We start from the raw sequence: 72,089 nt of genomic DNA, 5'->3' as shown, positions 1-72,089 counted from the left end.
CTTAGCTCTTCGAGGCATTCCTTTACTTGAAAGGCACAACATAAATATAAGTTGTTATTAAAGATTTAATTCTTCAAATCATAAACTCTGGACCAGCAGTTTCATTACTGAAGATCAGAATCTTTATCACAAGAACACAAAAAAAATAGGATCAGGACAAAGATATTAAGCCTCCCAAAGCCCAACCTTTTTCATTGATTTCAGCAAAAATCGACAAAGTACAGGACAGCTGAGCAATGGAGGTGAGAATAGATGTGATGATGTCAGCAATCCAGCCTTTCCATCTCCTCTTTGACCTTTGTCTTTGACTCGACTTGCATAAGCACTCTCTGCAAGTGCAACAATCAGTCTGAAAGCAATTTCACAAAGTGAAAACCAAGCCAAAAGGATCACAGATCCTGGAAAATCTATCATTGCATCAGTTTAGGTTTGTTATCCTCTCATCATTGATGCATGAAATAGAAGTTAATTTTAGTGCATTATTATTCACAAATGTTAAGATATGCCAGGCAATTTAATATCATTTTTAAACATGCACATCCTTGTACCCTCGAGGACCCTGCAAAGGTACATTTTACATACTTTTATATTTTAACTACGCTAGTTTCCTTCTCCCTAAAAACAATGTGAAGGAGATGCAGCCCTATTCAAAGAAGAGGTGATGTGTTGCAAGGAGTTCAGTTACAGACAGCTTGTAGCAATGGTAGTGAATAAGCAGACATGTCATTTTATTTATGTGTCATGGTCAAGCAATTTATTACATAAATTAACATATTTTTCTGTAGTGCAGTGCCTCCTTTACTCCACAGCAAGCAAACAAACAGTTTGCTGTGAGTCTCTCCTCAGAATGCAGAGCTCTAAGCACTGGATGTTTAATTTGTGAAACCTATCCGGTATTGAGTATGCCAAAACTGCAGTCATGGGCTTACCATTTTCCTGGATCCATCACTTGACCCCCTTTTTTGGAGAGCAGGAAGTGATTCCATGACTTCAAGGCAAGCTGTTTTTCAAAGAAAAACTTTCCGATAATAGTCAGACACTTTCAGGGCAAGTGAATGTTATAGTTATAGACTGCTAGAGGAGAACGTGCATATCAGTAACGTACGCAACCCTTTGCTTCTGCGCTGGTACATATTTTCCCTTCTGTTTTTCACGCAGACTATCCTCCTTGCGGGGGAGGTAATTGGGGTCTTCTTGGAGGTGAGCTGGCATCAAGGTAACATGTTTGACAATGGAATGTCAGAATCGAGCCATCCATCTATCGTGGTCTTGGTAGTCCGGTTCCTGAGCCAGGTGGATCTGCAGTATTCCAGGGCACTGAAGATGACAGCACATTGACAGGTTTTGGAAGGGTAGACCAGTCACTGGGGACAGGGAGTCATCCCACTCAGCTCCTGTTCACTCTGCAAATCAAAGCCCTAATGGGTAAGGTGGTCCTAGCTGGACAAGCAGTGGGAAAGCTTACCAGGCAGTAATATCCATGGTAAGGATTGCAGTTTTAGCTTGTTAGACTCCAGCAGTACCCCAACGCACAGGCTGGGGTCCGCAAGCACTGACTGCTGTCAACCTGCGCCTAATACTTTCGGGAATTAGGTCAGCAGGATGTGTCCCTCCAGGGAGAGAGTGCGCATTCCATTCCAACAATCCATCTCTGGAATCTCTGGAAGTATGGGTGGGATGCATGAAATTCACAGTTTGGTTTGGATACTCTTAAGCATGGTGATGGGTTTCCACACTTGTCGGACACAAAATCAAAAAAAATCCAAAAAAAATTCATGTAAATGGACATTCAGAGAGAGAGTAATTATAATAGTTCAATCAGAAAATGCATTTTCGTTTTCATTTGGTAGATGTGGTCACGTTAAGAACTGATATTCAACTGGTGAAGTCTTATTGAGCTGAGCCAGCACTTTTCCTGTATTCACCATCCTGTTGTTATTTGCAGTTTTGTGCATGATGTAAAAGCAAAGTTATGTGTTTCCCCTTCGCCATCTCTCCGCTCCTCCTACTTTCTAGATCCATTGTTCAAATGTTGCAGTTGCATAACTAAAACCATGTGTTAGCCTGGACATAATTAACCACCTTGAAGTCATTTACATTTCTGTATAATGCATAAAACCTGGTGGAAGAGGTTTTGTTAGTGCAAGGAAACTGCTGAGACTGAGTGGGGAAGTTCTCGACTCTGTGCTGCATTAGGTACAATTACAATTGAATTTCTCACTCAAATCTTTCCTTTCTCTGCTCTGATTTACTAGGTGTCTTACTATAACCAGGTGATGTCTGGAGTGGTGCCACATGTGGCTGGAAATCTCGTTGCCTGGTCTGAATCAATAGAACAAACGGCCTCTTCATGCACCAGTTTTCTGGAACATGTCGAATGTCGCAATGCTGCTTTTTGATAAAAGATCAAGAATGCTACTTTAGAGGTTCCTACAGGCTTTATATGGTCAATACTGTAAAATATTGGCTGGCAGATGTATTGCAGGTACTGGTAACCGACAAATAACAGGATTTCAACAAAATTTATGTACTGTGAAAGATTTTCAAGTTATGGAAATATATGCTTTTATACATTTCTGCCAAGGATGCTAATGCATTAAATAGGAGTTCCAGTGAAATAAATAATGAGAAGACTTAGATTTCACAGAGCAGTTTAGGTGCACATGTGCTTCAGCAAATTCTTGTAAGGAACCCTACATTTGTTATTAATCAGTGGAAGTTGGTGATAATTCTACAGCCCGGAAAGGTGATAATTAACTCCATTAAAAAAGCAAAAATGACAACTGCAATTAATTATTGCTTAAAGGTCTGCGATGTGCCACATATTTCAGAATGAATTTAAAAACTGGGATAAACAGACATCCCAACACCAATGGTGTCTTCTAGGCTATTCATATTTATAAGTGACCTGAGGAGATCTTCTGTAAGCCAGTACGCTTCACTTGCTTTCTGTATTGAAACCCATTTACACTTCAGTGTTACTGTGAGGTAGGCGGTTTGCCAAACCTGTGCCATTATTACAGTGATGCAATGATGGTGCTGTTGTAATTAAATGGGACATTTTGGCTGATTCCTCCTAAGGTTGTATTATGACAAACTGCCCTGCAACTAACTTAAAATAAATAAAAACAAAAGTTTTTAAAATCTAATCAGGAAGTGACTGGTTCCAAATCAGGACCACCTTCTACTTGGCACTCAACTTGGATTTGGAAACAACAACAACAACAACAAGATTCCATTTATTGAGCGCCTTTCACGTCGGGAGGACGTCCCAAGGCGCTGTACAGTTGGGTCAGGACCCGAGCAGGGGGGAAATGGTCAGGGTGAGGGGAGGGAAGGGAGGGAGCGAGGAGGGGGTAGAGAGTCGAGAGGGGAGCTGAAGGGCACGGTCAAAGAGAAAGGTCTTGAGACCGGCCTTGAAGGAGGAAAGGGAGGAGGCGGCGAAGGCACTGGGGGATAGAGTTCCAGAGCCTAGGAGCTGAGAGGCTGAAGGCCCGGCTACCGATGGTAGGGCGGTTGGGGCGGGGGATGTGGAGCAGACCGGAGCCAGAGGAACGGAGGGTACGGGCAGGTAAGTAGGGGGATAGTAGGTCGGAGAGGTAGGAGGGAGCAAGGCCGTGAATGGCCTTGTAGGTGAGGGTGAGGATCTTGAATTCGATCCTCTGGGGGATGGGGAGCCAGTGGAGGCGAGCGAGGGTGGGAGTGATGTGTTCCCGAAGCCTGGTGCGGGACAGTGACCTCTCTCATTCTGTGTCTTCCCACAATACTGCGGTTCACTCTGTGCTACCTTCAGTGCAAAGAGGTAACACTCAGACCTGAACCTCCATAATAATAATAATAATAATAATCCTTGCATTTGATATAGCGCTTTTCACGTCGGGAGGACGTCCCAAAGCGCTTCACAGAATAGACTGTAAAGTGAATTGACTGTATATTTGTGGGCGAACGCGGCAGCCAATTGCGCACAGCAATGTCCCACAAACAGTCGTAGATTGAAAATGACCAATTTATTATTGTTTTTGGATTTTGGAGGGATTATTATTAGGCGTGTGGAGTAAGGAAACTTGCCCAAGGTTTCGCCCTGTCTGGAATTGAACTCAGGTCTCTCACTTGCAAAGCGAGTGCTCTAACCACTGAGCTACAGGACTCCACAACAAGACTCCACAACACTCCATGACAAGATATTGGCTTATCACACCTAAATCAGATATATACAGGTTAACAAAATGACAAGATTGCAAATAATCCTCTTTGGCCATTTGATCTAATCTTTCCAGAATACCCACACTACTGTCTTCTCATTAAAATATCAAAAAAAATGTTAATGAGTCTAGTATTCGACCTCTTCTGCCCTTCCTGGTAACCCCTACCAGTTGTTAATTTTAATGTGTGTTAAAGAAGAACTTCATGGCATCTGCCTCAAAACTGACCATCAAATCCCTGAACCTCCAATTTCCCTCCTGTCTTCCTGCCTTGGTGTATCTAATAGTATTGTTATGGACTTGCTTTTTTGATAACATCTTCTATCGCTCTTTTAAAAACACAGCACATTGTGGTACTGGTCCAGCCACACCTGAAAGGCCCCACATTTGATATCTGGTCCATGGTCACTTGAAGAAGGTGCTGGACAGTTACTGGTACCTGTGCAACTGGATCTCTGTACAAATCACGATGTTTCAGAGAGAGAAGATGCCTGGAAAAAAAAATATTTATCGCTGACAAGAATCTGGGAGTTTCTTACATTTGGCTCACTAATCTCTGAAACTCCCTCTTTCACCCCTCTGCCAAATGCCTTGTGTGGGATTTACTGTAAATCCTCAGCTATGCAGAAACGTCTTGCTGAAGAAAGAGGGATTCTCCAGTCACTCGTAATTTGACTAGAAATTACCAACCTTGGTGAGTGATCACATTTTATGTGCTGGTGGGTAAATATTTTCAACCCAGACAGCGAGAGTTTAAAAGAGGACAATCTCTTTATCATTTACATCACTGAGGGTGGTGACTTCCTAGAGTCCTACATGGTTGCTTGCTCTTGTCCTGCCTTGTTGAGGACTAGACTAGATATTTTCACAGAAAGGCATTTAAATGTTAAATGAACAATTGCAATGTTTGGAGTAGTCAGCGTTTGGTTCTAAGTGGTTGCAACCTGCTTTGGAACTAAATGAAGACAATCAGGAGCAGGAGGCACTTATCACTCCCATCTTAAAATACACACACACCGGTATTGAACCTAGTGGGTCTGAGTAGAAACTACTGTACAGATGGCACTATTTTACTCCCTGGGGCTGATGGGTCAGTAATCTCACCGGCACCCTGTAAATAGTCCTCATGTGGTTTTCAATGTGACCCCATTTCTGAAAAAGAATATGGTTCAGTGTAAGAGGATTACATGCCATTGCAGATGTTCATACATTCATCTTGTTTAATCCTCTCTGCTTTGCTCCTAACTCAAACTCTTTTTATTTCGTGTCTTCAAGCCAATCGAAATTTACAGTCTAGTTATACGACAAGACTGCATGTTTTGTTCGGATACACAATGGACAATTGAGTTCTACTTTTTATTGTCTTCTCCAGAGGCTGGGGTGTTGGATTGTGGCCTGGAAAAAATAATAATTATTACTCTTACATTTGCATTGGGAGGACATTGATGTCCCAAAGTGCTTCACAGGATATACTGTAAAGTGCAGTGTATTTTGTGGGCAAATGTATGTGGGCACAGTCAAGGATTTTATCATAGAATCATAGAATTATACAGCTTAGAAGGAGGCCATTCGGCCCATCGTGTCTGTGCTGGCTCTTTGAAAAGAGCTATCCAAATCAATCCCACTTCCCCACTCTCTCCCCATAACCCTGCAAACTTGTCCTCCCCAAATAATGATCTATTCTCTCTTAAAAGTTGTTATCGAATCGCTTTCCACCAACCTTTCAGGCAATGCATTCCAGATGCGAACAACTTGCTGTGTGAAAACATTTCTCCTCACCTCCCCTCTGTTTCTTTTAACAACTATTTTAAATTGGTGTCTTTGGGTTACCGACCCACCCGCCAGTGGAAATAGTTTCTCCTTGTTCACCTTATCGAATCCCCTCATAATTTTGAAAACTTCCTTGAAGTCTCCTCTTAACCTTCTCTGCTCCATTGGCCTGCTGCATGTCCCACCATTGGTGGTCGGGCCTTCAGCCTCTCTGCCTCCACCCTCTGGAATTCCATCCCACATTCTCTTCACCTCGCTCCTTCTCTTGTGGAGTCCTGTAGCTCAGTGGTTAGAGCACTCGCTTTGCAAGCGAGAGACCTGAGTTCAATTCCAGGCAGGGCGAAACCTTGGGCAAGTTTCCTTACTCCACATGCCTAATAATAATCCCTCCAAAACAAAAAACAATAATAAATTGGTCATTTTCAATCTACGACTGTTTGTGGGACATTGCTGTACGCAATTGGCTGCCGCGTTCGCCCACAAATATACAGTCATTTCACTTTACAGTTTGTTCTGTGATGCACTTTGGGACGTCCTCCCGACGTGAAAAGCGCTATATCAAATGCAAGGATTATCATTATTATTATTAATGAGAATAATCCTAGCTTCTCTAGCCTCTCCTGATAACTGAAGTATCAGGTCTGGCCTGCTGCATGTCCCACCATTGGTGGTCGGGCCTTCAGCCTCTCTGCCTCCACCCTCTGGAACTCCATCCCACATTCTCCTGTCTCCTTCAAGGCATGCCTGAAGACCCTCCTCTTCAACCATGCCTGTGGCTACCCTCCTGCCCTCTCTGCCCTCCACCCTTCCAGATCCCAACACCCCTACCCCGCCCCATCTCGCGTCCTAATCCCTGACTGTTCCGCGCCTTGAGACATCCTCCCAACGTGAAAGGCGCTTTGGAAATGTTATTTTGTATTGTATTTTTTTCCACCTGTAACTGTGAATGAACAATAGGTTGAACACTCTGAAAGTGTTCTTCTCATTCCCCTGGATTCATTGGTAAGGTTGATCTACTCCATATCAGAATTCCTCTTCTGGGAGAAGAACATTGTGCTGTCAGTCCCTGGCAAGGTTATAATTGGAAGAACACCAACAGTGAATAGGTCCCAACTCCACTTTTAGAGACGCAAAACTCACTTGTGTTAGTGAAGGATGTCTGATAAAACACTGCGTTATTTTTTGGATGGCTGGTCGTCTGACACATGTGGAAACCCATCACCACGTTTAAGATTTCCAAACCGCACTGAATTCCAAATACATGTGCCACTTACACATGTAAATGCCCCTGTGTGTGCAGTGTCTCCCCAGAGGGACACATCTGATTATCTAATTCCAGAAAATTATCAGGGGCAAGTTGCCAAAATCTAAGGCTTTAGGACTGCATAATGTACATTGGGGTTCTGCTGGAGTTTAACCAGTTTAACACTTTGTATTTAATCCCAATATGAAAGCACATGACCAAACTGGTTTAATTTAACGACAAGCAGAGAGTATACCCCAATAAAGTGTTCAGCACTATGATGGGATTTGACAAAATAAACATGGAGTGGCATTTTCCCTTAATGCGCTGATCAGTTATTAAAGTACAAGACCCTAAATTAAGGCAAAATGGTTCATTAATACAGCAAAGACGAATTGCTTCATAGATTGAATGCACTGCCCAGAAACTCATAGTTGAGAAAATAATTGAAAAATTCAAGAAAGAGTATGGATAGATATTTGGAAAGTAGAAATTAAATGAAGTAAAGAAAAGGCAGGCAATTGGGATTATAATTGGTAGCAGTGCATAATACCATGGAAGGGTCTGTGGTGGAGAGGGCTCAATAATAATAATAATTATAATAATCTGTGCATTTGATATAGCTCCTTATCACGTTGTTCTGACCCCTGAAAGTGCTTCATAAAAATACTGTAAAGTGAATTTACTGTGTATTTTGTGGGTGAAATCCGGCAGCCAATTGCCCACTACAGTGTTCCACAAACAGTCGTGGATTGAATGACTACATTTTTAAAAAAAATGAATTATTACCCGAAAAACGCCTTGGGACGTCCTCCCGACGTGAAAGGAACTATGCAAATGTAATCTTGTTGTTGATTTTAGTCTTGTTGAAAAGCGATCCACCAATCAACTAACAACTGGGTTCCTCTTTACTGATAGGTAAACAGAGGCCTGTGGAGTAAAGAAACTTGCCTAAGGGTTCGCCCTGCCCGGAAATCAAACCCATGTGAGGTGAGTGCTCTACCCAATATGGTACAGGACTGCACATTTGCTACAGGACTCCACAATGGGCTTCTCCTGTTCCTAAATGCCATTGTATTCCTGTGTAATCAGCTTGTTGGGATTGGGCACTAGATCAAACCACTTACGTGTGACAGAAAATCAAAACAGGGCTCTAGGGATGAAATATCTGACAAACTAGTTGCAACATTGATGGTAACATGTTTTCTCTCTAGAGAAGGGACAGATCTCCCTTTGCTTTGCATCAGATCTCTTCTGTTTTAATTTCCTCTCTTTGGCTTGGTACAGCTCGAGGTGTTGTGAGACAGCTCTTCTTTGAACAAACACAATTCAATAGCTTGCAACAGGATTGTTAGGGGCTTGATTTGATTGACTCGAATTTGGGATGCTGCTTTAACAGCAGGTAAAGTGGGACTTGAACCGTAAAGCTATTTTGCGACCAGATCGCTTTTACTGTGCTGTTATGTCTGGGGCATAACTTTGGCCAATACAAAAGTGCAGCCGCACTTTTACCTCGGAATCCGCTACAAACGCCCTCCTCCGCTACAAATGCACTACAAAACCCCCTCTGCCACACACCTATACACACAGTGAGCTGAGCCCCAGGCCTCGCTCGCTGTTTACTCGACTCTGCTCCTGTGGGAGTTCTCTACCAAATGTACCAAATTTTCTGTAAAATTTGCCGAATGCCTGGCAATTTTTGGCAAATAATTCCACACTTTTCTATTGGCCCAGGCATAACTGAGGCCTCTTATAGAACACATGCCAAGTTATGTGAATCCTGCTTGCATCCTTTCATAATTCAGGAGTATTTGTCCTTACCTTTTCTTCTCTGTGGTAGAAATCATAAGATCATAAGAGAATTTCAGCCCATTTCATCTCAACTCACCAGAATTCCTATCATGAACAACACACAAGTACTGTCCAAAACTAAACTAAAATAAAACCTGTCTCTGCTTTATTTTTCCATTTTCCTTACTTTCTGTAAAAATTGTGACATTTGTTCTACTTCTGATTTCAGCTACTCTTATCCCGTCATCTTGTCCTCCAAACCCAAGTTTCATTCTTTCCAGTTTCCATCTCACTTTTTCTACCTACTAAAACTTTCATTTCACAAACTGTAGTACTTACTTTCACTCGAGATACCTTATGTTCACCTTAGCTCTCTGAATCACCTGCTGACCTCTGGTAAATATAGATGTTTCCTTAATTATCAATAATTATCATAATCTTTTCATTTGATAAGTTGCCTTATATTAAAAATAGTAATAGTAATAATCCTTGCATTTGATATAGCGCTTTTCACGTCTTAGAGACGTTTCAAAGCGCTTCACAGAATATACTGTAAAGTGGATTAGTGTATTCTGTGGATGAAATATAGCAGCCAGGTTTGCACACAGCTAAACTCTTTCTCACCTTCAATCTCTTCTTCTATACGTATCCATTTCCCACCTATGTAAATTTAAGGTCATTACCAAAAAACAAAGGGAGAGATTAGAAGAATTTTTGCTCCTTACTCTCAGGTAGATTTTTGCAAAATATTCTTCAATCAACAACACCCAATTGGGGAGTTCGCTGCTGCCTTCTCTGATCTGGATGCTGCTTCCACTCATCTTATCTATCCTTCTTGGGGGTTGCTGAGAGGTAAGCAGGGTCTCCTTGGAGCTGAACTGGCTTCAGATAACATGCTTAGCAACAGAATGTTGGAATCAAACCAACCCTCTGTGGTGGTCTTGGTGGTCCGGTTCCTGAGCCAGGCGGGTCCGCAGTATTCCAGGGCCCTGGTGATGAGATCACAGGACCTGGAAGGGCAAACCAGTCATTGGGGGCAGGGAGACATCCCACTCAGCTCTTGTTCCTGCAAGCCAAAGCCCTAATGGGTAGGGTGATCCCTCGCTTGACAAGAGGCTGGAAAGAAAAAAATATCTTATCATTCTATTAGTTACAGTAATGTAACTAATATTTTCCTAACTAGCAAGAACCGTTCTACAACTTAATTTTCCCCAAATGTCATCTTAAGCACTGCATCACAGTTCAATGCTGCCTGCTGTTCTGCTGCTTGTTGGAAACTTTCTGCAATCACTTATGAATCTTACTCAGTCTTTATTATCTTTATTTCTGCTAGTAACTTCTAAAACCCCACAAGTTCACTGAAAGCTTCTAAATATTATTTTAGTGAAAACAAATTCTAAGTGTTTTTTTCGTTTGCATCAGGCAGTCATTTCTTTTGGTTTGTTGCCAAAGCTGTTTGTCAAACTATTGTGAATTCTCCTTTCCATCACCTTTCCATCCTGATGGCTCAATTGCTAGCTTTCTCCTCTAACTATTCTTATTGACCTTGCCAAAAATGTTCCCTTCATTGCTTCATACTGTCTACCAACATGACTGACATCAGGTTTTATCCTCAACATGTCTATTTGATTTTGCATTCTCTGGAATCAAATAACATTGCCTGACCTGATAGTATCACTCATATTATCTTCAAGAAATCTGCCTCCAAACTTGCTCCTGTCCTTTGGCGGAGTCCCGAAGTGTAGTGTTTAGAGAACTTGCCTCAGGGTTTAATTCCCGGCAGACCTCAGGCAAGTTCCTTACTCCACACGCCACTGTTTACCTAGCAGTAAGTAGGAACCTATTTTTTAGTCAATTGCGGATCGCTAATCCGGGGGTAATAATCGCTACAGAAAAATAATAATAATTTGATCACGCAATCCATGACTCTTTGTGGGACACTGCTGTGCTGTGCACAATTGGTTGCTGCGTTTTGCCCACAAAATATGTGGTAAATTCACTTTGCAGTGTATTCTGCGAAGCAGTTTGAGACGTCTCAACAACTTGATAAGGCACTATATCAAATGCAAGGATTATTATAGGCTTATTATTACCAACTCTCCAGACTCTCCTCATCCCAAGCCCCATCTTCTCTCCTTAGAAGTTTGTTCTAGTTTATCTTTCAAAAATGAATATATCAAGCTATTTTTCTTACAACTGTAGTTTCTGTATTCCTTGGCAATCTATCAATGATGCTATTATAATTTGTTTCGCTATTAATGATTTTCCTTCCAATCTTATACACTTCTGGAAACCTTCTTTTGAGTACTTTTTAGTGCCAATACCTTGGACATTTCCAAAGCTTTTGACAGGGTCTGACAATATGCAAACAGGATGCTGTGCTATATCGCCAAATCAGTTGAGGTTAGATCCCCAGACACCACACTTAAATTGTACTGTGCTTTAGACAAGTCACACCTGGAGTAATGCGTATAGTTCTGATCTCTATGACACAAGGGGGCTGCCCTGGCGAGGATATAAGCGACAATTAAACAGGTTAGGTTTTTTCTTTCCTGAAAAAGATTTCAAAGGGGAAAGTATAGAGGTATGCAAGATTTTAGATGGGATTAAGAAATTAAACCCAGAACAATGCAATTGAGACACCAAAACAAGAGGGCATAGGTGTAGTTGCAAATTTGCAAATGGTAGTTTCAGGAGACATCTGGGAAATATTTCGTTACTTAGAGAGTAATTCACAATGAGTAATCACCCAGGGTGATTTTGAGGCCAGGTTGCTGGACTCATTTACAAAACAGCTTGATACTGTAAGCGGAGGACACAAGGGTTGGGTATTCTCGAAAGATGTGATCAAATGGAGCGAAGGGCTTTATTCATCTGAACCTCTCTTGTGATCTTTTTGATACTTCCTCTTAATAGTGGTCGTGTTCTGGTATCCTGTGAATAAGCAGGTCAGTCATAAAACAGAACTAGTTACTTTCTTTCAGATTAAGTAATTCTGTACATGGCAACACTAAATTTACAAAGTTTACAAAGATTATAAAGAATGTACAGCACGGGCACAAGGGCCCAACCAGTCCGTGTCAGTATTTATACTCCACATACTCTTCACCCATTCCTTATTCCCTCCTGTACCCTTCTATTCCCCTCTCCCTCATGTGAAAGTCTAGCTTCCACTTGAATGCAGATTGGGAAGAGAAAGATCAAACAGTCTTTTTGAAAAAAAATTGCATTTATATAACGACTTCCCAAGGTGTTGGGCAATGAAGGGGTTGCACACAAACTGTGGCATGGGATCACAGAGGGGTGGAGGGCAAGGGAGGAGGTAAGATGACCGAAGACTTGGTTGAAAAGGAAGATCTTGAGATGGGCATTGAAGGAGAGGGGGGAAGGGGGCGAGGGGCTCCAGGATTGAGTTACCAGAGGGTGGTGGCAGAAAGGCTGAAGACCCAACTGCCAATAGTGGAGAAGGCAGGACAGGGATGTGGAGTAGACCAAAACCTGTAGAGTGGAGAGAGTGAATAGGTTGATGAAGTTTTAATAGGTCGCAGAAATAGGAATGGTACAAAACCTTGGAGGTCTTCAAAGCTGACGACAAGGATCTTGAATTCAATCCTCTGGGGGATGGGGAACCAGTAAAGCCGGGCGAGGGTGGGGGTGATCAGTTCACAAAGCATAGCCCAGGAGAGGACACAAGCTGGGGAGTTCTGAATATGCAGCTTGTGGAAGCATGAGTTGGGAAGTCCAGCGAGCAGGGAGTTTGTGTGGTCAAGCCTGGCCGGAATGAAAACATGGAGGGGGAGATAATTGATAATATTTGCAACAGTCTTTAGTTTTAAGTCCAGCACCAGGTCGAATTTAACACCTCAGTTGAACTTTGGACAAAATAAGACAAGGCACACTTTATTTCGTACAAGGAACATTTGACAAAATAACATCCATTGGATCTGGTCAACACAGGAATAGGAACATCACAAACCTGAAATCTATCAGACTTATCAAATTATCACATTAGCAGAAAGGTGTCTCACATCCATCACAAACTATCACCGACTAGATAGAGAGAAAAAGGTTGATGAAAGTGGAACACTCATTGCACTGATTAATTCCCAGTGCCAGCACTGTCTACCTATGAGGTAAATTGTTTTCATAAATTAATTGATTTATCTTCAGGATAATCTGGCAGTGATACTAATTCCAGGAAATCAGCTTCGTAAATAATTTACTCTCATAGGTTTTTGTTTCATAGCTGAGAGGTTGGCACCGCATTTGCACTGCAATTAGCTGCAGTTAACATCTGGGGCTGTTCAATTTCTTCACACTGAAGATAGTCATGCTAGATTTAGGCTTTTGTACAGTAGCTTTTGAGATTCCGACCAGAATGAGAAATGAGCAGTTATGAAGCAGTAGGAGTCTTAGCTATGCAGTATTTTACTGAGGGTTGCATTTCATCACAATCATAGTGAACCATTAACATCTTTTTCCCAGAGAACTTACTACCTTGGCTCTTTTTACATGTGAAATACATGTGAAAGGCCATTTAACTAACTTATACCTTTGAAAAACTGCATCCATGTTACCTGTGGCTATCTTGGCATGGGGTTGAGTGGTTATTGGTTACCCTAATAATCTCTCAGGTGTCTCAAGACAATATACTCGATAAGAAAAAAATGGCTTGTTCACTGCCTTGCATTATAATACATAATTATAGTGTAATTGCTTAAATAGCTATCAATGATACTAACGGTATCATCATATAAATAAATTAGGCTTCAGTATTGGCATTACTCCATCTGGTCCTTTACAACACCATGTATCTAGGGCTTTCCTGTCCCTCCTGTCGGCAAGTTTGAAACACATTGGAAATATATTGCTGGGACATAACGCCCATTTAGATATCAAGCAAGACTTAAATTATTAAAAATATTTATGTCCAATATATTTACTTCCCTTGTTTCTGGTTCCTCCAAGCAGGATAGTGGTCATGTTTGGAGCATAGCCTTTATCAGAACTTTGGTTCATTCCAGTCTGACCAGATTTAGTTCTGGATTTGTTTATTGTCCATTTCAAGCACTATATTTAGTGGCTAGGTTGGGGGAGTGAGAAGAATATTCTATTACATAGGCCTTTGGTGTAGAGAACAGTCCTTTGGTGCATTGTAGTCTTATAAAAACTCTTTCTGCTTGACACTGCACACCTGGTGCATGCCTTTTTTTTAAAGGAGGGTATTGAAAGAACTCGGTGTCAAAAGCTACCACAATTCGCACTGAATTCTAATTGTTTGTCATTTCCTTGAATCTATGAAAGCAACTGCAGCATCAATTCTGGCTTGTGAACAAAGACCTCAGAAAAATAATTCCTCAATGGTAGTTTGTTGCAGCAATGACTTGGGGTAATGGTTGAGGATGCATATTATATGAGGGTGTTTGTTCAGGGCAAAATTCAAATGCTTTCAGTCCATTGGGTTGTGGACAAACCATGCAGTTCCGTAGAATGTAACTTTCCATATCAGACACCATAAAGAATTCAGTACTATTTGGCAAAGAAATCGATTGAGGGATACAAGAAAAATACCTAGTTTTTTTTACATATTGACCAGATGGACCAGTAGTCTTTTCCAGGCCTGTACATTCCTATGCTCCTATAAGGAAATATAAACAGTGTGTAACCTGCTATAAATGTCAATCTTGAAAGAAACTTAATTAAACCTATTCCATTAGATGCAGTTGAAAACATCTGGAAGCTGTACATTTGTGCATTAAGGTGCATTTCAATAACTTTCATTTATTCAGTAATTTGCAGTGTTTTGCAGAATAAAATACAGTATAGATTGGTAATATATGTATAAAGGTTATACAATGTTCATAATTTTAACAATATTCTTCAGGCATTTAAGATCATATAAATTCAGATGCTGTAAATTTGCAATAGTTTTGAATACAATTGTTCAATAGCTATGAAACTGATGGGTGACATGCTCAGATCAGAATAAGCCTTGCCCCACACTTCCTATATACCATGAGAAGATGTCAGTGCTGGATTTGTTCTGATTCAAGCACCTTTAGCTTTCAGTGTAGACAGCAGGGAAATCAAATTATAACCTTATGATCTATTTTCCAGAGCAAATTGAGTATATAATGAGACTGTGACTATATTAACAAGCAACTTGAGTGCTTTGAATATATGTAAGCCTTGAAACTCTGGGTGTTTGTGTTTTCACAGCAATGCTTAACTAACTCTATTCAGCGTTTGAACAGGACCGAGTACACTCAATTTGCATCATATGAGCATCAAAATAACCTTAAGAAAGACTTTGTTACAGGTCGCTAACACATGTGAGACACATCACCCAGGTGACTCAGTTGGTTGAATACCAAACTGGAGATCAGAAAATTCTGTGTTTCCCCTCCGGAGACTGATGTAAAACCAGTCCCTCAAGAAAACAATAATAAATTGGTCACTTCAATCCACGATTGTTTGTGGGACACTGCTAAGCGCAATTGACAGCTATGTTTCACCCACAGATATACGGTCAATTCACTTTACAGTATATTCTGTGAAGCGTTTTGAGACGTCTAGAAGATGTGAAAGGTGCTATATCAAATGCAAGGATTATTATTTATTATTATAAAATGAGTACCATGTTTAAATAATATCTTTTCTTGGAGGAGGAAGCAAAGTCTCCCTGGACTTGAACCGGCTCCAAGGTGAAATACCTGGCAAAGACATACAACTCTGAATTAATCCAAAGCCCTGTTGATGGGTGTCCAGCCTAGATCATTGAGATTTGGAGGTGCAGACAGATCCTGTAAACTACCAGCCAAAACACTTGCATGTAGGAGGTTCCTGATTTGTCAAATACCATGAAACAAACCAGTGATTTTCAATGGTGAACTGTGAGATCATAATTTTGTGTAAAACCCAGAGTACAACACCATGTTTTCTATTGTCTGCTGCTGCAGTTTAGGAATAACTTGCGTGGAATGAATATCATCCCAAGGCAGACACACACGCCCATTTATTATTTGAAATACATTTACAAATTCAGTCTAAAATGAGATTGTCCAGGATTTGGTACATAATGGCTCCACCTGCTGGTACAAAAGAGCTTTTTAGGATACAGAAACTGAACAGAATATTCTGATTCGTAAATCAAGGGGACAAATGTTCTTTTAGGTGACTTAAAGGCAATCTTGAAGGTCGATCCTCAAAGGTTATTTCTAAAACACAACAATCTTTGGCGCTTTACGTTTTGCTTTTTGAGCTTTCGAAGACACTGGGATTTCTTGGTAATCAGCACTCATTCCTTTCCTCCATCGGCCAACGGTTAAAACACTGTCACCTGAAGAATGAGAAATTACAGAATTGAGACAATTTTCAAAACACAATTTTTGGGGGAGAAATAAAACCACCACACTGTGGTGGTGATGTCAAGAGATGTCAAACTTTGTTGTATTGAGGAGTGAGAACGGCAGTGAATTGATGTAATTTATTTTTAATGTAGCTGTTTCAAAAAGGGTAAAACTCTACTCTAGGGTTTTGTGATTAACTCTTTACATTCTATAATAGCATTCCCTACAAGCTCAGACAGGGCTATTTTATACAACAGCAGCAATCATCTGAGATAACTAAATGGTGTGCTGCACTCTGGAGTGCCAAAATGCAGTCCTACAATGTAGTATGTCACAGGATTCCAGAGCTATGCTGCTTCTAGGAGGCCATTGAAGGAAGTCCCAGGAGCTCGAAATTCATCTTAGCCTTAGCCTGCAATACTAGTTTGTCTTAAAACTTAAAATTGTAGAAAAACGTAAATTCAGTCTTAATCTGGTTCTTTTTAAAACCCTGTAGAGGGGACTTCCAACTTAATGAATTTAAGAATCTTTCACAGTTCTAAGCAACTTAAACTGTAAGGCCAAATAGTATATCAGGGACTCAAGTTTAGCCTAAGTGTGGAGCAAGAGTCATCATGGCCAAGCTGCTCTCAAGCACCTTCTAGACACCAGACTAAACCACCAACAGTGGAGAGCTGGACAAAGTGGCATATTGGCCACTCAAATTAGTCTGCACATTTGAACAGGAGGAGGTCATTTGGTTTGTTGTGCTTATTTAGCCATTTTATTAAATCATAGTAGACCTTGGGATTAATCTCCTGGCCTTTTCTGCACATATCTTAATATCCTTAATTCCCAAGTATCTATCTCCTTCTAAACATCCAACCCATTCTGTAACATGTAATTTGTGAACATCATATAGGACAAAGCAACTGCGACATCTTCCTCATGGTTGAAGGTTTCCCCCCGTACTTCCCTTTATTGTTTGGGCAAGTATTTTAAGTTTTGCTCTCTTGTTATTGAACTACACTTGACTCTGTTTAACACATGTGCAATAGGGTTTTTATTTGCACTTGAGAGAAATATAGGCCTGACAGAGAAAGGGTAATTTCTACATGCCTAATAGTACATAGTACGTAGGTCCCTGCAGTGTGAGACACACTATAGTACACGTTCCATGATGCTACACAACTTCAGGTTGTCTGCTCGTATCATCTTTACTGGTCTTTCATTTAGATCGCACCATTTGTCACACAAGAGTAAGTCACTGAAACAAACAGGATCATAAAAAACATATTGATCGAATTATTACCCTTGAAACTCAGTCCCAGCATTTAATGTCTGTTTACACTTTTATGATAGTTTGCTCAATCTGTCTGAAAATAATTAGATTACAAAGAGGTCCCCTAAGAAATATCAGGATGGACATGATAAAACAATAACTTAAAAGTATCTTAAACCTAAAATTCCTCTAAAGGCAGGCAATTATATTGTACTGAGCCAGCAAAATAAGAGTGGTTTGTGAACTACAAAGAGCAGTTGGTTAACAACTGGCCTTTTGTGTAGGGACCTGGGCTTGAACCCACAATGCCAGATAAACTGGATATAAAGCTCTTCTCTCTGCCAACTACATTAAATTATTTTTAGTAACTCCATCACATCTAGAGAGGCCCAATGCAGAGCTGCTCACCATTGACAGTGATTCCAAATCTGGCAACATCCCTCATAGAAATTGTAAGGATGGAAAAAAACTACTATTTTGTTTCTGTATGGTATGCTCTTCTGATCCAGATGTTAAAGGTATAGCACTGGCCAGAGAAGTTCCTGGTCTTCCCCGGTAATGTATTCTACAAAATTTTAGCCACAGGAACATTCAAATAGATTTCTTATTTCCTAGGTTTTAACATGAACTTGAACCCTTCACTGTAGTGAATAATGGATCTGGATCATCTCTGTAAATTCCCTTTATAATTTTGAAAACTTGGGTCACTCTGACATCTCTTTTCCAAACAAGCCCAACCTTCGTACCCTTTCCTCATAACTTAAAGTCCTGATACTTGAATTATGTTTGTTGCTGATCTCTATACCCTCTCAAGGGCAATAACTTCCTATATTAAGTCGCCAGTACTACACAAAGAGCAATTGAGGTGGAGACTAACTGGTACCTTATATGCAATACAACTTCTTTTTAATTTGTATTATTTAATTTGTATTCTCTCTATGTTAATACAACAGAGGAACTTATTTTCCAATTGTTAAACACTGGCAAAGCAATGGGGTTGACAAGTTTCATAGACATATCCACAATAAACCATCAATGCATTTCTTGATAAGAAGACTATAAATGTGTTCTGTTTAACACATACACTCCCCTTTTTTGGTTCGTTACTCTCATACTGATTTGTATAATATATAAACGTCATAATCTAGACCGACACTCCAGTGCAGTACTGGGGAAACACTCTGCTGCAATGTTGGAGGTGCCATCCTTTGGATAAAATTAAACCAATCTGCCTTTTCTGTTTGGTTTAGGCAGATATCAAAGTTGCTATGGCATTATTGCGAAGAGCAAGGAGTTCCCCTGGTTTCTTGGCCAATATTCTTCTCTCACCTACACCAAAATATCCCGTTTAAACATTCCTGTTTGTGTGACTTTGCTTGTACAGATTAACTGCCATATTTGTATCCATAATAGTCAACAAATTTCAAAGCATTTCATTGTGTGAATCAATTTGACATATTTCTCTATGCTTTATCAAATGCAAGTATTATTACAATAACTGTGCTCCCTGCCTACGCACTATGGAAAATTGCAACTCTATACAAATATCCTCTGAACAACCAGATACCACTAACAACAACAACAAGATTACATTTATATAGCGCCTTTCATGTTGGGAGGACGTCCCAAGGTGCTGGATAGTGTACAGCATTCAGATCCGAGCAGGGGTCGGGGGGGAGGGAAAGTGGGGTGGTTGATGGCATGGTCGAAGAGGAGGGCCTTGAGGCGGGACTTGAAGGAGGCTAAGGAATACATGATAATACATGAAAGAGAGGGAAGCATACGTGAGAGAAGGTGTAGAGGAGTATAGGGGGGAGCCTAGGCTAGTGAGAGGGGTTAAGGATGGGTGGAGACTTATGTGGATTATAAACAACATGGAGTAGATGGGTTGAATGGCTTGGTTTGATGTTGTAAATTCTCTGTAGTTGTGAACAGGAGACCTAAACTAACCAATTAAATTGGTAAAATTTGATCCCTGCAGTCAGTCCCAACCACAATTACAAAATTAACCTATAATAATAATCATAATCCTTGCATTTTGATATGGCGCTTTTCACGTCTATCTAGACGTCCCAAAGCGCTTCACAGAATATACTGTAAAGTGAATTGACTGTATATTTGTGGGCGAACGCGGCAGCCAATTGCGCACAGCAATGTCCCACAAACAGTCGTGGATTGAAAATGACCAATTTTATTATTGTTTTGTTTTTTCGGAGGGATTATTATTAGGCGTGTAGAGTAAGAAAACTTCCCAAGGTTTCGCCCTGCCTGGAATTGAACTCAGGTCTCTCACTTGCAAAGCGAGTGCTCTAACCACTGAGCTGCAGGATTTCACTATACCTTCATAACGTACCAGACCATTGCTATCTCATCCACGTGGCTATTCTTTGTGTGTGAGCCAAGAAAGTAACCTTTGGCAGACAATTCAACAGTGACTAAATCACCGACAAAACCAACCTATCCCCCCTCCATCCCCCCACCCCCTCCCCCCTGCCGACTGCCATACTTGTCCATTTTCAAGCTGAGAAATCTGAAAGGGAAATTTTTTTCCTTTATTAGTCCATAAGCCCTGAAGACAACTCTAAACATCAAAACTGATACCCTAGTTGAGATATACTAACACAGTTTGGACCATGATCCAAACTTGCTACCTTCTGCTCTTGGCTAACAACCAAATATACAGCACAGAAGGAGGCCATTTGGCCTATCATACCTGTGCTGGTTTCTGGAAAAGTTATTCATTTTATCCCATACTGTTTTATATTTCTGCTTTGCCAGATATTTATCTAATCCCTTTCTAAAAGCTAATATGTATTCTGCATTAACCACTATTCTAGGTAGGTCATTCGATGTGCTAATGACCTTCTGTGTAAAGAAAAATCTAACTTATCTTTGTTCTTTTAGTATTTACCTTAAATCTATAATATTAAGTATTAGTACTATGGTATAGTGCTAATATTGTGTGAAGCATTTGGAGACTTTCATACCCACTATGCCACTGGGTGAGCTAGATTATTCTGTGGGGGTTCAAGGCAGAAAATTCCATCTCTCACTCTGTTTTCCTCCTTCTGGTTCTGGTTCTGATCCTCTGGTTCCTCGGGTGACTGGTGCTTCAAAGATTTACAAAGAATGTACAGCTGGAAAAAGGCCATCGGACTAACCAGCCCATGCAGTGTTTATACTCCACACAAGTCTCCACCCACTCCTTACTCCCTTCATATTCTTCTATTCCCCTGTCCCTCGTGTGAAAGGACAGGGGACAAGCCTCCTCTTGAATACTATCTGATTCAACCACCACTTCAGGCAGTGAGTTCCACAAACTTGTTATCCTCTGCATGAAGTACTTCCTCTTAAATTCTCTTTTAGATCCCCTAGTCACTACGTTATACTTGTATTTCCCTCTTAAACGTCTCTTTAGCAAAAAAAGCCTAACCTATCCAGTTTACCCTGACAGCTGTAACAAGGCAGTTTCAACCAATTGACAATCTTATAGCAACAAAGCTCTGAAGATACAAATCTGGCTTTATTACACCTGTAATTTACACATACTCAATCTTTTCATCAATGTATTTACATTTTGAAGGTACACAAGAAGCATCGGACTGCTTGTACCACTGCCAATGACAGAAATGATGACATTAATGGTGTGTTTTGGTGCCATTAGTTAGCAATTATAGCATTGAATAGTCAATTAGTTCTCCAGGATCAATATGTAGTCTCCTCTGAAATCCCAGTGTAATTCATGTTTTGTCTTACTTACTTGTGTTCTGATGCTCTGGGCAGTCTTTCTGAAAATGCTCCACTGAGCCACATAGCTTGCAACACCGTCCTGTAAAATAGCATCGAACAAACAATTTAGCAGGTGGCCTCAAAGTATTGAATATCTTTCAGCATTTGCAAAACTGCAATAAAAAAAAATATTTGGATGAGATTTTCTACCATAAGTTAAGTTACATCTCATTCCTGAAGAACTTGACTACTAACTGATGGTAATGCCATCACTTTTCATGTCTCACTGACAGTTTTAGTATAACCCTGTTTGCTGCAGTACTTGTTGCAATCATACATTACTTAAAAAAGCTAAACAATTGTGTAGGGTATACATTACAACATTGCATTATGAAAGAAAACACATTTCTTTCACGATTTGGCTCATCGTCCCAGTTCTAGCTATGAGTAGAAAAATTAATATTTTACTATAAAGGAGAGCTGATTAAGGAGATTAAGTGTTTTCTTTGTGAGGGTCAATTTCTGACAGCTCAAAATGTATGACTTCCTCAATCAGCTCCTTTACCCATGTCCTCAGCGCCTAGTCAAGCCTGGTTTGGGATAGCCATTGCAAGCTCCATTGAACCATACATCAAACAGAATTGTTTTTGTGGTTACTCTAAAATGTTCTGCATTGAAACCCAGTTACAGTGAAAGACCACATAGTGAAAAGTGCCAATCTCCCAATTCATGGGTTTGGGAATTCCAAAATTACTTCCTGTTTATTGTGAAAACAAAGCACTAATCTTCCATTGTTGAACCAATAAGGATCAATGGCTTGGAACGTATAGATCAATGCAAATTGATGTCCAAAGATGAAGCACCTAATCTATTTATGTACACTGACTGACTCTCTTAATTATGCCCCTTTAAAAGTGTTAATTCCAATCCGCCTACTGCAAACAACCAATTTCAAGATCACAGTCGTCCTTACGAAGTACACAGTTGTCTCAGATAAGGCTCACAACCTAAAAGGCACAGCAGTTCCTTTGAAATAGTCTCTCTGAATCAATGTCAAGAATTCAGCAATTGTGAAGGAACCAAACTGTTCAATTGAACTGGCTGCTTTCTCCATTTCATCAAACCCGAGCATTGCTGACTGTCAGTTGATAGAGTGACACTCATTGTGAGACAAATGTTGTACTACCAAAAAGATTCCACTGCATTTAGAAAACTACAATTTTAGCTATTTTGTTTCTGGAGATCATTAGTACAATTATAAAGCAGATGGAATTATGGGGTTATACAGTTTTTAAGTGGAAACAATCACTAGTGATGAATGGACTTTTTGGATTTTGTGCCTTTGAAACAAGAAATTCTCTCTTTTTTTACTGGTGGGTCAGAAAGTTCTGAGCTTGCTGAAACCCCAAATACCAAATTTTCTGAACGTATGAGGAGTCATAGTTGCCTGAAACACTTCTTGTAGAAGGTATGATGAGTTTGACACTATTTCAAAAGAGAAGGAAGTTTTTCCCAGTGTCCTAGCCAACAAGCATAAGAACATAAGAAAGACATTCAGTTTGCTTTCCACTGTCCTTGCAATTGCATGACACGTTGTGTCCCAAACTACATATTGTATGCCAAGATATTATTCCTGAGACTAATAAGCAGTCACTAACCTAACAATTGCTTGGTGGTATTGCTGGTGCTGATACTTTTGATGAAAAAGTCACAATACTTGAGAGTGCTTTTTGGCCTTTCAACGGAACAAAGTGCAATAAAAATGCAAGTTGTTTTGTTGCTGGGGGCACACATGACAAAACTTTATTCCAAGTATTGTACTCACACAAACATCTGAGTTATCCAAATACTCACTCATTTCGAAGGAGAAAATAGAAATGTCTAATTTGATCTTGGGAACAGGATACTGGAGACTGACTTTGCAAATTACATGAGCACAGGTTAGCTAATTATCACTGATCTAAGACTTATAAGCACATCCATCACAGAAGTTGGTAAGACTGAAAATCAGAGTTGTTGAAGCTCATGAAATTCAAAGTAGAAACTATTACACGGATTTTTATGTTTAAGGGAACTATCTGGACATAACAGCTGTTATATTAAATGCTCAAATCCTCAATTCTCATTGATATTTATCAAGTGTTGAAGATAAGACCAGACTCACAAAAGTAAAGAAATTAACATGAAGCTGCCTCTAGCATTTGACTGGTCTGCGTTTTACAGGGAGACCAGGTCTGTTTTAATTGGCGTCTTACCAACTTCTCTGCACCTAAAGGTGGGATATTCTAAGCACATAAAAATTGTATTAAAATTTATCAGTCAAGACTGAAGCATAAAATGGTTATGCTCTAAGACTGAAAATACTACAGATTAAGACTGATCTCTCCTTCTTCCATGCTTACGAAACTTTTTTTTTTAAATGTGTAAGAAATCGATACTTTACACTTTTCTATTTATTGCTGCTCATGGCCTAAAAGCCACAGCGGTGTTTTGAAATAGTTTCATTCTCAGCAAAAGTGTTCTCCAGCACCTAACTGTTGAGTTCACAAAATAAGTTAAAATATATTATCTTTCATTATTATTGTTTCTATTTAATTTAGATTAAATACTGAATATTGTGTGAAATACATAACTCCTTCCCTCCCCCAGATATTCCTACCTTCTGCATAAAGTCCCTTTGGGTTGTCCGGGCAGGATCTCGAGAGATGTCCTACTTCTCCACAGACAAAACATTTAGCAAATGGAAATTCTCCTGTAAAAATCAAAGCAGCATTAGTTATTGACATCCTTTGAGGTAAAAATACCAGTTCTGTGTGTGTGTTTATGGGGAGGCTGTCAGCACATTATGTGGATATGGCGATTTGGCAAATAGTAACAACTGATACCTCCCTGGATCAGATTAGTTAACTCAGCACACACCAGAGATTGAAAGTGGGACTATCGTGATCCGTATTGTTCAATTCCACACTGGACAGTAACTTCATCAGTGGAGCCATTGGGAGCTTTCAAAGTAATTTTGAACAGAACTCCAATTCACACACACACATATCTATACACACCACATTTATCCCCTTGTGGTAAGAACTTCCCCAACTCAATTAGTTATCCTGTCTTCCAAACTCATGACGTTAAAATAATAAAATGGTATTCTCAGTAAATAGTGCTAATATTCTTCATATGAGCTAAATTGTGCCTTTACTTTTTTATGCCGACATAGCATAGTTAATGCATATATGGGGTTATATGGAAGGACTTACCTAGAGCAGGATCAATTTTTGCTCTGCACTTCAGAATCTCATGTTCTGTGGAGCCACATCGATAACATATACCACTAGCCACCTCTTGTTCTCCCATGTCCATTTCTGGGCAATCTCCCATCCCATGCCCAGGTTTTCTGCAGTGGAAACATATCTAGAAAAAGGATGAAAACACATCTATATATAACTGGCTACTTAGACTACAGAGTAATCATTTCAGAATGGAGTAAATCATCAGATCAACTAGCCTAGCCTTCCAAATTTCCTTAAGATACTCTTGTATATAAGCAGATGATCAATTAATAGTTTGTAAGTGGTCACTAATATCTCAATAATGACGTTTCTGCACAACAGTCCTGCCTCCTTCCACCTCAAACCTAATATGATATTTTATAAAAATATAACCCTAAGCAGCATACTCAATAACATCTACACATCATTTTTTAGGATTGTCCATAGTTGGGCTCATATACCATTGGCAGTCAGCAATATTTAAAGTGGTTCAATCCAACAGGTTGTTAAAACCATGTTGGCATCACTTAACTACTACTTCTTGATTTATCTTGCCTTCTCTCTGTTCTTTTCAACATGATCTTACACTAAATAATAATAATCCTTGCATTTGATATAGTGCCTTATCACGTCTTCAAGACATCTTAAAGCACTTCACAAAATATACTGTAAAGTGAATTGAGTGTATATTTTGTGGGCAAAATGCGGCAGCCAATTGCGCATAGCAGTGTCCCACAAGCAGTCAATGAGTGACCAATTTTATTATTTTTTTTTGAAGGAATTATTACCCCCGGAAAAGCAATCTGCCAATTGACTAACAATCGGGTTCCAACTCGCAAACAAAGGCGTGTGGAGTAAGGAAACTTGGCCAACGTTTCGCCCTGCCTGGGAATTGAAACCAGGTCCTCTTGCTTGTGAGGGGAGTGCTCTAACCACTGAGCTACAGGACTCCACCTGTAATGCTGTGTCAGTTTAGAATACAGTAAATTCCCGATAATTCAACTCTGTATTAACTTGTCACTACCACTTAAATGATCACACTCTATATATCCCAGCCGCATTAATGTATGTATTTTTACATATGTAATTCGCCAGTCCTGATAACTCATCACTAAGACCTTTTCCCTTGGAGTGATGAGTTATCAGGAGTTTACTGTATAATTCGACTCCAAGTGGAATCACTGCATTTTACTGTAAATCTAATTAAACACTTTGAGTCATTTTGACAACGTGGTAAGGCGCTACATCTAACGCAAGAATTATTAGCATAAAGATGAAATATATGTTTATAAATATCAAAGCAACTCAAAGCATTTAGTGTAATTGTCTTATCCAGTATAGTGACAGTCGCTGCTTTTGTACGCAAACATGGCAGCCATTTTGAGCACTGCAACGTCCCTCAATCAAAGAAGTAAAATGACCAAATTATCTGATAGGTTGTTTGACCAGACATCCAGGTGAAGCTCCTTTTTTTTTGTGTCATGATGTTCACCTGAGGTCAAGCAGTCATGACATTGGTTTAACATTTTATCCGACAACCCCTTTGATAACCAGCTCTCCCCCAGTACTGCACTGGAGTGTCAGCCCAGATTATCAGCTGTCCATAAGTGGAATTTGAACTCACAACCTGCTGACCTAGAGGCGAGTATGCTACCAACTGAGTCAAACATTTAAAAAAAAAGCGACAGAACAAAAAGACACGGATTAATTCCTGACTTCTCGATAACATAACTTTTAATCAGCTTACACTTAGACAGATGTCAGGTGGAGGCTACATTTCCGCTGAGGAATTATGAAGGAAATAAATAAGATGGTGAAACATCTTGGGAATCAAGAGCAGCGTTAGTACAGATAAGGGAGGACACTTCACTGACTTTTCTCTGCCAGGGCAAGAACAAAAAGAAGACAAGAAAAACAGCAGGAAAGCACTGAAGGTAATGGATAAGATTAAAAATGGCAATACAAGCACTTGGCAGCGGCCTGTGGGTTGCCAGAGTGCTCATTTCTGAATGCAAATTCCTTCAGCTATAAAATTAAAACCAAGACCAGCACTGCTGCTGTGATGATACACTTCATTAAAATTATTACACTTCAGGTCAGAGACTGAATGAATACCAGATTTGTATTTCTAGTATTAAAGTGCATCTCATGCCCAGCACAAGATATTTTGACGTCTAAAAATTTTGTATGTCACATTTTTAAATCTGCCCCTGGAATTCACGATTTGCATATTAAAAAGCTCTAATTAATGATTTCAATATCCCGCTGATGACTAAATAATTCTAATTTTAAACATGAATTTCTTAAATTTATTATATTGATCCTGTATGGACGTCCAGTAATTTAATGCGCAAACAAATTGTAACTAGGGGCAGGAGGACATGGGTTGGTGCACAAGATTTCCATTAAACCATCTGAGTTGTCAAGGAATAGGTAGAGATTAAACAGACACTTTTCTGTGGATTTGTTTCAATATTATTTCAAACTCCATCCCAGACCCTTTGCCTCGCTCCTTCCCTTGCCTTCTTTAAGGCCCTCCTCTTCCGTCATGCCTTTGGCCACCCTCTTATCCTCCACCCTCCCTGATATCAACCCTGCTGCTCAGGTCCAAATCCCTGACTTTCGAGCGACTTGGGATGTCCTCCCGTCATGAAAGGTAATTTTGTATTGTATTATGGCAAGCTATTCCAGCTACGAGCTGCCAGAATGTTAAAATGATAAAAAAGAAAAAACACTCTGGGAAGGAACAAACTTGAACATTTTAGCACCTTTAACTTCAATATGCTCCAGTGTGCTTCACGCAATTATTGTCATGGGTAGTGACATTTTTTTTTGTTGGCGAATATGGTGATTTATGACTTTAAGTCAGCACAGGATTCCACAAGATTGGTTACCCAATTGTACTGAACTGTATTACATTACATCTACACTATAGGAACTGTGTTTTATAATTTCCAGCAATGTGTGTCTTTAAGTGAATGGTGCAATGGAAGCAAAGTCAGTTCAATGGGACAAGCTTTTTTTGAATGTTGCTGATTTCTGCAAAAAACCTAAATTAAGTGGAAGAATTTGTCATGAATAATAGTTCTTTAATGATGTTATCATATAGATATATATACATATATATATAGAGAGAGAGACCGATAGACAGCAAGATATTCTGTAAGCTTTCTGGTGTTCAATCTGAATTTGAGTCTGATCCAAGGAAGTAAAAGTAAGCCAAAATTGACAGCTCCGCCCAATCATTATTCAACTGTTGAAAAGTTAGTTCCATAACTAGTAAGCACATATTTAAAAGAATATGCCCAAGACTGGCCATTCAGTGGTCTCATCTATAACATGTTCATAAATTCATATTCTTATTTTTTGGAACATTTGATAAACTTTTTATGAATAATAATGCAATATGTGTCTCTCCCTTCCATCCCCCATTAATGAAATACTTATCCTAATCAAAATATGGTTGCTGAGACACATTTCACGATGCCTAGCTTCAGTGCTCTTCACTGAGCTCAATGGTGCACCTCTGTCATTGTAAGTTGCTTAGTGTAGTACAACTTGAACTTGTCTAATTCCTAAGGTAACTCGCAATAATTCCACACTCCATGCCCTATTGGTTAAAAGGTGATCGAACACAGCATGCAGATATACTGGAATCAAAAGTCCACTTTGACAGTTTTTTAAGTGTATAAGAAGTGGAATACAACCTGCATTTCTCTGACTATTTCTCAATTGCTCAGATACTCCTATGTTTTCAATGGGAATTCAGTGGGAATTGAGCGTGGGGGGGTGGGGGTGCGAGAGGGGTAAACCAGAGGCAAAAAGTGATTGTGGAGCATTTAGTTTATGTTAATAAACCTACGAGAAGCATCTACAAACAGCTATAGTTTATTTGTTGCTGACCAGCCACCACTTAGCAGCCTGCAGGTTATGAAACCTGCTAATGATGTTCATCTACTATAATGCCCACTGGTTTGTGAACCATCAGATAATGAATATGTTCCTGTATGCTTAACATATAAAAATACTCAGTTAACTTCTCTACAGTAAATCCTATAAAGTGCTTTGAGACAGTGATGATGCGATAAGGCGCTATATCAAATACAAGGATCATTATTAAAATCCAAGGATTATTATAACAAGCAGCAGTGTATGATCAGAATCTCATAACTGTGAGCCTTCTAGATTGCCCTCCTAAGTATGATGATTTTCCACGCATGCTTTTCAGCCAACTTTACCCATTTTCCTCACTACCTGAATGACTCTTTTTAAACAGTGCTGCACTTATACATTCAGCTTGGGAGCCGCTTTCGATCACTGTTACTTGATGATTCATGTGTGGGTTTGTCTGAAGAATGTCAGGATTGTTTGGACAATGTAATTTGAAAGATTGAATTATTACTTATGCCTTAACATCACTAATCAGGATGTTATTACAGACAATCAGATGGTTCCAAACTCTACTGACATTAATAAGAGGCAATATTAACTAAATTATTGATGTATAAAGTCACAAGCAATCAAACATTTTTAAAATGCCACATAATGAGGATAAGTATATTCAGTATTTGAGAGCTATTTTCTGACTCTACATAATATCCTGGCTGTGATTTGTCAGTTTTCATCAAGTTAAAGTGTCAGATGAAAAGATGGGATTTTCTTTATGTTTGCTTAATATTCTTCTGCACCCTGGAGGAGTAAAATGTAGGTCTTGCTTGTAATTCGCTAAGCTCCTGATCTCATCTTGTTTCTCTAGGGAGTTATTAAATGAAGCCAACACTGTAGTACACTTATGACAGCATTATTCTCTGTGATTATTCAGTTTGTTTCCCCCTCCCACCCCATTAGAATAGCTGGTGTTAGTGATATTTTTCAGTGAAGCATTCTCAGTAATCTCATTTAATAATAATAATCCTTGTATTTGATATAGTGTCTTATCACGTCATTGAGCTGTCTCAAAGCGCTTCACAGAATATACTGTCAATTGACTGTATATGTTTTGGGCAAAATGCACAGGGGTGTCCCACAAACAGTCGTGGATTGAGTGACCAATTTATTATTATTATTTCTTTTAAGGCATTATTTATATGATTTACGACACATAAACAACAAGAATTTTAATTAAAAAACGTAACTCATTGTCCAACAGAAATCCATAGCAGATATAGAGTTACAACACTTAATCATCTCATATATGGGGATGATTTAATTACTTATCAGACCCTGAATTATACTATTCTCACAAGATTAAATTGGTGCCTTACACATTTTTGTATGAAATTCTCTCTGGGACAAAGCTCAGTCTAAAAGGTCAAGTAGCACTTCAACTGGATTTCTGAATAGGGACAATGTTAATTGGATAAAGGCTGAGAAACAGTACACCTGCTTTTTTTTTTAACTGTCTCAATTTCACTTTAAGGCTATATACAAGGTCCTCTGGTTTCTCATTCTTCATCTCCATTTCACTGCAGCCTTGCTAAGAATAAGACAACTACTCTATTACATTTTACAATTTACATTTATATAATAATAATTATTATTATTATTTACCTCTCCGACCTATTATCCCCCTACTTACCTGCCCGTACCCTCCGTTCCTCTGGCTCTGGTCTGCTCCACATCCCCCACCCCAACTGCCCTACCATCGGTGGTCGGGCCTTCAGCCTCTCAGCCCCGAGGCTCTGGAACTCCATCCCCCCGTGCCTTCGCCTGCTTCCTCCCTTTCCTCCTTCAAGGCCGGTCTCAAGACCTTTCTCTTCAACCGTGCCTTCAGCTCCCCTCTCGACTCTCTACCTCCTACTCGCTCCCTCCCTTCCCTCCCCTCACCCTGACCATTTCCCCCTTGCTCGGGGCCCGACCCAACTGTCCAGCGCCTTGGGACGTCCTCCCGACGTGAAAGGCGCTCTATAAATGAAATCTTGTTGTTATAATTAATCCTTGCATTTGATATAGCGCTTTTCACATCTTCTAGATGTCCCAAAGCGCTTCACAGAATATACTGTAAAGTGAATTGACTGTATATTTGTGGGCGAACGGGGCAGCCAATTGCGCACAGCAGTGTCCCACAAGCAGTCGTAGATTGAAAATGACCAATTTTATTATTGTTTTTGGTTTTTTGGATGGATTATTATTTGGAGGGATAATGCCTTTCATGTGGGGAGCATGTCTCAAAGCACTTGTCAACATCAAGAACTTGCATTTATATACCTCCCTTCACCGGATGGAGAACTTAATTGCTACCTGGACAAATGAGCTGGAGGTGGGTGGCAAGGGGTGGGGAGGCGAACGATGACCAAAAGCTCAGTCAAAAACGTAAGTTCTGAGCTGGGCCACGAAAAAGGGTAGGGAACAAGTCGGAGGGAGCAAGTCGGAGGGAGCAAGTGAGTCAGAGCAACTCTGGGAGATCCAGAGTGACAACACAATAGCTTAAAGCCTGCTTGTCAATGGTAACGCAGATAGGGAGGGGAACATTAATCAGGCCATCATTTGTGGAGTCCTGTAGCTCACTTTGGAGTCCTGTAGCTCAGTGGTTAGAGCACTCGCTTTGCAAGCGAGAGACCTGAGTTCAATTCCAGGCACAGGGCGAAACCTTGGGCAAGTTTCCTTACTCCACACAGAGCCTAATAATAATCCCTCCGAAACAAAACAATAATAAATTGGTCATTTTCAATCCACCACTGTTTGTGGGACATTGCTGTGCGCAATTGGCTGCCGCGTCCACCCACAAATATACAGTCAATTCACTTTACAGTGTGTTCTGTGAAGCGCTTTGGGACGTCCTCCCGACGGGAAAAGCGCTATATCAAATGCAAGGATTATTATTATTTGCTGATTGAAGGTAGTGGCTGGGTTGGTATGGTTGAAGATTGCAGAGGTTGGGGGGAGTGAGATAGTGGAGCGATATGAATGTGAATCGAATTCAAGATCCTCATCTTCACTTTCAAGGCCACCTGTGGCCTTGCCCCCTTATACCTCTCTGACTTGCTGACTCCCTAACAACCTACCCGCTCCCTCTGTTCAGCGGGCTCCGGCCTGCTCCATGTTTCCCACCCGACCTGCCCTACCATCGGTGGCCGGGCTTTCAGGCTCTCTGCCCCCACACTCTGGAACTCCATTCCCACGGCCCCTTCACCTCGCTTCCTCCCTTGCCTCCTTCAAGGCTGGTCTCAAGACCCTTCTCTTCGATCGTGCCCTTATTCACCCTCCCACCTCTCTGCCTTCCCTCATCCCTACACCACCCCTCCCCCATCCTCGGGTCCTGACACCTGACTGTCCAGCGCCTCGAAGAGTCTGGTGCAGGAGAGTATACATGCTGCAGAGCACTGGATGTACTGATTAAGGTAATTACAGTAATGAATAAATGCTGAGCTTTCTTACTGTGACCTCTGAATTTACTTTAAATTGAAAATTTACCATGGCATTTTTCTTCTGAACCTGCCTCTTCAGCCTTCTGTCCTCTCGTCTCTGGTCCTTTTTCAGAGCAAGTGCCGGGTCAATCGCTACTGTTTCACTGACGGCAGGTATCACTGTTCCCCTGTGGAGAACCTGACCAGTCTCCTTCAGATAATCCATGAACCCATTGACATCCTCACTCTGATACTCTTCTTTCTTGTGATACCAGTCACTTTCTTTGGGTTTAAAGGTTTCTGCCTTGTTACCACCTCTTTTGTTTGGCGGCCACTCTTGATCTGGTCTCTTTTTTGACTTTGCAGCATGTGGACCATTACCACAACCGTGTTTCATCTGGGCCCATGGTGTAGCTTCGAGGGGCTTCTTTCTGTGAACATTATTGGCACGAGCCCAGCGAGTCATTGCTTTTTTCCCCTGTCACCCTGCAAAATAAAAGAATGTTAACTGACCACGAGCAGTATAAATTTTACTGTAATAATTGTATAAATGAAGGGTATTGCCTGGAATTTGAAATAGGTTTACATTTTGATCATACAGCTATTGTGATCATCCAGTCCAAAGGACACATCTGCTATAGGTCTCCCTCGGGCCAGCATTTATGTAGATCTAGCTTTGCAGCCAAATGCTGTACTGAGAAAAGAGATACAACTTGGCAGTGGCTTGTGAAAATCGAGACAGCTGATTAAATGTTAAGTATTGCAATCGAACGATCCTATCAAACAGAATCAAGCATCTGACTGGTTATGTTATGTCAGTGTTTGAAGAGTACTGGCCTCTCTACACAATGGGACAAAATGTTAAGACAGCTATACATGCAAGACACACAACCCAGAATCGGATTCATCTTTGATGAAGTGTCACATCTAAACTTTGAGCCTAAAGTATCCTCTTGCTTGTTCTTAAAAAAACGTTGCACTCCATCACTGTTTATGGAACTTGCAATGCGCAATTTAGCTGCAGAGTTGGCTCACAAAACACACATTCGTTGCACTTGTCAGTATTGTATATCCTGTGAAATAATGGCTTTATGCCTATACTTTACAGTGAAAAGCAACTAGCTTAAAAGAGACCCAAGGTGTAGTTTGGCAAATCCATCGTGTTCAAATCCATTCACTCCCTGGCACCTCCCTACATCTCCGACCTCCTCACTCCCCAATCCAACAACCGGCGCCTCTGCTAAACTGGCACCGGCCTCTTGCTTGTCCCTCGCACCCACCTCCCCATCGTCAGAGGTCGCGCTTTCAGCCACTATGCCCCAAAACTCTGGAACACTCTCCCTCAATCCCTCCGCCTTGCCCCTCTTTCAAGTCCCGCCTGAATATTTTCCTGTTCGACCGTGTTCATGGCCACCTCCCACTGGCTCGGAGTCAGGCTCTGCCACTCTTAAGCGCTCTGAGACTCTATCCTGCGAGGAGGGCACTATATAAGTGCAAGTTGTTGTTGTTTTTCAGGTGCTGATCCACCTCTTAATCATTTCCAGCATTTTGTATTTTATTTCAGATTTTGCAGATCCCAGTTATTCTTTACCATTTAATAATAATAATCCTTGCATTTGATATTTAGTTGAGAGACAGGTAATAATATCTGTAGTAATCATCTATTTAGAAATGAATGATACACAACATGAGCTGCAGTTACAATAATATTTATCCTTGCAATTGATCTAGCGCCTTATCACTTCATTAAGACATCTAAAGCACTTCACAGAATTCACTGTAAAGTGAATTGACTGTATATTTTGTGGACAACATGCACACAATAGTGTCCCACAAACAGTCATGGATTGAGTGACCAAATTATTATTATCATTTATTTATTGAAGGGATTATTACCCCCCAGAAAAGCGACCCGTCAATCAACTAACAACTGGGTTCCTACTTACTGCTAGGTAAACAGAAGTTTGTGGAGTACAGAAACTTGCCTAAGGTACCTTCTCAAGAGCATAGTATTTTTAAATGTATAGTATATAATAAGAACATAAGAAATAGGAGCTGGTGTAGGCCTTTCGGCCCCTCGAGCCTGCTCCGCCATTAAATAAGTTAATGGCTGATCTGCTAACCTAATTCCATTTAGCTGCCCTATCTCCATATCCCTTAACCCCTTTAGTTTTTAATAATAATAATCCTTCCATTTGGTATAGCATCTTTTCACATCGGGAGGACATCTCATAGTACTTCACAGGACATATTGTAAAGTGGAGTATTTTGTGGGCAAGCGCAGCAGCTAATTTACAAACAGGAATGTCTCACAAACAGATGTAAAGTGAATGACCAATGGGGATTGTTGGCCAGATACTGGGAGAAACACCTTTCCCTTTTTGAATAGTGCCATGGATAGTTAACATCCACCTGAACAGGCAGGTGGGGTCTCAGTTTTCCTTATATGAAGGATGTGAGTTTCTCCCAGTGACTTGGCCAACAATCCCTCAAATTAAAAAAAATTGTTGCTCTCCATAAACTGTTTATGGGTCTTGCAATGCGCAATTTAGCTGCATCGTTCGCCCACAAAACACACATTTGTTGTAGTTTTCAGTACTCTATATCCTGTGAAATATAAGTTTTATGCCTATACTTTACAGTGAAAAGCAACTAGCTTAAGAGACAAGGTGTAGTTTGGCAACAACTTTATCTTGAACAAACTAACCAGATTATATGCGCTACATTTATACAATCTGATGTGTTTAAAGTTATTAGTTATTTATCCAGACCTATGCAGAAGCTATGGGGAGTGAAAAAAAAGTAAGGAGAACAGTAAGGCGAATATTGTCTGGGAAAGGACAAATTAGCTGAGAGTGTGATAGAGGTGGGGTTATTTTTATAATAATAATAATAATCCTTGCATTTGATATAGCGCTTTTCACGTCGGGAGGATGTCCCAAAGCGCTTCACAGAGCACACTGTAAAGTGAATTGACGATATATTTGTGGGCGAATTGCGCACAGCAATGTCCCACAAACAGTCATATGGATTGAAAATGACCAATTTATTATTGTTTTGTTTTTTTGGAGGGATTATTATTAGGCTCTGTGTGGAGTAAGGAAACTTGCCCAAGGTTTCGCCCTCTGCCTGGAATTGAACTCAGGTCTCTCACTTGCGAAGCGAGTGCTCTAACCACTGTACTTTTTGTACAGGACTTGAATGTGGACCTTGCCTGCTAGAAGTTTGGGAGATCAGAATCACAAATTCACAGACACATCAGAAATAGTGAATTGAGGAATACGAAGAAAACAACAACAAGATTGCATTGATAGAACGCCTTTCACGTCGGAAGGACGTCCCAAAGTGCTGGAAAAGTCTGGGAAATGGGACTGGAAAGATTTTTTTGGTCAGCCAGGTGTCTAACACATGCAGAAACCCATCACCATGCTTAAGAGTATTCAAACCAAACTGAGAATTCCATGCATCCCACCTACACATGGAAATTCCAGAGATAATTTGTTGGAATGGAATGCGCCCTCTCCCCCTGGAGGGACGCCTCCTGCTTACCTAATTTCGGAAAGTATTAGGCACAGGTTGGCAAGAGCCACAGCTTGGAACCCCAGAGTGTACGTTAGGGTATTGCTGGAGTCTAAACAGCTAAAATTACATAACTTGCCATTGATAGCGCTGTCCGGCAAGCTTTCCCGCTGCTTGTTCAGTTAGGACCACCCTACCCGTTAGGTACTAAAACAGAAGTTGCTGGGAACACTCAGCAGGTCGGGCAGCATCTATAGACAAAGGAAAGTGAGTCAATGTTTCGGGCCACGACCCTTCGTCAGAACTGGGGCATGTTGGGAGGGAGAGGCTTTTAAGAGCTAACAGAGAGAGGGGAGGCAGGGCAAGGAAGACAAAGAAGAAAGTGGGGTAGAGGACAGGGAATGATGGGTTAAAGAGGTGTTAATAATGCAAATCAAAGGGGGTGGGGGGGGGGGGGTGAGACAGAAAATTGCAATAAAATAGGCAGATTAGAGAGAAAAGGTGTGTCTGGGACCCAGATGATTGGTAATGGTCACAGAAGAGGGGGAGGGGGAAGGTGAGCTGTTATGGTCTGAATTTATTGCAATCAATATGGAGGCCAGAGGACTGTAAGGTCCTTAGCAGATAAATGAAGTGCTGTTCCTCGAGCTTGCACTGTGGCTCATTGGAACAGGGTAGGAGACGATGGATGGAGAGGTCAGAGTGCGAGTGGGAGGGAGAGTTGGTGGCAAAAAAACGGAAGCTAGGGGTTGTGCTTGCAGACAGAACGGAGGTATTGGGCAAATCGATCACCCAATGCCTGTTAGGGCTTTGGCTTGCAGGGTTAACAGGCTTGGGATGATTACTTGCCCCAGTGACTAGTCTGCCCTTCCAAATCCTGCTGATGAACAGGCTGGCTGTGCTGTCAGCAGAAGTGCCCTGGAAACTCTATATTTGCCTTCACTCACAATTCAAGAACCACTGACTGATTCTGCTCTGACTGATTCTGTTCTGACTGATTGCCTGTCAGACATCCAGTTCTGGATAAGAGCTTCCTTTAGTTGAACGTCGACAAGACTGAGTCGCTCCTGTCAGCACCTTCTCGCCTCAAATATCGATCTACATGGATGCCTGCTTCCCACCCTGCCCTCCTCCCTCCCCGATCCTGACCCGCAGCTCGGTTTCGAAGCTCTGTCTGTCCAGCGCCTTGGAACATTCTCCTGATGTGAAAGGCGCTATACAAACAAAATTTTGTTGTTGTTGCAACTCTACCTCAGAGCCGGTGTGGAACCTCGGGAGTCTTGTTTGACTCTCAACTGTCTTTTAAACTCCACATCTGTGCCTTGACTCCCACCTCTGCAACATTACCCACCTCCGCCACTACCTCTACCCTTGGGCCACCAAGACTCTAATCCATGCATTCATTACGTCCAGTCTAGATTACGCCAACTCTCTGCTTGCCATACTCTCACCTCCTCCCTTCATAAGTGCAGACTATCCCGAGCTCTGGAATTCGTGTTCTCTCCCGCACTAGGATCCATGAGCCTATCACACCTTTTTTTTAAAAAATCACCTTCATAATAATATTCCTTGCGTTTGATATAGCGCTTTTCACGTCTTCTAGACGTCTCAAAAGCACTTCACCGAATATACTGCAAAGTGAATTGACTATATTTATGGGCGAAACTCAGCAGCCAATTGCCCACAGCAGTGTCCCACAAACAGTTGTTGATTGAAGTGAACAATTTATTATTGTTTTTTTTCTTGAGGGATTATTATCAGGCGTGTGGAAACTTGCCCAAGATTTTACCCTGCCAGGAATCAAACCCAGGTCTCTTGTATCCGAGGAGAGTGCTCGGATACACCACTGAGCTGCAGGAATCCACAACTCGACACCACTGGCTCCCCATCCCTCAAAGAATTGTGTTGAAGGTCCCTGCCCTCAGCTTCAAATCCCTCCAGTCTTTCCGTGTCCTATCTCTGCAAACTTCTAAAACCTTACCGACCCGCCCGCTCATCGGGCACTGGCCTGCTTCATGATCCCCAACCGCCACATTATCACAGTCTATCTGCTCCTATCATGACGACAGCTCCCTCTAACATCCAAAACATTCCCAGGTTCATTGCACTGGATTGAAGATAATCGTTTTGAATGTATTTTATGAGCTGGGAAATGTTTAAGATCCACCTGAGCCGCTAAGTTTGGAGACGGGTTTCAATGTAAATGTGTCACCCATTTGTTATAAACTTGCAGTGAGTGACTCAGAGAGAAAGCCAGGGCCGAAATCACACAAAACTGATCAAACAAGAGGATGAATTAATTACAAATGAATTGTAAATTCACAGAAAATCTTCTCTGTGGTTTTGATTGAATTTCAGTCACAGCAAAACTTTCTTGAAATGTTTGCAATTGTCTCCCCCCCCCCCCACCCCACACACACACACACCCCACACACACATAACTCCCCCACACACACAACTACCCCCACATCCACAACTACTCCCACCCCCCCCCCACACACACCCCACACACACACAACTCCCCCACACACACCCACCCCCCCCACACTCACACTCCCCCCTACACACACACACACACACAACCACCCCACATACACAACTACTCCCACCCCACACACACCCACCCCACACACAACTACCCCCACATCCACAACTACTCCCACCCCCCCCCACACTCACACTCCCCCCCTACACACACACACACACACACAACCACCCCCACATACACAACTACTCCCACCCCCCCCCACACACACACCCCCCACACACACAACTCCCCCCCACACTCCCCCCACACCCACCCCACACACAACTACCCTCACATCCACAACTACTCCCACCCCCCACACACACACCCCCCACACACACACACCCCCCCACACACCCCCCACACCCACCCCACACACACAACTCCCCCCCACACTCCCCCCACACCCACACCCCCCCCACACACACAACTCCCCCACACACACTCCCCCCCTACACACACACAACCACCCCCACATCCCCCCCACATACACAACTACTCCCACACACACCCCCCCCCCACACACACCCCCCACACACACATCCCCCCCCCACATACCCCACCAAACACACACACACACACTTCAATATTCATCGTTAACACTACAACAGGATGAGAGATAAATCAATAAAACCACAAGACAATTAAATACATCAGACAATGATACATTACTATAAACTACCGACAATGATACATTAATATAAACTGTCATATCGGCTGAGGCTCAGCCTCGTGCCCCTTTTTTTTTACCAGAGAAGAACCCGCTTCCGGAGTCCCAGTGTAAAGGCTCCGTCCGCTCCTGCACCGGGATATTGGTTCCTACCCCGCACTGCCCTCCCCCCACAGGAGGAGACAGAGGCAGCAGCACAGTCTGACCGGGTTGGGCGGCTTCACGCCCAATTGGGCGGGTTTTGTTCTGTGCATTATAAAAAAAAGTCTCTCATCGTGTGCCTAATTTTTAACATTTTTAATTTAAACTTGCAAAACTTTTTTGTGCCTGTCATCTCCTCCCCCCCACTTTGATGATGACCTTTTCTTTGTTGACTTATTTTTTTCAACATTAGGACATTGTTAAGAGTAACCCTTCTGATGTCTGGACAATAAGAGAGATGGAATGAGAACAGACTATTCTGCCATACAATGCACTTCTACAGACCATTGGCAATCCACCATATTGCAGTCTCTATTACACCAATTTAATCTTCTGGAGGAACGTTTCTGCAGTTTCTCTCTCCCTAAATGTGAATCAAATAAACCTCTAGAATAGTTCTTCTATAAATCCCTGACCAGCTGCCATTCTCAAATTAACAATATCCTAATTTCAGCAGCTCAGGAAACATCATGTTCCGCACCGTATTGAATCATCTCATGTCATGTAAAGATGCAAAGGCAACCGAGAAGCACTAAGACAGTGTACCTTGGGAGGTAGGAGAGAAACAGATGGTTAGGAAAACGGTAACTGGATGGCCAGAGAGTCAGTAGATCAGATAGGTAGATCCAACAATTTGGCCTTTGGAAAAGTGATCTGTAGACTTTTAGAATATTACAGTGGAAATCTAATCATTGATAGACACGGCCTCTCCTGAAAGCAAGTTAAACATTCTCAAATGTAGATTTTTTTCTGGCACAGCCTGTACTTTTAGTTGTCTTTGGAGGCTGTTCCTTATACCCCAAAAACACCAGTGGGAGGGAACATAGATAATGCAGATGGAAACAGTGTATTTGACTTTGAATTTGAGCAGTGATCTATAGGAAACGTGAAATGTGAATAAATCTGAGGTGAGAGACATAGAAGTAACTGCCGGTATAAAACAATTAATGCAGTGTCATTTATCTCCCCTGAAAGGGTCTGGATAATATCTGGTTAGGAAAGGGATTGAAGGTTAGGGAACAAGTGTAGACAGATATGCTCAAATAGCCAAATGAAGATGATGGGTCCTATGTCACTGAGATCAGGTTACCTGTGGAAGGCAATCGTCTGGAATTGAATAATGGTATCTTTAAAATTGTGCAGGTATCCTACTGATTAATTTGATTGCCTTTGGGATTTGGGAGGAAATGTTATGTAATTCTTCCCTTGAGACTAAATGTGTTATGCAAAGTCCATATGGCAGATTGTACATTGTCTGTGGAGGAAATGGCCTGTCAGTCAAAATAAGCTTTTCTTATTTTACTTTTTCCTATTCATCTGCTTCATAATCTAAAAGATAATCTTTTTAATCTTTGTTTTGTTATGTTCATTTAATATAACAGGAACTGGAGAATTACTCACACAAAGCCTCTAGCCAAACATCAAGTTATCTTTGACCTGAACTTGTAATTTTATACCAGGGTCTGTTGGCCAGCCGCCAGTGATTTTTTTAGGTTTTAACATGGTACCAGCTTCACATCATCCAGTCAAAGATAAATATTAATAATCCTTGCATTTGATAAGCGCTTTTCACATGGGGAGGACATTTCAAATGCTTCACAGGATTTACTGTAAAGTGTAGTGACTGTGTATTCTTGGGCGAATGTGGCAGCCAATTTACGCACATCAGTTACCTACAAACCTCCATGAAGTGAATGACCAATTTTATCTGGGGAATCGTTGGCTAGAATATCGGGAGAAGCTCCCCTTTTTGAATAGAGCCATGGTATCTTTATGGTCTACCTGAACAGGCAGACAGGACCTCATTGTACCATCTCAACCTAAATATGGCATCTCCAACAATGCAGCGCTTGCAGGCCGACGCTATTAGACTGTCAGCTGACAGTCAGGCACCAGGAGAAACTCTCTCTTATTTTGAATAAAGCCATGGAATCTTTGACTTTCATTTGAACAGGCAGAATGGACCTTAGTTTTTAAAGTCTCATCTGAAGGGCATAACCTCCGACAATGCAGCAACAACGCACCACATCATAGAATCATAGAATTACACAGCACAGAAGGAGGCCATTCGTCCCATCCATTGTGTCTGTGCTGGCTCGTTGAAAAGAACTATCCAATTCAATCCCACTCCCCCGTTCTCTCTCCATAGCCCTGCAAATTTGTCCTCCCCAAATAATTATCTAGCAGCCCCAGCATCTCAGTGAAGTGTAGTACTGAACTATGAGATGGAAAGTAAGAGTTGAAATTTGGCGTAATGTTGCAGATAGTTTTGGTTTGGCCATTTCTTCAGTAAAAAAAGAAAACTGTTTTCCTCAATGAAAGCCTTCCCTCTCCTCTCTTCCCCATCTCCAGCTGGTCACCATTTCCCTGGTTTGCAAACATTGCCAGATCGTAGAGTCTTGAGCATGCTAATGTTACTCCAGCAATTCAGAAATGCTGGCAGTCAATAGGAACTCACAGTGTGGGGATTAACACTTTTCCCACTTGCGCCATCACCCACCCATCAAGCCTGTCTGTCCCTCTCACCATGACTCTAATCCGCTTTGCCCCAGCATTCACCCCCACCGAATAGGAACTCCATTCACTTGAGCTATGAATGTTACCAAGCTACTTGACCATGGAAGGCATTATAACAAAGTACTCACCCCACAACTTTAGACGTTGCATTTTTAACAACAACTTACATTTATATAGCACCCTTCGGGACGCTTTTCACCAAGGGGTCATTGAAGAGCAATCAGGAGCATTAACCACTGGTGATTTCCTCTCCATAACTCAGAAATGCTGATGATAGTTACAGCATCTACTACGGCTATGATCAGGTAACTCAGCATCAACTGCTTGTCGCATTTGGGACTTGCCTGCTCTGTATAGCTCCTTACTGTATGTCTGCTGAGTTACAGGAGAGCAGCATCTGAGTTTCTTAAAGAGAAAATGTAAGCAATACAATACAAATTTATATTTTTATATACTCCATATAACACCTTTCAATCAGGAGGACATCCTAAACCCAAAGCAATGATTCCTGTCAGCTCCAATATAAATTTTGTGGAATTGAGATACCCTGAGTTTATGTATTTAAGTGAGGTAAGTGTACTAGCTCATTTTCCCCTCTGAATAACCTGCAAACACTCACTATTAAAGCTCATAGAGTATTGCCACAAGATATCGGAGGGCTCCATTGAAATCATACTTTATAGGGGGAGGAAAAATAAGAACACCTTTGGAAATGGAGGAAAGAAAATTAATGTGAGAAAAAATAAGGAAACAAAAGGTGACAGTCGGTAGTGTATGGGGAGTAAATAGCTATGAGCAGCACATACTTTATCTTGTCTGTTACTATTGTACCTATTAATCTTAAAATTAGAGTTAGGCAGGTTAGAAACGGGATCAGAAAACATTTCACTTCTTCACAAATTGCAAGGTTTTGGAAAACATTGCCTCAGAAGGTGATAGAGCTGAATTAATTTGGATGTTTGAAAGGAAGATAGATAGATTCCTGGGAAGTAAGGTTTTAAGAAGCAGAAGAAATGGTGAGGAAACGGGATTATAGATCTGTAGCGATCCACACTAGGAATACAAGATGAAGATTCCTTTCCTGTTTTACTCTAATTATCTGATTTCAGAAAATATGGAGAAGGCCATAGCTTGGCCCAATTCACTGTTTTGGCAGAAGGAGATTTTATAGAGAGAAGAAATAATTAGGAAATAACATGAACAATAGCAATAGCTGTGCGCAATTGACTGCCATGTTTTGCCCACAAAATATACAGTCAATTCACTTTACAATATATTCTGTGATGCGTTTTGAAACATCTCAAAGATGTGATAAGACACTATATCAAATTATCAAATGCGAGGATTATTATTATTAACTAAAGTTAGACTTATCTGAATTATCCTGTTTTTTTCATCAACATGATAGAGATGTCACTTTTATCCATCAGTAGTGATATGTGCAGCATAGTGTTATATAAGTAATGGTTGAATTTCTTTAGGTAGTAACTGCCTCATGCTTCTAACCTAGTCGGCAACAATGAACCAATGCAGAATTGCAATAGATCGCTTTAAAGGACCATTTTCCCATTTTAGACATTTCCATAGCACCATCTACTGGCAATTCTTTGTCAATATATGAATCTTAAAGGAATACTTTGTTTTCAGAGCATGCCTTTCATGTGACAGTGAATTCAAATAATTCACTTAACTATTTTGTCAAGAAATGTCATGTTGAGATCAGCAATTGCTTTCTTTGTACTATTTTAAGTTTAACCAATTCTCTGCTGTGTTCAAACTATATTACCCAAGTCTCTGTATTAGGGAGGAAAAGCCAACCAGGTTTCATGCTGCTGATTTCTGTACAGTGATCTCTGCTGGAAATACTTGTGTGTTGATGTTGGGAACAGGATCTGGCTTGACTGCGATGCACTCCTTGGTCCAATAGCCTGTCAAAACTTATTTACTAAGTTTGCAAATGAAGAATGAATGCTTGTGCCATGGCTTCCAGTGACTGTGAACCATACCAGCAAGAGTTTGTCACTGCTGATGACAGCCCAGCCAGCCTGGCTCATTGGCAGGACCTGGAAAGGCAGACTAGTCACTGAGGGCAGGTAATTCTCCCACTCAGCTCCTGTTAACCCTGCAAGACAAAGCCCTAATGGGAAGGATGGTCCCAGCCAAACAAGCAGTGGGAAAACTACTAGACAGAAGAGTTGTTGAATTCACCAGCAGAGATGAGGAACAAATTGACAAGTGCTAACAGAGCAAATAGACCAGCTTGTGCATTGTTTTTAGCATTGAGTTAGAAATAAACAGATAAGATTGTAACAGACAGATCATCATCTAAATCTAGCATTGGGTAAGGAGGAAGGAAAAAAGGTTAATGTTTATATTTAAAGCCTAGGTCCTCAGATACTAGGAGAGGAATTGAGACAGATCCTTGGAATGATCATGTGCCAATTTAGGATTATTTACTGAAGTCCATGCAAACTCCACAAATTCACCCATCCCTAGTTGGTAACTGTTGCAGGAACTTGATGCTGTAAAGTCACGACTGAACAAAGACCACGACTGGTCACTGAATCTACCTAAAGTAGAATGATCTTCTTTGCCCCATTGATTCTCACCATTAGCCTATCGGGAAAGGACATGGATACACAGACTAATTGGAAGGCTTCATCTGTAAACTCTTCCAGACAAATACTCCGCAAATCAAAGGAAGGGGGGAATACAATCTAACACCAGTCCCTAGCGCAAAGTTCCGCCAAAGATTATAACCCAATCCTGCACACTCTAACCAATGAAGGTGGGATTTTTCATTTTATCCGCTCTACCCCCCCAGCATGGCTGAACATAAATTGTCTTGTTGCCTAATTAATGATTTATCCCCAGAGCTTGCACAACTGAGCTGGAATCTGAATGTATCAGCTTACTCTCCTCCGAGTACCATGTTATCAAACGTGCAACGACTTTGCGATATATATGAATATAATTTCCTGAATACAAATTACAAATCAGCCGATGGAAAAAGTATGGTGGAACATTCACTACCACTGTGTAGGAGGAGAAAATAAGATGAAATTCCAGGACGTGGAGCCCTCTTCAACGTGTTGTGCTTACCAACTGTGAGGAGAAGGTTGTGGGATAAGTGAGGTCAGTCAACCCACTTTTGATGATCTATCTCCGTTATATTCCCCTTCAGCATCAGTGCATGAGGCAGATAATTCAACAGCAGCTGAGAGGTATGAAAATGATGCAGCTGCAAATATGAGTTTTTTTTAAATATAATTGACTCCAACCATAACAGGAGACCGGGACAACCTTTCAGTTTCTTCATTAATTGCTTTCTTTTTAAAGGAGAAAAATACAAATTTGTACAAATGGAAAATTCTGCCCTTGGTCAAATAGCTTGTGTGTAGATGTTGGGAACAGGATCTGGCTTGACTGCGATGCCCTCACCAGCAGCTGACAGTCTAACAGTGAAAGAAGAGGGCACATGACTGTGGCTTAGAAAATGTACCACCGTGGATCATCATGCTGCATTGCTACAGTCCTTTTTGTTTTGAGGATGCTCAGATTCCTACCAAACAATTATTGAAAAATATCCGGTAGTGATATAATTAATTTTTGTGATATAATTAACATTTGGTCACTCAATCCATGACTGTTTGTGGGATACCCCTGTGCGCAAATTGGTTTCTGCGTTTTGCCCACAAGTTATACAGTCAATTCACTTCACAGTATATTCTGTGAAGCACTTTGAGACATCTCAACGATATGATAAGGCGCTATATCAAATGCAAGGATTATCATTATTATTATAATTGTTTTAAATGATCATTTTTTACACAGAGAAAGTGCATCCCAAATCCCTCTTTTTGTTAAAAACATTTTTTAAGTTATTCTCATAGCATTGAAGTAGTATTTGATTTATTTCTGTTTAATTACTAATGAGAATTGACTAACATATTGGCAACAGAAAATAAATCAAAGTAATGGCGTAATGAACTCTTGCTGTGAGCGACAGCTGCTGTGCGGGTGTTTGCTATGTGCTTTATGGTGTAAGTGAACAAATACACCTTCATTCCTAAGTAGGCAATAAATATGCTCCAGAGAACAGTGAAATATGATTTTTTTTTCCTTCCACGAGTGAGGTAGCTTTGATAACTCACAAGTACAAAAGTCATGAGTGAGTTATGTTCTGTCTCGTGGCTGCAAATAAAAATCATATTTCAATGCCATCAATGGCACGTTGCATTCAGAGCTCTTACATTTCAGACATTTCATTTTTACTTCTATTTTGTTTTTGTTTAATTTTAATAAAGATTGTTAAAAGCATGCGTAGCAGGTTTACACTTCACTTTATATGATGTCAGCTCCTCTCACCTCTGTCAAGACCCCATCTGTCTCTCATCTCTCAATTTCCCAAGTGAGGGTTAAGTGCTAAATTTATGGGTCTGTTTTGGCTCCAGATACTGTAATTCTTTCTCTAGTGAGTGGTGGGGTTCAGAAGATTCTGTAGATACAAAGAATTAAAATAAATTTTCACACTTGTCAAAGAATAGAAAGCCACTTTTATCACTTTGTGAAGCAGGCCACAAGTGCAATATCACTGCTTTGAGGCACCTCAGATGTTACTGCACATGAGGAAAGAGTATTAATCTACAGTATTAGCTGATGACATAATTAGAAAATGTAACAGCGTGGATTATCACGCCTCATTGCAATAGTCCCTTTTATTTTGAGGAGGCAGAGGGCATGGCTGATGTACTGAACGAGTACTTTGCATCTGTCTTCACAACGGAAATGGATGCCGCAGTATTGGATGAGAGGGTAGAGGAAATAGATCAGATTACTATAGACAGAGAGGAAGTTCTGAAAAGATTGACTGGGCTCAAAATTGATAAGTCACCAGGACCAGATGGGTTTCACCCAAGGTTGCTGTGGGAGATACGGGTTCAAATAGCGGAAGCTTCGGCCATTATATTTCAATCTTCATTGGGCACAGGAGTGGTGTTAAGAGACTGGAGAGTGGCTAATGTTACCCCCCTCTACAAAAAGGGGCAGAAAGATAAACCCAGAAATTACAGGCCAGTCAGCCTAACTTCGGTAATAGGAAAACTACTGGAGACCATAATCCGGGACAGAATAAATCTCTATTTAGAGGAACATGAGGTAATTAGAGACAGCCAACATGGATTTGTTAAAGGCAAATCTTGCCTAAGAAATCTAATAGAATTTTTTGAAGAGGTGACTGCGAGGGTTGATGAGTGAAATGTGGTGGACGTTATTTACATGGATTTCAAAAAGGCTTTTGACACAGTACCGCATAAGAGATTAATACAAAAATTAGAGGCCCACGGTATTAAGGGGACAGTGGCAGTTTGGATTAAGAACTGGCTGAGTGACAGAAAGCAGAGGGTGGTGGTTAATGGGTGTTTCTCGAAATGGAAGGAGGTGTGCAGCGGTGTCCCCCAGGGATCGGTATTGGGACCACTGCTCTTTCTAATATATATTAATGATCTGGACTTGGGCATAGAGAGCACTATTTCCAAGTTTGCAGATGATACAAAGTTAGGTAGGGTAGTAAATAGCGAGGAGGACTGTAACCAACTGCAAGCAGACATACACAGAATGGTGGAATGGGCTGACATGTGGCAGATGGATTTCAATGTGGATAAGTGTGAGGTGATACACTTAGGTAGGAAAAATGATAGGACGCAATATAGACTTGATAACTCAATCTCAAGGGGGGTGAACGTACAGAGAGATCTGGGTGTTCAAGTAAGTGAATCATTAAAGGTAGTGGAGCAGGTAGATAAGGCAGTAAAAAAGGCATTTGGTGTACTGAACTTTATTAGTAGGGGCATAGAGTATAAGAGTAGGGATGTTATGGTTAATCTATACAAAACACTGGTTAGGCCTCAGCTGGAGTACTGCGTCCAGTTCTGGGCACCTTACTTCAGGAAGGACATTAAGGCACAGGAAAGGGTGCAGAGAAGATTCATGAGAATGATACCAGGAATGGGGAACCTTAGCTATAACTGGAGAAGTTAGGACTTTTCCCATTAGAGCAGAGAAGGTTACGCGGGGACCTGATAGAGGTCTTCAAGATCATGAAAGGTTTCGACAGGCTAGATAAGGAAAAGCTGTTTCCGCTGGTAGGTGTGTCTGTGACCCGTGATCACAGTCTTAAGATATCTACCAAAAGAAGCAGAGGGAAGGTTAGAAGAAATTTTTTCACTCAGCGAGTTGTTCGAATTTGGAATGATCTGCCTGAAAGGGTAGTGAAGTCCGATTTGATAACAGCTTTTAAGAGAGAACTGGATAGGTATCTGGGGAAGACGGGTTTGCAGGGTTATGGGGAGAAAGCTGGTGATTGGGGTTAGTGAAAGTGACTTGCTCTGTCAAAGAGCCGGCACAGACTCGATGGGCCGAATGGCCTCCTTCTGTGCTGTAATATTCTCTGAATCTATGAATCTATGAATAATAACTATGGGAATACTGTATAAATTCACACAGAGGTTGTGGGTATTACAATGGAGCCTAACTTTTAAAGCCCTGAGGTAGCAGTGAGTTGATACTGTTATAGCTGATTCCTATTCTAATTCTCTATTGTGGAGGTTGGGTTTCAATTTTATTGATGTTAAACACGCACTGGTTACTGCAATATGTTTAAGCAGTATTACCTCAGCATCCTGGCCTCTTCATTTTAGCTTCCTTAGTCATTTATAGTGCACTGTGATGAGTACCAAGACCTACATAGAAGCAAGCAGTGTTATTGGGTTCAATAACATACAGAGAGAGGCTGGGGGTAAAATTCCTCTAGTCAGTGAAGATACCAACCTCAATGGTCTTGGCTTATAATAGTATATTATAATTGTATACTCTCTGAATATCTGTATCAAAACCATCAGTCTTTACACAAATGTCTAATTTGTGATACTTCACAAAAGAGAAAGGAAGGCCTTTTTTTGGTCAACCGGATATTGTGTGGTGTCACTATGCTTAAGATTAGACAGAGTTACACATCCTACGGCTTTGGCTTGCAAGGTTAACAACAAAAACTTGCATTTATATAGTGCCCTTCATGTGGTGTAGCGTCCTGGAATCCCTGCCTCAGTGATTGATCTGCCCCTCCAAGTTGTGCCAATGAGCCAGGCTGGCTGGACTGTCATCAACAGTGCCCTGGAGTATTACAAATCCAACTTTCTCAGGAAAACCAGATTACTGAGACCGCTGCAGAGGATTGACTCAATTCCATCACTCCACTGCCAGGCATGCCACCTTGGAACCAACTCAGCTCCACTGATGTGCCTTTTATCTCTCTCCCAGAGGAATAGCCTATTAGAGCTTTTGTGTTTAGTTTGTGAGATCAAATTGCGATATCTGGAGATGAGCAGGATCAATGAAACGTTGGCGAGTAGAATGAATATAGCCAGGGACTCTCTTTTCAAATAGTACCATAGAATCTTTAGGTTCTACCTGAACAGGTGGAGGATGCTGTGTCTAACAATGCTCTCTTCCAGCACTTCATTGAACAACAACAACAACAAGATTGCATTTATAGAACGCCGTCCCAAGGCGCTGGACAGTTGGGTCGGGACCCGAGCAGGGGGGAAGTAGTCAGGGTGAGGGGAGGGAAGGGAGGGAATGAGGATGTTGATAGAGAGTCGAGAGGGGAGCTGAAGGCACGGTTGAAGAGAAAAGTCTTGAGACTGGCCTTGAAGGAGGAAAGGGAGGAGGCAAGGCGAAGGCACTGGGGCATGGAGTTCCAGAGCCTAGGGGCTGAGAGGCTGAAAGCCCGGCGGTTAGCGCGGGGGATGTGGAGCAGACCGGAGCCAGAGGAACGGAGGGTACGGGCAGGTAAGTAGGGGGATAGTAGGTCAGAGAGGTAGGAGGGAGCAAGGCCGTGAATGGCCTTGTAGGTGAGGATGAGGATCTTGAATTCGATCCTCTGGGGGATGGGGAGCCAGTGGAGGCGAGCGAGGATGGGAGTGATGTGGTCCCGAAGCCTGGTGCGGGACAGTACACGAGCTGCAGAGTTCTGAATGACCTGCAGCTTGTGGAGGGAGGTGCCGGGAAGGCCGGCGAGGAGAGAGTTCCCGTAGTCCAGCCTTGAGGTGATAAAGGCGTGGACCAGAGTTTCAGCAGCGTGAGGGTTGAGGTAGTGCCGTAGTCTGGCGATGTTCTGGAGATGGTGGAAGGTAGTGCCAGTTGTGGTACGGATGTGGGGAAGAAAGGACAACTCAGGGTCAAACAGAACACCGAGGTTCCTGACTGGCTTTGAGAGGTGGAGAGTGCAGCCTTGGATGCTGATGCTGTCAGTGCCTGAGGTGCGGAGGTTTTGCACACGTTAGCTGAAGAAAGTTGTCTCTCATCCAGGACTCGATGTCGGACAGGCAGGCTGTCAGGACATCGGTGGTCATGGAGTTGAGGGTAGAAGAGGACAGGTAGAGTTGGGTGTCATCCGCATACATGTGGAAGTTAACCCCATGTCTGTGGATGATGTCACCAAGGAGGAGCATAAAGAGGGTGAAGAGGAGGGGACTGAGGACAGAGCCCTGAGGGACGCCACACGAGACAGTGCGGGGGCTGGAGGAAACGCTGTTTGCATAGACAAAATGAAGACGGTGGGAGAGGTAGGACCTAAACCACTCAAGGACAGGACTTTGAAGGTTGAGGTGGGAAGACAAGCAGTGGAGGAGGATAGAGTGATCGACCGTATCGAATTAGGTCGAGGAGGACGAGGAGGCAGAGGGAGCCCTGGTCGTAGATGGTCAAGATGTCATTGGTGACCTTGATCAGGGCGGTTTCCGTGCATGGGCAGCACGGAAACCCGACTGGAGGGGTTCGAAAACTGAGTGGGTGCAGAGGAAAGAGCGCAGCTGGGAGGCGACGACCCTTTCGAAAACCTTGGACGGGAAGGGGAGGTTGGAGATGGGCCGATAGCTTGATAGCTGCGACGCGTCAAGGGAGGGTTTTTTCAATGTGGGAGTGATGGTGGCAGTTTTGAGGGGAATGGGAACAGAGCCAGTGGAGAGGGACAGGTTGATGGTGTCTGTGAGAAGTGGGGCAAGGAGGTGGAGCTGGGAGATAAGGAGTGGAGTGGGGATGGGGTCCAGGGAGCAGGTGATGGGTTTCAAGGACAGGATGAGTTTGGTGACAGAGGGTGGGGAAACGGGTTCGAAGGTGTGTAGAGGAGGATGGGTAGGGGTCGGAGTGTGGGAGGGAAGAGGTGGGGGGGTGGGTGGAAGTTGGAGGGGCAGTGACCGCGGAGTGGATTCCCTTGATTTTGGATTCAAGGAAATCCAGCATCTCCTCGCAGTGAAGGTTGGAGGAGATGACCTGCGCGGGGTGGCGGAGGGACGGAGGAGTCGGGATGTGGTAGAGAACAGAAGTCTGGGGTTGTTCTTCGCCTCCAGGATTATCCTGGAGTAGAAGGACGACTTGGCCGAGGCTAGAGTGGAGCGGTAAGTTTTGAGGAGGTCCAGCCAGATTTGCCGGTGGACCGTTTGGCCAGATTTGAGGCAAGTGCGTTCAGCGGCCCGCACCTGGCTCTTCAATGAACGGAGGTGGGTGGTGAACCAGGGGGAGGAGCGAGAATAAGAGACAGTACGGGAGGTGATGGAGGCAAGAGTGTCGAGTGTGGAGGAGAGGGTGTTGTGGAGGAGGGTGAGAACAGAGGAGGAGTCGGTGAGGGATGAAGGCCAGAGGGAGAGGAGTTCAGAGGGCTCCAAGGCAGCGGTTAGGGATTGTGGTGGTAACTTCTTCCAGGGGTGGTAGAAGATGGTGGAGGTGGGGAGGGGGGTGGACGTGGTGAAGGAGATGAAGTGTCCAGGGTCCAAATCCTGACATGGAGCTTGAAACCACCACCTTCTGACTTAGAGGGTACAGTGCTACCAACTGAGCCTGGCTGATACCTGTATATCAAATACAATGATTAATTGTTTTATGAAAGAAGGATCGACTTCCAGCAATGCCTGGTTGATTACATTGGAAGCCAATGCAGATACTGCAGCCAAAGCTTTGTCATGCAGACAGAGGCATAAGTATAGAAAAAATACTTATTTTGGACCGTTACCTTATAATTTTCTGTTTCTCAATGTATGATTTCAACTAAAATACAATTGATGTATTATTCTCATAATGCTTTGTGATGTGTTGCAATTATACTTAATGGCAAAATATTTATAAAAGATTTAAAATGTTGAATACACTTTCCAAGTCTTAGTTTGCTAATGGTTCCAAGACTATGTAAAACAAAATCTTAGTTCATTTAGTTAGGTTTTGGATTGATCCCAATCTGTGAACAAAAAGTACATATGCAATCATTTTGCAAAGTCCTTAATGGATTTTGATTTGTACTTTTGGATATTGTACTTGGTTAGTATCAATTGTCAGGTATTACAAACTGCAGTGAAAAAAATGGAAAAGGGTTTTTGTTGCTAATGTAGTTACTTTTTTGGTCTGAAGATGGAGATAAAGTAGCATCTAATATAAGCTTTTATTGTACCACCTTAAAATATATTTTAAGATTATATTCTGATACTTATTTATTTTTTATCATTGGTGGTAGGTGCCATTAGCAGGCTTGTATGCATTGAAAAAAGTGGGAAGACTGCAACAATATTTTAGAGCTGTCATAAAGAGTATTAAAGTTATGTTGGGTATGCCTCTTAATAGTACGTCTCTGCTTTTCTACATTGTTCTATACAATTAAAATATTTCTGATTCAACTTTCTGAATAAACTACAGTAGATTGCACCACAAGCATAAGTGTATTTGAAATAAGTGTATGTGTAGTGAAGGGACAGCTCACAAATATCTGGAATATAAGATTTAGAGATGAATTATCAAATAGATAAAGAATTCCTACATTCCGGAATATTACTCTATAATTGCAATGCCAAATAACACACTGGGTGTCAATAACAAGTGTTGAAACATATTATAAAGGTACAGCACCAAGTTGAGCTTCTGTGTGCATAATCACAGTGTTCATTAGTAATCTGCGAGCGTACCTTTTGTATTTCAGTGAGGAGGGCTATGCTGTGCACATGCTAGAAGCTGAAAATAGTTGAAAATACAGTTGCAGAATTCAAGTTTTCCCTGAGAAAATCATTTAGCGTCAATCATCGTTCACTTTAAGAAAGCGGGAGGACGGGGTTAGTTTGGTCAGAGCCCAAGGATTTCTCCACTCCAATGCTGCTCCCGATCATAGAGATTAGTTTTTGAATGCAGCTAAAAACAGGATACTGACTTAAGTCAGTCATACTATCATTGTAACTGAGGTGGGGAACATTGTGAATGAATATCCTCCTGGAGAGGAAGGTAAGCAGTCTCCTTGAAGCTGAGCTGACTCCAAGGTGATGTGCTTGGCAACAGAATGTCAGAATCATGTCAATGCTCTATGGCGGTCTCGGTATTCCAGTTTCTGAGCCATGCAGTTGCACAGTAGTCCAAGGCACTACTGATAAGAGACCAGCCAGTCTGTCTCATCCCCAGGAGTTGGGTGGAAGACCAGTCACTGAGATAGGGATTCTTCCTGAGCTCCTGTCAACCTTGCAGGCCAATCCTTCCAGAACACCCACTCTGCTGTCTTCTCATCACTCTTCCCATCAGCCTGTTCCAATCATTAATTAACCTCTGTGTGAGGAAAAACTTCCAGCCTGCTCCAAATCACCCGTCCGACCCACCCCATCATTGGCGGTCAGGCCTTCGGCCTCTCTGTCTCAACCCTTTGAAATTCCAGCGCACATTCCCTTCGCCTTGCTCCCTCCCTTGCCTCCTTCAAGACATGTCTCAAGACCCTCCTCAAATGCACTTTCGGCCACTCTCCTACCCCTACCCTCACCTTCCCTCCACCCTCCCTAATCCCAACCTCCTGCTCGGGTCCAAATCTCTGACTGTCCAGTACTTTGGGACGTCCTCCTGACTTGAAAGGCACTTTACAAATGTAATTTGTTGTTGCTGTTGTCTATGCTGAAATTGACCATTTCAACTCTAAACCTATGACCCACTGTTCTACGATCTTGGTGCATCCGAAAATATTGTTTTAGGTTTACTTTTTCAATCCCTTATAGAGGTGTGTAACATTTAAAAATGTTATACACTTCAATAAGGTCCTCTCTGAGACACTTTCGTTCAAGACTGAAAATCAGATCCTATGAATGAGACTGAAGTATAATTTTATTTCATTGTATTCATCATGTAATTCACCAGTAAGTCTTGAATGTTGATTTTCAAAACTTCTGCGAGCAGTTTTAAAGCAAAATAGAACAGAAACGTAATGAAATAGAAGGATATTCTTTGAAAGCAGCTTTAGCTATTGCTTGGTAAATAGATTTGCATTGTACATGCTATAATGTGTTATTTGCTTCTGTCCTCTTTATAACATGAACAGTGGTCTTGTATATACTGTGGTTGTGAAGTATAATGCTGTAGTAAGCTTGGAAATGTCTTTGTTGGTTTTCAAAGGGTTCAGCAATACAAATCAATGTGAAAACTAGGCCCACTGCACACAAAGAAAATTGCACTTCATTATGCATTGATAAAATTGCTTTCAGGAAGTATCCAAATGTCTATTGCAGTGATCAAGTAAAAGACAGATCCAGTCTGTTTTGGCAGCTGACTGCTGAGGTTGTGGCTACAATGTAAATTAATGCAAGCCCTTTGAGGATTACTGGTGGCTTTTGCATTCTAGTTTGCAATGTTTAGCCCGAGAAATTTGCAGAATCAGCAATCTTGGATTTTATTCAACCCAGTCATAAATTTTGAAACCCTTGAATAATCTTTGAATTTGCCTGAGAACATGTTGCAAGTTTTTAATCAGGATCCTGGATAGAGCACAGTGTGATGATCATGTTAGCCTTTTCTTTAGAGAGAAAAAGCTGGCAGTGCAGGGCAGGGCCACCTCACCCCGTTGAAGCAGACTTCCTGCCTACAGAGGATAGAGTAAAATTGATGGCAGCTGTAGAGAAGTCCGTAATTCAGACCGTCCGGCCATTGCAGCTGAAGGAGAAAGCATTACAGTAGAAAGAAGCATTGGGGGAAGGGACGAGGTTTCTGTATGGGAAGTATACAATTACTGAATACAATTCTTTATGTATTTCCCATGGTATAGGGAAAATGTGTTCCCTTAAAAAAAGGATAGATTTTACTGTATTAATGCATTTTGTGTATTAATTAATACAAGAAAAGGGTTATCGAAAACTGCTCAATTTAACCTTGAAAACACAGGGGTTAAAATTCCATGCATTACATTAATTATGTAAGCCGTGCATATTCTGTGACTCAGATAGAGGAGGTCAGAGAGGTAGGGGGTTGCGGAGGAGTGGAGGGATTTGAAGACAAGGATGAGGATCTTGAAATCGATCCTCTCTGGGACAGGCAGCCAGTGCAGTCTGGCAAGGACTGGGGTAATCGGGGAGCGAAGTTTGGTGCGGGTGCGAATGTGGGCGGCAGAGTTTTGAATAATCTGGATTTTATGGATGGTAGTGGCTGGGAGACCGGCGAGGAGGGCGTTTGAATAGTCCAGCCAAGAGGTGACAAAGGCATGGACCAGCGTTTCAGCGGCTTTTAGGGAGAGCTATTGGCGGAGATGGGCGATGCGTCGGAGGTGGAAGAAAGCAGTGCTGGTGCGGGACCGGATAGAGGGGAGGAAGGATAATTGGGGGTCGAACCTGACGCCTAGGTTGCGTACGGGTTCGGAGAGTTTTAGGGGGAAGTCGGGTAGGTGGAGGAGGTGAGAACCGTGAGATTTTAGACGTTGACGAGAGCCAAATGTTACAGCTTCCATCTTGTCAACTTTCAGCTGAGGAAATTTGCGCTCATCTAGCCCCTGAGGTCTGAGAAGCAGGCTGACAGAACATCAGGGGACTGGGGGTCGCAAAGAGAGGTGGGAAAATAGAGTTGGGTGTTGTCTGCATACATGTGGAAATGTACCCCATGTCTGCGGATGACATCCCCAAGAGGGAGCATGTAGATCAGAAAGAGGAGGGGGCCAAGAATGGATCCTTGGGGGTCCCCACAGGTAACCGGGTGAGAGCGGGAGGAGAAGCCATTTGTGCAGATGTACTGCTGGCGGTTTGTGAGGAAGGACTCGAACCAGGTGAGTTCAGTCCCACTGAGGTGGATGACGGAGGAAAGGTGGTGGAGGAGGATGGCGTGATCGACTGTGTCGAATGCAGCGGAGAGGTCCAGGAGGACAAGGAGGCAGAGGGAGCCCTGGTCACAGATAGAGAGGATGTTGTTTGTGACTTTCACAAGCGCAGTCTCTGTACTGTGGGGGCAGAAACCGGACTGGAGGGGTTCGAAGAGGGAGTGGGAGGAGAGGTGTGCGTGAAGTTGATTGGCAACAGCGTTCTAGGAGTTTTGCGAGGAAGGGCAGGTTAGAAACGGGGCGGTAGTGGCTGGGGTTTGAGGGATCTAGGGAAGGTTTTTTGAGGAGTGGGGTGATGACAGCAGTTTTGAGGAGGCAGGGACTGATCTGGAGGTGAGGGACTGGTTGATGACGTCAACCAGTAGTGGGCAGAGGAGGGGGAGCTGGGTGACCAGCAAGTTGGAGGAGGAGGTCGAGGCAGCAGGTGGTGGGTTTCATCGAGGTGATGGTGGGTGAGAGGGAGGAGGGAGAGATGGGGAGGAAGGAATGTAGGATGGGAGTGGTGGTAGGAGCAGATGATGGGAAGGGTGAGGGGGACAGAGAGGGCGTGGTGGTGGATGACAAGAGGCAGGTGGATGAGGCTGCCTGGCGGATGTTGGGAATTTTAGATGAAAAGAAGTCCATGATCTCCTTGCACTTGGCATTTGACATGAAGATTGAGAGGCCTGAGGGGGGACACGGAGGAGGTAGTGGGTGATGGAAAAAAGGATTTTAGGGTTGTGTTTAGTCTCCAAGATGATGTTGGAGTAGAAGGCTATTTTTGCGCGTGTCAAAGAATGGCGGTAGCTGTGGAGATGCACGTGAACTGTCAGGCCAGTTTTCCGCTATCTGCGCTCGAGCAGCTGGGTTTGGGTTTTTAGGTGGCGGAGATGGTTGTTGTACCAGGGGGATCGGATGGGTTTGGAGATGGTCCTGGATTTCAGGGGGACGAGGGAGTTTAAGGTGGAGGAGAGGTGATCATGGAGCAGCTGGACGGCTGCTTCAGGATCTCCACGGGTGGAAGGCCAGAGGGATAGGATGTTTGATGATGTTAGGGCCTTTGTGAGGGTTTCAGGGGGTAGCCTTTTCCAAGGGCAGTAGAGGATGTTTGAGGGCTTGGTGGAGGAGAGAGGGATGTCAGAGGAGAAGGAGATGAGGAAGTGGTCCAAGATGGTCTTGTCCACTCTGATAAGGTCGGAAATATCAAGGACGTGGGTGATAACGAGGTCAAGGGCATGACCACAGTTGTGGGTGGGTGAATATATGTGAAGGGTGAGGTTTAGGGAGGAGAGGAGGGCAGTGAAGTAGGCGGAAGTAGTGCAGAGGGAGTTTAGGTGGAGGTTGAAATTGCCCATTATGAGCAGGCATTCGGAGCAGAGGGACAGGGAAGAGAGGAGAGTAGAGATGTCTGTGTGGAAGGAGCTGGGGTTTTAAGGGGGGGAGTAGACAAGGAGGATTTTCAATGGGAGAGAGGGGTGGAAGAGGGTGAGGTGCTCGAAGGAGGGGAAGCAACCAGAGGAGTAGGGAGTAAGACCAAAGGAAGCTTTGGAAATGAAGGCCACCCCGCCGCCATGTTGGTTTGGATGGGGCTGTGACCTCAAAACAGTGCCCGTTGCCTTCGTTCCTCCGGATCTGGCCTCCTCCTTGTCCCCCGAGTCCTCTGCTCCACCATCAGCGACCGTGCCTTCAGCCACTATGCGCCGAGGCTCTGGAATTCCCTTCCTCACTCCCTTCGCTTTGTCCCTTCTCTTCCTACTTTCAGGTCTCTGCTGAAAACCTTTCCTTTCGACCGTGTCTTTGGTCACCTTCCTCCCCCTCCCCCTGGCTCGGTCCCAGGATCCGTTACTGTGAAGCGCTCTGAGATGCCGTCCGGAGTGGAGGGCACTATATAAATCCAAGTTGTTGTTGCAGTAGATGTGCACCCTTATGTAGCGTATGATTAACTTTGTTAAATACCTTATTACAGCATTGTTAATTTTAGTTTCTACTAACTTGTAGCTTGGAAATACAGATTTCTGGTGTAATTTGGGGTGATGAGGGGATAGAAGTATTTATTCTACACCCTAATTTCCTGCCTGTTCACTGGACATATGGTGGTTCTTTTCACATATGGTGGTTCGTTTGTGGTTTTAGCTGGTTGAACTCCATCTGTACCCCAACGCACACTCTCATCACTCACCAACCTGCACTAATTCTCCATGGAATTAAGTCCTCAGGGTCTGTTGCTTCAAGGATGCTGGGGGGGGGGAGTGCGAGGAGTGGGGGGATGAAATTCCAGATATGGAAATGTTCATGTGCAGGTGGCATGCATATGTGGAGCTCTCATTCTGGTTTGGATGTTCTTATGATTGGTGATGAACAAATGTAATTTTGTTGTTGTTCCACGAGTGTCAGACACCCGCTGACCAAAATAAATGTGCTCAATGTGCCAATCCCCATTTTTGATGGCAAATACAAGATGCTGTAAATACAACAGCAACAATAACAAGATTTCATTTATAGAGCACCTTTCACGTCGGGAGGACGTCCTATTCATCTATAGGACATCCTTGATCATCCTCTTCTGATCATCTTACCTCCGTACCTCCGTACTCGTCCTCAGCTCATTGAATGGCCCCAATTCAGGTCCAGGACCTTTTTGAGCCACCAACCCCAAAAAGATTTCCTCTGAAACACAGGTTTTTCTTTACTCGGAAGGTAATTCATGGTTGCCAGGAAGGGTGGTGGAGGCCAAGACACTGGACTCATTTAAATAACAGCTTGATACTGTGATGGGATGGCAGTAGAGTGGGTGTTCTGGAAGGATGAGATCAGATGGGCTGAAGGGCCTTCTTCATCCAAACCAATTGTGATCTTGTGCATAATGCAGTGCTATCTGCCCTCCAGTGCTCAGCCTCCTCCTCTGCCTCTCCATTGACGCTTTCATCTTTGCGCTGGCATTTTCCATTGAAACCAGCATAGATAAACTGCAAACATGACCAAGAGGCAATTACCACCTCATTGTGCTTGTTTAAGTGGGGGTCACAGAGCCTTTCTGAAATCACTTTCTGATTGCCTATGGTCCCATTGTTATCTCTGCCAAGGCCCACAATAACTTTTCATGTGTTAACATTTTGGTGCAAAAATTCACATGAGACAACTTTTACTCAAGTACCATATGGCGACCAGAATTTCGACCGCACAGTTTTTTAAGTCATCTACCCTAAGGACCAAGCGCTGACATTACCATCAATTAAGATTTATGCCTGCAAGATGTTTTGTTGTTGAACTCATCCTCTTCTTGATTTTCATTTGTCTGCTGTTAGTTCTGCCTCCAGACTCTGGACAATTTCATGCAGCTGGTGCAATGTATATGCCAGGAGATATCCCATGTGAAATTTTGACTTGGAGAAATCTCCAACCAGCCATATGTTGTGAGCTGACCTCAAGCATAGAATTGCTATCCTGCCCCTTACTATCCCTGAACTTGTATTTATTTCTTGTGACTAGACTGTGAAAATGTGGCGCATGACATTATTTATAGTGATAGTCATCACATTGACCTAAAACTGCACTTAGTTATCTGCACTAGTTATCACTTGCTGGATGGGGGGAGGAGCCCAGCTCTAACTATAGAGCTTTTCAATGCAGTTTTAGTTGATGTGATATCAATTCCAACATTTTTCACACCGCAATGTCCCACAAACAGCCAAAAACAACAAACTACAGATTACAGTTGTATAGCGCTTTTCATGTCAGGTGGATATCCCAAGGTGCTGGACAGTCAGGGATCTGCATCCAAGCTGGCTGGTGGTTGGGATCAGGAGGGGTGGATGGTGGGGAAGGTAGGGGTAGGAGGGTGACCGAAGGCACGGTCGAAGAGGAGTTTTGAGACGGCTCTTGAAAGAGACAAGGGAGGGGGTGAGGTGGAGGAACTGTGGGATGGAGTTCCAGAGGATGGGGGCAGAGGCTAAAGTTCCACCCGCCAATGTTGGGGCGGGCAAGGCAAGGATCATGAAGAAGGCTGGAGCCCCCTGAGCAGAAGGAGTGGACAGGTTGGTAGGGGGTTAGGAGGTCACAGAGGTAGGGAAGAACAAGGCTGTGGAGGGCTTTGAAGGTGAAGACAAGTATCTTGAACTGTATCTTCTGAGTGATGGGAAGCCAGTGGTGTTGGGCGAGGTTGGGTGGTGATGGGGTCATGGAGCCTGGTGCGGTAGAAGACACTGGCCTCAGAGTTCTGGATGATCTGCAGCCTGTGGAGGGAGGAGTTGGAGAGGCCGACAAGCAAGGCCGGCAAACCTAACCCTAAGTTTGATATTTGACCCTGAATGTGATGAACGTGTGGATGAAGACATGAAAAGCACTATTACAAATGCAAGGATTATTATTATTATTATGAGGGGTTTGGCGGCCTTCCATGCCCAAGGTATGGAGGCACTGACAAAAGCCAAGCAGAGGAGCCTCAGTCTTGTTGACATGGTTTTCAAACTTTTTCGTGCTGCACCCCCACTTTCAGACATTAATGTCCCACACACATCATCACACTACACTATTCGCACATTCGTCGCGAGATACTTGCTCATTTCCCCCTTTGGCTCTTGGCCATGAGCTGATTAGTAACCAATACTTCAGGCAGCAGAACAGGACAAACCGATATTTTGCTTTTTGCTCTCTCTCTCTCTCTCTCTCTGTCCGAGACCCAGCCTCTCCTCATGCTCGGCTTCTCTCTCCCCCCAATCCACTCCCCACCCCAAACCCAACCACCCAACAAGGGTAAAATGACAGTAATACAAGAAAAAAATCTTACCCAGTAACCTGTTTGCACCCCTCCAGAGAGGGTTGCGCCCATCAGTTCCACTGTGTAGTTCAAAGTCCCAACATGTTGCTTGAACCCACAACCTTCTGACTCAGAAGCGTTTGCTACCAACTGAGCCAGACTGACACAATTGATGATACCTTATTAGACGTTTCTCTTCAAATATTTATCAAATTCCTTTTTAAATCATAGGAAAGTCTTTAATCAGCCTGCAGGGAATAAGGATTTTTGTTTTTGTGCCAGATAATAATTTTGAAACCACAGACCTAAAGTTGAAAAGCTGTTCTACTGTCTGCAAATCAAAAAAAAAGTCTAGGTAAAATATAAGACAACAGTGGCCAAATTGAATGAGAGAAGCCTGAGGGATATACAATTCTCCCAAAGTTACAGTATTCAGTCCTAAACCTAAAGACAGATTTTTAGTTCACCTACAAAATACACAGGGATTACTTTTGATGGTAAATCTTGTGAAAAGCACGATATCAAATGCAAGAATTATTATTATTATTATTATTTTTAAGGGCACTTTTTTAAGCACAATTTATTTTACTGGTGATAATTAAGGAACAGAAGAATCTGTTCCTTAATTTTGACCAAGTATACAGGAAGACAGACATCTTGACTGGATTACCATTTAAGGTATGTTTCCATACTTTTTGCTGAATGATCACCATCAATGTCAGTCCATGATCAACTGAAAGGAAACGATGGGAACAAAGCAAATGAAGCCGTCCAAGTGCTGTGCAAATCTATTTGAATAGATATACAACCTTATATAACACATGTGATTAACCTCGTTGAGTACCTTATTGCATCAATGTAATTTTTATTTTCTGCTAAGCTGTGGCTGCCATTGTCACAAGCATGCTTCAGTGCTGTTACACTAGGTTCAAAGTCTTTTAAAGGTAAAACCAGAAACATATCACGTGCTAATCTACCTTAGCATACAAATGGGCTTTCATCTTATCAAATGATTGGAAGCACTTAACTGTAATCATTTCCATGCTTCAAGTGCTTTGCTAAACATTTCAAAGCTGGAATACACTGGCATCCCTTTAACAAATTGATGAGTGTGACTGTGTAGCATGAGACTGTTTCCTTTGCAGAACATTCATTAGCATAAAATGCAGGATTTATGCTGAGGAAACATTTCCTGTAATAATTAGAGATCCCACAGAGAGGTAAATCTGCTCCACTGATGGATATCTGCAAGCAGAATTCGCTCATTACATTATCTGTAAATTAAGATGAATAATACATGAACAGAGATGCGTTTAACGTGAGGAAGTCTGAAATGTACTGAAGTGCTTTCAACATCAGGCCCTATTTTCTAAAGAAATGTTTTTTAGTTTTTGTAGTATTAATGAAAATATGGGAATAAAAACTGGGCTTCTGAATAATTGTAATGCCCAAAGCCAATTGAAAAGGTCTCGGATTTGTACTTGCAAGATCGCTTTGTGGAAAGCAGGAATAGTCTTTATAGGACCGTTTAGTTCACAAGATTGCTTTGGATAAAGAAGGTCCTTCCATCACAGCATCAAGCTGCTTTTCAAATGAGTCCAGTGTCCTGGCCTGAACTACCCTTCCTGGCAACCTGTTCCAGTCAGTAATAAATATTTCCTGGTGTCTGTCCTTGTATCAATATCCTGTGAAACACTATGGAAAGTGTTAGACTGGTGATCTGTAAGGCAGCAAGGCCTAAGAAAAGCCGTGACTGCAGCAAGACTGGTCTACACAGACAATGGTGCAGTAGACCATAGGGATGATGCTGGCCAGATTCTTGAAGTCCTTTAGCACATAACTGTTGAAGTCCTGGAGCTTAAATTGTGCCTTGTCAATGATGCTTTACAGAGAACCCATATGGAGGTTCTAGTTTATGTTTTGCTTTTTACAGGATTGTGGCATCAGAATCATAGAATTGCAATGTAAGAGGAAGCTATTTGAACCGTTGAACCTAAGATGGAGTCCTTCAACATAATTATTATAATCTATTGGAAAACCTTGTGTATGACTTCTTACCAGTCCTTAATAAATTGCACATGCCTACAAATACAAGTCATTAAACTTCACAGAAAACATAAGTACTATATCAAATGCAAGGATTATTATTATTTTTAAGTAAAAATAGAAAACATCCTTGCGTTTCAAATAGTGCCTATAATGCTGAGAATGTCGCAAAGTACTTCACAGAGTTTTTCTGCAGTGTAATGATTGTGTACTTGTACTAGAACAAAGCAATCAATTTATGCACAGTAATGTCCCACAAACAGCCATGATGTGAACAGTCAATTTTATCTGGAGATTTGTTGGCCAGGACACTGGGGACACTCCCTTCTGTTTTTAAATAGTGTTATGAGTTCTTTAACGTCCACTTAAACAGGCAGACCAGACCTCGATTTCATGGCTTATCCAAAGGATGGCACTGCCAAAAATACAGCAGCCCCTCCCCCCAGCACAATATTGGAGGTTCAGTCTGGACGGTGAGCTTAAAGTCCCACACAGGGCTTGAACCCACAACCTTCTTAACAAGTACCTTATAATTCTCAATCTTTAACTGAACTACGCCACTACTCACTAAACAAATAATACAATTTCATTATATGATACATGGACAGCTGAGTAATCTGACAGGAGACAGAATGTTTTTTTTGTAAAAATAATTAAAAATCAAACTCCTTCAACTTTTGCCCAGTTAGATTCTGTTACAATAGTGTAATCAATTCTTAACAGCTCTTGATGATCTGGCATATTATCACTGTTAAATATTTTGGCAGAAGATTAGACATACCCACACAAAGGCAGCATCTTTAATTTGGTCCAGCCGTGGTTGCTATGTGGCCTTGGATGGAATTCAGAGCTATCTTCTATCGACGCAACATCCCGGGATACCTAAAACATCCTTGCATTCTGACAGGAGATCTGACGGAGCAAATAGTCTCGAACTGTAAACTCTGAATAAATCGGTGACATGTAGATTCAAACTGAGTATTTGAGTTACAGGTAGGATTATTTAATACTGTCTCAAGTGTCCTGAAGGACTTCAGTAATGTTACAAATGCTGTACTATACAATCAGTTTTGAGATACTTCTTAACTGATTTGCGTATGGATGTTAAGAACTACTGCAAAATTGATCCCTATATTTCTAGGTCTAAATCAAGAAGCGTTTTGTTATTTGTTTTCACTTTCCCTGCACTACTAGAATAAATAAAACCCAAAATGATCCGTTCCATCAACTTTAACAGCCACAGAAATACATACTGAAATTTGGCTGCAATATTTCATAAGCTGGTTAATTTATTACAATACAACACAAATTTACATTTATTTAACACCTTTCACGTCAGGAGAATGTCCCAGACTGCTGGACTGGTTTGCACCTGAGCTGAGGGTGGGGGCTGCGGTGGTGGGCGAGAGGGGGAAAGATATCTGGAAGCTCAATCAAAGAGAAAGGATTTTAGTTGGACCTTATTAATGTAATAATACAACTTACATGTTCCCAGAAAATAGCATCATTAAAACAGATAAGCAAACTCTATGGATTTTAATTTTCAATTCAATCAATAATGAATAAACTGGCCAATTTTGACCATGTCCTTGAAACTCATGCGTTCGTGAAATACCTGTAAACTTCAATATCGTCCTTGCGATGAGATGTTAAACGTAGGTCCCGTCAGCATGTTCAGATGGATGTTAAAGATCTCATGGCACTACTTGAAAAAAGGGAGTTTCTCCTGCTGTCCGGCCAAATTGATCATTCATTTCAGGTTGTGTGTGGAACATACCTGTATGCAAATGAGCTGCTGCGATCACCTACAAATGCCCAGTCATTCCACTTCACAGTAAATTCTGTGAGGCATTTTGAGATATCCTCCCGATGTGAAAGGCACTATAACCAAATCCAAAGGTCATGGTTATTATTATTATTATTATGAAGTCCCGTAGCATAGTGGTTAGAGCACTTGCCTCGCAAGCGAGAAACCTGGGTTTTCATTCCCGGCAGGGAAAAATATTAGGCAAGTTTCCTTCCTTCACACGCCTCTGTTTACCTAACAGTAAATAAGAACCTGGTTGTTAGTCGATTGGCAGGTTGCTTTTCAGGGGGTAATAATTCCTTTTTAAAAAAAATTGGTCACTCAATCCATGACTGTGTGGGACGCTGCTGTGCCAAATTGGCTGCTGCGTTTCGCCCACAAAACATACAGTCAATTCACTTCGCAATATATTCTGTGAAGCGCTTTGAGACGTCTCGAAGACGTGATAATGTGCTATATCAAATGCAAGGATTATTATTATTATTATTATAATTCTACACATTGATACCTTTCCCAAGCCTGGCAGCCAGCTGGGAGATGTCTCATCCAGTTGTGTACTGCTATGTATTTGCTGTTGACTACATTTTCTGGGCTCAATTGTTTCTGAATGATTATCCGGGGAAGAAAAAGCATTTCTAATGGACCTTGTCTTCGACATGCCTATGGATAATATAGTTCAGGAGTTCTATAGTGAGAGGAGAGGCCATAAAAAGCAAAATTTGAACCTATAATTTCCTCTATCCTTTTAGTGTATTTTTCACTATAATATGAAGGTCTGGCTCCCTGAAGAATGGCTAAAGTCTCAGTTATGATTATTTGCTTCATTTCTTTCATTTATTGAAGGAAACCCCACCCTCGCCCGGCTCCACTGACTCAGAGGATAGAATTCAAAATCCTCGTCCTCACTTTCAAGGCCCTCCACTGTATTGTCCCCTCCTATATCTCTGACCCGCTGAAACCCTATCAACCTGTCCACTCCCTCTGCTCAACAAGCTCCGGCCTGCTGCATGTCTTCCGCCTGACCCGCCCTACCATCAGCGGCCGAGCTTTCAGCCTTTCTGCCCCCACTGTTTGGAACTCCATCCCACAATTCCTTCGCCTTGCTCCCTCTCTTGCCTCCTTCAAAGCACGACTCAAGACCCTCCTTCTTGACCGTGCCTTCAGCCGCCCTCCAACTCCCTCTTCCCTCCCTCATCCCAACCCAGCTTCTCACTTTCGGATTCTGATCCCTGACTATTCAGCGCCTTGGTATGTCCTCCTGAAGTGAAAGGCACTTTACAAATTTTATTGTTGTTGTTGGTATTGCAGTCAAAATAAATCATAGCCATTGATGGAGGTTAAAAGTGTAATTTCTGATAATAATTCACAGGATTCCATATACTGTTCCATAGGATGGTTTACAATTAAGGATCTGTGATTAAATTCACTCACTTGGGAGGAATCTCTCCAAGGGGTTGCTTCAGATCTTACTTCTACAGGATTCCCACCTCCTGTAACTGGATGCATAAATCAAGTCAGAGATTGCCCTGACTGTTGGCTGGCAGTCTTATGGTGTCAAGCACTGCATTGTTGGAGATGCCATATTTTGAGTGAGATGTTACATTGATAGTACGTAGATAATTATTTGAGGCAGACAAGTTTGCAGGACTATGGGGAGAGCGCAGAGGAGTGAGATTGATTTGGATAGCTCTTTTCAAAGAGCCGGCACAGACATGATGGGCCGAATGGCTTCCTTCTGTGCAGTATAATTCTATGATTCTATGATTGAGGTCCTGTCTGTCTGTTCAGGTAGCTGCTAAAGAGCACATGGCTCTATTTGAAAAGAGAAGGGAATTTCTCCCAGTGTCCTGGCCCACAATCCCCAGATGAAATTGATCATTCACTTCATGGCTGTTTGTGGGACATTGCTGTGCACGAATTGGCTGCCTGATTCAACACAAAGTACACAGACACTACACTTTACAACAAATCCTGTGAAATGCTTTGAGAGGTCCTCCTGACATGAAACATGCTATATCAGTGCAAGGATTATTGTATAATGCAATCCTGTCAATCTTTACTGTTTCTGCTTTTCACTGGCAGCAAAACTGTCCTGTAAAGCAAAATCACAAGAGATAATAATACCAATCCTTGAATTTGATATAAAACCTTAATACATTGGCGAAATAGCAAAACAACTTGCATTTATATTATGCCCTTCACATTGGGGAGTGCCTCGGAACACTTAAACATCTCAAAGCGCTTCACAGGATTTTACTACACAGGTGTAGTGACTGTGCATACATAAATATGCCAAAGCTCAAGAAACATAGAGCTGCATGGCAAGAAATCTAACATCACCCAAGTTCTCTAATTGCATGAATTTACCATCCAAGTTCTTTCTTTAAAGACCTAAATCACCAACAAAAGAGAACCTCCCCCCCCACCCACCCCTAATATTCCCACAACAAGAACTTTCATTTATATAGTTTTTTTGTTAACATTAAAGAATATCTCAAAGCACTCAACAAATGTAGTGGTTAGTATGGAGTGGGGGAAGTGAAAGATTTAAAGACATTAACCAGGAGCTTTTTAAATGCAGGGAGAGAGAAGAAAAATAAAGTGTTTTAGGAAGAGAGTTCTTTGGGCATGGTGGCTGAAGGCTTGGCCACCCATGATGAAATGAAGAGAGTGAGGCAAGGATACAGGCTGGATTGTAGAGCTAAGGAAAATTACATAGGTAAGATGGATGAGATCAGGGAAGAAATTAAAGACCAGGAAACGTTTGATTCTCTGAGGTACTGGGGGCTTGAAAAAGATGGGGACTAAATCCTTTGCTAACCCCCTTAAATTGCTACCAATCTTCACTTTAATAGCAAAAGTAGCAAATTGTTTTATTTTAGAAGCTTTAAAGTAGCCGTCACTAAGGCAGTGGCTTTCCACAGTTAATTATACTTTCCGGATTGGGCTTCTATTATAGGGACCTTATTGTTCAACCATAAAATACATAATTACTACACTTTACAGTATATTCTGTGTGCGTGCTTTCAGATGTCTTTCCACTGTGAAAGGTACTATACTAAATGTAAGACTTATTAATTTTATTATTTTTATAGAAGCATATAAGATTCTAAATGGGATTGAGAACAGAACAATATCTTCAGATATGCTAAGATAGCAGAACAAGAGGGCACAGGATCAGGGTGGGAAATAGGAATTTCACAGACACCAGAAAGTATTTCTTTACATACAAGGTAACGTATAATAATAATAATCCTTGCATTTGATATAGCGCTTTTCACGTCTTCCAGACGTCTCAAAGCGCTTCACAGAATAGACTGTAAAGTGAATTGGCCGTATATTTTGTGGGCAAAACGGGGCAGCCAATTGCGCACAGCAGTGTCCCACAAACAGTCGTGGATTGAGAATGACCAATATTATTATTGTTTTTGTTTTTTTGGAGGGATTATTATTAGGCGTGTGGAGTAAGGAAACTTGCCCAAGGTTTTGCCCTGCCTGGAAATGAACCCAGGTCTCTCGCTTGCTTTAACCACTGAGCTACAGGAACCACGAGGTGGATTCAATTTTGAAAAAAACTTGATTCTATATTGGAGGATGGTAGAGGGGGCATTCAAATCCCTTCATGCCCTCTCACTTCCCTACCTATCCGATCTGCTTATCCCCCCCACTCCACCACCCACTGGCTCTACTCAGCTGGATCCAGCCTCCTGTGTATCCCTCGTACTCTCTGCTTCTCTATCAGTGGCCGTGCCTTCAGCCATTACCTGCCGAAACTCTGGTACTCTCTTCCTCAATCCCTCCTCCTTGACCCTTCCCTCCCCACTTTCAAATCCGGTCTGAAGACCCTCCTGTTTGATTGGTCACCTCCCTCTCCCCTGGCATGTTGTCAGACACCACCACTGTCAAGCACTTCGGGACGCTACCCTGCATGAAGGGCACTTTATAGATGCAAGTTGTTGTTGTTGTATTCTAGAAGAGATACAATATAATTCACATTTTTATATAATAATAATAATCCTTCCATTTGATATAGCGCTTTTCACGTCGGGAGGACGTCCCAAAGCGCTTCACAGACCACACTGTTAAGTGAATTGACTATATATTTGTGGGCGAATGCGGCAGCCAATTGCGCACAGCAATGTCCCACAAACAGTCGTGGATTGAAAATGACCAAATTTATAATTGTTTTTGGTTTTTTTTTGGAGGGATTATTATTAGGATCTGTGTGGAGTAAAGAAACTTGCCCAGGGTTTCGCCCTGACCTGCCTGGAATTGAACTCAGGTCTCTCGCTTGCAAAGCGAGTGCTCTAACCACTGAGCTACAGGACTCCATATAGTGCGTTTCACATCGGGATGACATCTTGAAGAGCTTCAAAGGATTTTAATGTATAGTTGAGTGACTGTGTATTTTGCAGATAATCACAGCAGCCAATTTGTGCGAAGCAATCTCCCACAAACAGCCATGAAGTGAATGATCAATTTATTCAGGGGATTGTTGTCCCGGACACCAGGAGAGAGAAACTCTCTTTTCTTTTGAAATTGTGCAAACTTTAACATTCACCTGAACAGGCAGACAGGTCCTGGGTTTAACGTCTCATCTGACGGATACGAAAAATGTGGCACATCCCCAGCACTGCAATGGAGTATCATTTTAGGCTATAGGAATTCCAAATCCTGACTTGGAGCTTGAACTCGCAACCTTTTGACTGAAAAGCGAGAGTACTACCAACTGAGCCAGGCTGACACCCGAATGAGCCAAAAAGCCTTCTTTACCTGAACCTCTCTTATGATCTCAGAAATCTATTCTATGCCAGGCTTTGAGAAGAAAACTACAGCTGGGCTGCTGAAACAAGCAGTTCTAAATTGTAACCATGATCTACTACTTGAGTTATGAAATAATTGTGTTGCATCTTAATTTAAAAGCAAATATAGTATTTCCCATGCATTCTTGCAACCATTATACTCTATGAATTTAAAAAGCTTTAATTGGCTCAGGATGTGCTTCCCTTGGCTGTGGTGCTCAACTGACCTCATTCAACTGTGGCTTGTGGCTGGCTTCGAGTCATCGCATTGAGATGAAAGTTTACTGGATGTTTTCGCACAGTTAATGAATTTTATTTGAATTTTCTTTCTTCCACAAAGAAGTTAACCTTCACAACTCCCTTGAAGTGGGCAATATAATTGAATAAAGGCACCAGCACTCTGCAAAATATGGCTTTTTTTAATATAGGAATTGTTCTTTCTGACATTTATGATAGCAACGAAAGCACAGTGGGCCCAGCTCTGTGATTCTGTTCTGACGAAGGGTCATGGACCCGAAACGTTGACTTACTTTCCTTTCTCCATAGATGTTGCCTGACCTGCTGAGTGTTCCCAGTGACTTCTGTTTTTGTTTTCAGATTTCCAGCTTCTGCAGTATTTTGCATTCTGTGATTCAGTGTGTTGGTCCAAAGATTCCCCACAAGCATAGTCCCCAGGAGAATTTTTGAGCAGCCTCTGAAATAAAGTCAAGTCAACAACAAGAACAACAACAACAATTTGCTAAGCCAAGTCAAACTTTACTATCTTCATGTAATGACTACAGCACCAGCACACACTGTAGTGCTATGCTATAGTTTATCCACTAGAGAGAGGTTTTAACGTCAATAAAGTTGATGTTGAGAATGACATCTTGAATAAGAGTGGAACATCATTATGCAGATTGTCTTCCATCTCAGTCAGGATGGTCAGTGTGGCAGGGGAGCTAAACAAAGGGAGAAATAACTGGCAGCAGAAAAGGTTAAAAAAGAAACATTATATTGGAAAAAAACATTGTTTTATATTTTCTATGGAATCCAGTGAACAGTTTCCACCCTTGAAGCTGGGGTTATGTTTGAATTCAAGCTTTCTCAGGAACCACTAATCTGGGTTTGATGCTCAAGCAATAAAAATCTACACTTTAAGAGTTTTAATTATTCTTCAGTTACTCCCTACAAGTTATTCCCCACCAATAGCACTCCACAAACATACAACATTTGTCTACAAATACATAGTCACTATACTTTACAGTATATCCTGTAAAGAGCTTTGAGATGGCCTCCTGACATGAAAGGTACTACACTAAATGTAAGGATTATTAGTTTTATTAATGATGTAGAGCCTTTGACACATTTTACCAATACCATTTTTATGAATATGAACTAAAACTAGCAAAGTGTCCCATGATATTTTCTGGTTTTATTCTGAGATATGTCCATTTCTCACTCCAAAGAGGTGTGAAATTGGCCCAAATGCTTCATGTTTGGTAAAAATTAGATTGAACTAATGGTCATAGGTAACATTCATTAATTATGTTATCTTCCCTCTCAATGGTTATGATATAATTTTAAAATAAATTTATTATCATAATTATTCCTTTTTTTATGGTAACTTCATGTCGGTTTAATGCCCGTCACTATCATTCTCACCAGGGCCTTGGGACATCCTTCCGACATGAAAGGTGCTATACAAATGTAATTTTATATTTTGTATTTGCATTCAGCACTTCGGTCTGAGTGCTGCTTTATTGCATGTTTGCAGGAATGCTCTCGTTCCTCTGACGGCCAAAGTAAATGTAAATCTTCCTGACTGGAATGCAACCAAGTAAATTTTCCCAACTAATGCAAATTCTGTACGCCTTGTCAGTTCAGTAATGTAATGATTATTAATGTTTTCCTAATCAAAATAAGGTTTTGTTCTACCCGGTCTGTAAATTTCAGACACAACTGTTTGCTGAGAGTTATATAGGAATGTTGACATGTAAAGTAACTCTCCTCATTGGGCATCTGTGTAGTGCATTGGTCAAACAGTTCTGTGTGAAAGTTAAACTTCTCATCAAATCATAGATTGTAAGTTTTGATGTCTCTGAGTTATTTATTGGATGATATCTACAATTGTAGTATATCTAGACATGAACAAGGGAGACACTGTATTTCCATGTCGGTGTCATCCAAGGTAATTATTGTGCCCCAAGTACCAAGGGTATGATACATCTCACATAAAAGATGTGTTGCAGTGAATTCCATTTGCTGTGACCACTTCTTAGTTTTACTGAAACGTTCATTGATTCCCACAATCTGGACAGTTGCACCTCTGCCCCAGCTCTACGTTACTACGTCAGCTTTACAGTACTACTGTACTATATTCACCTACACTATTACAACTAGCATCAGTTACTGAATACTATAATATCACATTTACTGGCCCCTACAACACTACTGTTTCTTTAATCTGTCCTGATGCAGACACCATCTTAGATTCTATTACCGACACTATTATCTGTCCTGTTACTGACACCTGTTCTATTATTGACACCTGTCCTGTTATTGATGCACAATCTACTTATATCATTACTGACTATAATAATCCTTGCATTTGATGTGGCACCTTACGTCATTGAAATGTACCAAAGTAGTTCACAGTAATTACTGTTTAAGCAAAGTGACTGTGACTTTGTATGTGAATGAGTCACTTATACAATTAGGATCTGCCGTGGATGAGCAGTTATTCTAGGTACAGTGGATAATGTTAGCCTCGGCTCTGGTCTGCTTTGACAGCCTACATTTAGTCTCAGCTTCTCATCTGCACTACTCTGTGTCATCGTTTCTATCTGCTCCTCTTTCACTTGTTTCCTTGAAGAAAATGCAGTTTATATTGCAGACACGTATTCTGGTGGTTTCATCGTTTAAGGTTTTTTTCAATCCCCCTACTCTTTTTTCTTTGTTTCCCTCTCCCCTCTCTAACCTGCGTACTGTCTGACTCATTCTACAAGCTTCAGCATTCTGCCAACTGACTCAATAACAGGTATTGTAACGTTGCCCGAGAGCTGACCTCTACATTTTGCTTAGCAACTAATATTGCTGCTAAATGTGCAGCATCACCAGCATTTTATCAGAGAGAAGAACTGTACTTGCTCCACTATGGCGTGTATGTGCATGTCATTG

The 72,089-nt window shown here is 41.9% G+C and overlaps 1 protein-coding gene across 6 annotated transcripts; it reads right to left on the bottom strand.

Annotated features, from left to right (window-relative positions):
• Positions 1 to 14,753: 14,753 nt before the first annotated feature.
• Positions 14,754 to 38,813, bottom strand: zcchc9 (zinc finger, CCHC domain containing 9). Of its 6 annotated transcripts, none has more exons than XM_007899752.2 (7): positions 38,757 to 38,794; positions 32,547 to 32,654; positions 32,028 to 32,446; positions 24,603 to 24,756; positions 24,005 to 24,097; positions 21,377 to 21,445; positions 14,754 to 16,345 (listed from the first exon to the last, which is right to left on the bottom strand). In XM_007899752.2, the coding sequence occupies exons 3-7, from the start codon at positions 32,424 to 32,426 to the stop codon at positions 16,224 to 16,226; spliced, it is 837 nt and encodes a 278-aa protein (XP_007897943.1). In that variant the 5' UTR covers positions 32,427 to 32,446; positions 32,547 to 32,654; positions 38,757 to 38,794; the 3' UTR covers positions 14,754 to 16,223. The 6 variants fall into 6 exon arrangements, with proteins under 6 accessions (XP_007897943.1, XP_007897945.1, XP_007897944.1 ...); XM_007899754.2 differs by having other exon boundaries at positions 32,560 to 32,654; XM_007899753.2 differs by having other exon boundaries at positions 32,547 to 32,649; positions 38,757 to 38,789.
• Between the last annotated feature and the right edge of the window lie 33,276 nt (positions 38,814 to 72,089).

Source organism: Callorhinchus milii, unplaced genomic scaffold (genome assembly GCF_018977255.1).
Source record: "Callorhinchus milii isolate IMCB2004 unplaced genomic scaffold, IMCB_Cmil_1.0 Scaffold1, whole genome shotgun sequence".
In the NCBI taxonomy this organism is placed as follows: Eukaryota; Metazoa; Chordata; class Chondrichthyes; order Chimaeriformes; family Callorhinchidae; genus Callorhinchus; species Callorhinchus milii.
Note: the sequence above shows the minus strand (reverse complement) of the source record. Positions and strands in the feature narration are given on the sequence as shown.

Bases quoted from the DNA above. Each gene is read 5' to 3' on its own strand.
- zcchc9 (XM_007899750.2), bottom strand. From the start codon at position 32,426: ATGACTCGCTGGGCTCGTGCCAATAATGTTCACAGAAAGAAGCCCCTC. The intron at 24,757-32,027 runs GTAAATTTTCAA...TCCTTTTTCTAG, and splicing joins TTCAGAAGAAAAATGCCATG to ATATGTTTCCACTGCAGAAA. The intron at 16,346-21,376 runs GTAAGTAAGACA...CTCATTCTTCAG, and splicing joins CCCAGAGCATCAGAACACAA to GTGACAGTGTTTTAACCGTT.